Source organism: Nicotiana tomentosiformis, chromosome 3, assembly GCF_000390325.3.
Source record: "Nicotiana tomentosiformis chromosome 3, ASM39032v3, whole genome shotgun sequence".
NCBI classification, from domain to species: Eukaryota; Viridiplantae; Streptophyta; class Magnoliopsida; order Solanales; family Solanaceae; genus Nicotiana; species Nicotiana tomentosiformis.
The window spans coordinates 25861793-25933881 of record NC_090814.1 but is presented as its reverse complement, the minus strand read 5'-3'; the positions used below and the strand labels follow the sequence as shown (position 1 = coordinate 25933881).

General features: G+C 38.1%; 3 protein-coding genes across 3 annotated transcripts; 1 reads left to right on the top strand and 2 right to left on the bottom strand.

The window, feature by feature from the left end:
- Positions 1–41900: 41900 nt before the first annotated feature.
- Positions 41901–42392, bottom strand: LOC138907516 (uncharacterized). Its single transcript, XM_070198115.1, has one exon. The coding sequence runs from the start codon at positions 42390–42392 to the stop codon at positions 41901–41903; it is 492 nt and encodes a 163-aa protein (XP_070054216.1).
- Positions 42393–44570: 2178 nt separating this feature from the next.
- On the top strand, positions 44571–51612 carry LOC104109796 (uncharacterized). The gene is made up of 14 exons (XM_009619158.4): positions 44571–44810; positions 47808–47919; positions 48014–48126; positions 48845–48967; positions 49073–49275; positions 49689–49764; positions 50008–50094; positions 50242–50322; positions 50492–50524; positions 50610–50663; positions 50747–50788; positions 50905–50983; positions 51065–51135; positions 51313–51612. The coding sequence occupies exons 1-14, from the start codon at positions 44646–44648 to the stop codon at positions 51370–51372; spliced, it is 1299 nt and encodes a 432-aa protein (XP_009617453.1). The 5' UTR covers positions 44571–44645; the 3' UTR covers positions 51373–51612.
- Positions 51613–52642: 1030 nt separating this feature from the next.
- On the bottom strand, positions 52643–55249 carry LOC104109795 (F-box protein SKIP1-like). The gene is made up of 2 exons (XM_009619156.4): positions 54723–55249; positions 52643–53974 (listed from the first exon to the last, which is right to left on the bottom strand). The coding sequence occupies exons 1-2, from the start codon at positions 55160–55162 to the stop codon at positions 53563–53565; spliced, it is 852 nt and encodes a 283-aa protein (XP_009617451.1). The 5' UTR covers positions 55163–55249; the 3' UTR covers positions 52643–53562.
- Between the last annotated feature and the right edge of the window lie 16840 nt (positions 55250–72089).

The following is a 72089-nucleotide window of genomic DNA, read 5'->3' as shown; positions in this document are numbered from 1 at the left end:
CTCATCACGTAGTGCCCTTCCAGCTCAGAGTTCATCCCGTGCTCCACCTGTTCAGGGCTCTTCCATGCCAGGTTCTTCTACCAGTCATCCCGGTGCTAGGGGTTCCCTTCAGTTTCCACCACCAGCACCATGGAGTTGTTTTGAGTATGGGGAGCTTGGGCATATGTGGAGGCATTGTCCTCGTCATCATGGAGTTCTATCTCAGAAGAGGAGTCAGCCTCCGACTTCAGCAAAAGTTACCTCACCACCCGCCCAGTTAGCTTGGGGTGGAGGTCGGTCAGCTAGAGGTCGCCCTAGAGGGGGAGGAAGATCAGGGGGTGGCCAGGCCCATTTATATGCCCTCCCTGCTAGACCAGATGCTATTGCTTCAGATGCTGTGATTACAGGTATTGTCTCAGTTTGTCACCAAGATGCCTCCGTATTATTTGACCCTGGTTCCATGTATTCATATGTTTCCTCATATTTCGCCCATTTTTTGGATATGCCCCGTGAGTCTCTAGTTTCTTTTGTTCATGTATCTACTCCTGTGGGCGATACTATTATTGTGGACCGCATATATCGGTCATGTGTGGTGACTATTGGGGGTCTGGGGACCCAAGTGGACCTTTTGCTGCTCAGTATGGTCGACTTTGATGTGATATTGGGTATGGATTGGTTATCTCCATGTCATACTATTCTAGATTGTCACGCTAAGACGGTGACATTGGCTATGCCGGGAATTCCGAGGGTTGAGTGGAGCGGTTCTGTCGATTATGTACCAAGTAGGGTGATTTTATATTTTAAGGCTCAGCGCATGATTGAGAAGGGTTGCATATCTTATTTGGTTTTTGTGAGGAATGTTAGTGTAGAGACTCCTGTCATTGATTCTGTTCCGGTTGTACGTGATTTTCCAGATGTGTTTCCTGCAGACCTGTCAGGCATGCTGCCTGACAGGGATATTGACTTTGGTATTGATTTGGTTCCGGGAACTCAGCCCATTTTTATTCTACCGTATCGTATGGCACCGGCAGAGTTGAAGGAATTGAAAGAACAGCTTTAGGAATTCCTTGATAAGGGGTTTATTTGGCCTAGTGTGTCACCTTGGGGTGCACCGGTTCTATTTGTGAAGAAGAAGGATGGTTCCATGAGAATGTGTATTGATTACAGGCAGTTGAACAAGGTCACATTCAAGAACAAGTATCCTTTGCCTCGTATTGATGATTTATTCGACCAGCTTCAGGGAGCGAGGGTGTTCTCCAAAATTGATTTGAGGTCCGGCTATCACCAGCTGAAGATTCGGGATTCAGATATTCTTAAGACAGCTTTCAGGACCCGATATGGCCATTATGAGTTCTTGGTGATGTCTTTTGGGCTGACCAATTCCCCAGCAACATTTATGCATTGGATGAACAGTGTATTCCAGCCCTATTTGGACTCATTCGTTGTTGTATTCATTGATGATATCCTGGTGTACTCTCGTAGCCAAGAGGAGCACGCTCAGCATTTGAGGATTGTATTACAGAGATTGAGGGAAGAGAAGCTTTATGCACAGTTCTCCAAGTGTGAGTTTTGGTTCAGTTTAGTAGCATTCTTGGGACACGTGGTGTCCAGTGAGGGTATTCAAGTGGATCCGAAGAAGATAGAGGCGGTGTAGAGTTGACCTAGACTGTCCTTAGCCACAGAGATTAGGAGCTTCCTTGGTTTGGTGGGGTATTACCGTCGCTTTGTGGAGGCTTTTTCATCTATTGCATCGCCCTTGACCAAATTGACCCAAAAGGGTGCTCCATTCATGTGGTCAGATGAGTGTGAGGAGAGCTTTCAGAAGCTCAAGACTGCTTTAACCACAACTCCAGTGTTAGTTCTGCCATCAGCTTCAGGTTCTTACGCCGTGTATTGTGATGCCTCGATGATAGGCATTGGTTGTGTTTTGATGCAGAAGGGTAAGGTGATCGCCTATGCCTCGCACCAGTTGGAGACCCATGAGAAGAATTATCCTGTCCATGATCTTGAGTTAGCAGTCATTGTTCACGCCTTGAAGATTTGGCGCCATTATTTGTATGGGGTTCATTGTGAGATCTATACTGATCATCGGAGTCTGCAGTATCTGTTAAAGCAAACGGATCTTAATTTGCATCAGCGGAGATGGTTGGAACTTCTTAAGGACTATGATATCACTATCCTGTACCATCCGGGGAAGGCCAATGTGGTGGTCGATGCTTTGAGTCGCCGGGCAGAGAGTTTGGGGAGTTTAGCATATCTTCCAGTAGCAGAGAGACCTTTGGCATTGGATGTTCAAGCCTTGGCGGGCCATCTTGTCAGATTGAATATTTCGAAGCCTAGTTGGGTATTGTCTTGTGTGGTCTCCAGGTCTCCTTATGACCGTATCAGGGAGCGTCAGTATGATGACCCCCACTTGCTCATTCTTTAGGACAAGGTTCAGAGAGGTGATGCTAGGGATGTGACTATTGGTGATGACGGCGTGCTGAGAATGCAGGGCCGGATATATGTGCATAATGTAGATGGGCTTTGAGAGTTGATTCTTGAGGAGGCCCACAGCTCGCGGTATTCCATCCATCTGGGTGCCGCGAAGATGTACCAGGATTTGAGGCAGCACTATTGGTGGAGGCGGATGAAGAAGGATATAGTTGGGTTTGTGGCTCGGTGTCTCAACTATCAGCAGGTTAAGTATGAGCATCAGAGACTGGGTGGCGTACTTCAGAGATTAGAGATCCCAGAGTGGAAGTGGGAGCGGATCACCATGGACTTTGTAGTTGGGCTCCTACGGACTTCGAGGAAGTTCGATGCTATTTGGGTTATTGTGGATCGGCTGACTAAGTCCGCGCACTTCATTCCAGTTGGTACTACTTACTCTTCAGAGTGGTTGGTTGAGATTTACATCCGAGAGATCGTTCGCCTGCATGGTGTCCCAGTTTCTATCATTTCAGATAGGGGTACTCAGTTCACATCGCAGTTTTGGAGGGCCGTACAGCGAGAGTTGGGTACTCAGGTTGAGTTGAGCACAACTTTTTACCCTCAGACTGACGGGCAGTCCGAGCGCACTATACATATATTGGAGGACATGTTGCGTGCTTGTGTAATTGACTTTGGGGGTTCATGGGACCAGTTTCTGCCACTCGCGGAGTTTGCATATAACAGTAGTTATCAGTCAAGTATTCAGATGGCTCCGTACGAGGCTTTATATGGGAGGAGGTGTAGATCTCCGGCTGGATGGTTTGAGCCGGGTGAGGCTAGGCTCTTAGGTACAGACTTGGTCCAGGACGCATTAGATAAGGTGAAATTGATTCAGGAGCGGCTTCGCACGGCGCAGTCTAGGCAGAAGAGCTACGCGGATAGGAAGGTCCGTGATGTGTCTTTTATGGTTGGGGAGAAGGTTTTGCTGAAGGTATCACCCATGAAGGGTGTTATGAGGTTTGGGAAAAGGGGCAAGTTGAGTCCCCGGTTCATTGGGCCTTTTGAGGTGCTTCAAAGGATAGGGGAGGTGGCTTATAAGCTTGCCTTGCCACCCAGCTTGTTGAGTGTGCATCCAATGTTTCATGTTTCCATGCTCCGGAAGTATATTCAAGATCCGTCCCATTTGTTGGATTTCAGCATGGTTTAGTTGGAGGGTGATATGACTTATGATGTGGAGCCGGTGGCTATTTTGGATCGGCAGGTTCGAAGGTTGAGGTCAAAGGATATAGCTTCAGTGAAGGTGCAATAGAGAGGTCAGCCGGTGGAGGAGGCCACCTGGGAGATTGAGCGGGAGATGCGGAATAGATATCCACTCCTATTCGAGACTCCATGTATGTTTCTAGACCCGTTCGAGGAGGAACGAATGTTTAAGAAGGGGAGGATGTAACGACACGGCCGATCGTTTTGAGAATTATAGCCCCGTCTCTCCCATTTGTATTTCTTTTTGTGTTATTCAGCTATATTATGTTATATCGGGTTAGTTGGTTTGGGACCGGAGTGGTTTCAGAGTGAATTGAGACACTTAGTCTCTTAAGTAGAAATTTAAGTTGGAAAAGTCAACCGGATATTGACCTATGTGTAAACGATCTCAGATTTGAATTCTGATGGTTCCTTTAGCTCTGTTAGGTGATATTGGACTTAAGAGTGCGTCCGGAATGTGATTTGGAGGTCCGTGGTAGAATTAGGCTTGAATTGGCGAAATTGGAAATTTGGCAATTTCGGTCGGCAGTGGAAAATTTGATATTGGGGTCGGAATGGAATTCAGGAAGTTGGAGTAGGTTCGTAGTGTCATTTGTGACGTGTGTGCAAAATTTTAGGTCATTCAGATGTGGTTTGGTTGGTTTCGGCATCGGTTACCGAATTTAGAAATTTAGAAGTTCTTAGGCTTGAATCCGAGGGTAATTTGATGATTTGATGTTGTTTTGAGTGATTCGAAGGTTCGACTAAGTTAGTATATTAATATATGACTTGTTGGTATTTTTGGTTGAGGTCCCGAAGGCCTCGGGGTGATTCCGTGTGGTTAACAGATTTATCGAAGTTGGAAAATGCAGCTGAAGCTGCTGCTACTGCTATTTTCGCACCTGCGGAAGAAAGAGTCTCAGGTGCGAGGCCGCTGGTGCGCGTGGGGAGTTCGCAGGTGCGGACAGTTCTGGGCTAGGCAGGATGCGCATGTGCGAGAAGTCTGTCGCATCGGCGAGCCCGCAGGTGCGAGACCTGGGGCGCAGATGCGGAAAGGGGGACGATGGGCAGGCTTCGCAGAAGCGGAACAAATGCGCAGGTGCGCTTTCGCAGGCACGAGAATTTTCTGCATAGATGCGGAAAAATGTGAGGTCAAGGCTGGAACGCAGGCACAAAGGATTTGGCCGCACCTGCGAGCCCGCATGTGCGAGGCCTGGAGCGCAGGTGCGGAAGCTGGGGAATTAAGTGGAGTTCGCGGATGCGGCGCCGTGACTGCAGGTGCGGTCCCGCAGGGGCGAAAAAAAAGCCCGCAGGTGCGAAAACCTGGGAAGAAACCATAAATAGAACACTTCGCGAATTCGGTTCATTTCCACTATTTTCAAGTCGGTTTATGGATCTTTTGGAGTGATTTTTGAAGGGTGATTCAAGGGCTATCAGTGAGGTAAGTTGCTTGTTCCCCACTACTAGTATATATGGTGATTTCCCGTTATTTATTCATGTAATTAGTGAAAATGAGGGGTTAGGGCTAGGAAGTTTTGGAGAGTAATTTAAGGATTTGAAGGACCAAACGATGTCGGATTTTTATGAATTTGGTATGGTTAGATTTGTGAGTGCATGAGGTTTCTAGTGTTGTGAATTTTGTCGGATTTCAAGACGTGGTCCCGTGGGCCGGGTTTAAGCGAATTTCGGGTTTTGGTCTAATTTTGTAACTTCTCTTGTGGAATTCATGCCATTAGCGTATATTGATGGTATTGTACTGATTGTGAATAGATTTGGAGCATTTGGAAGTCGAGTCGAGAGGCAAGGGCATTGCGGGGTAGAGATTTGACCGGTTTGAGGTAAGTAACGATTGTAAATCTAGTCCTGAGGGTATGAAACCCTGAATTTCATATCATTCTACTATTTTGAGGTGAGACACACGCTAGGTGACGGGCGTGTGGGCGTGCACCATTGGGCATTTGTGACTTGGTCCGTCCCGTAACAACTGTAAAGTTGCATATTTTGTTGAAACTATATGATACTTATATGTTTTAGAAAGAGTTTCTGTAAATTGGGCTGAATGCCATGTTTAGGCCTTGTGCCAGTGCTGTTTAGACCCTTAGGGGTTTTATTTTATTTTTATTAACCTCTCACTGTTTTTGATTGAAAATCTATACTCAGTTTTATTACTCTATTTTGATGCATATAAATGTTGTTTTGGGCTGATCACCCTGTTTTTACTGAAATGCCCGAGTGGCTTGAGAGGTTTATGACTGAGTGAGCCGAGGGCTTTATTTGTGAGGATATTTATGGGATCGGACTGCACGCCGCAGCATGTTGTATATTTATGGGATCGGGCTGCACGCCGCAGCATGTTTGATATCGGCCGAGGGCCTGAGTGATTTATGCCATGATTTGGCTTGATATAGAACTTGGGCTGAATGAGCCCCTCCAGAGTTTGTACACACTCCCAATGAGCGCAGGTACCTACTGGGTGAGAGTGCCGAGTGCCGAGTGTTGAGTGACTAGGAGGCATGAGTGATTGTGAGGTATGCCTGAGTGGCACGAGTGACTGTGAGGTATGCCCGAGTGGCAAAGAGTGATTGTGAGGTATGCTCGAGTGACACGAGTGACCGTGAGGTTTGCCCGAGGGGCTGTATATGAGTGATATTTTGCCCGAGAGGCTGTTTATGATTTCATCATTTTTGCTCACCTTTGCATTTTTCCTCTGTCTGAAAACTGTTGAAAAATATCTTTAAATAATTTTTACTGGAACTGGGTTTAAACGAGATGTTTTGATTCAAATCCTGATTTTTAAAGCATGTGGTATTTTACTGAGATTTCCTGATATGAATGTTATATGCTTTATTGCTCGTCACTACTGCTCAGTCTTTATTTAATATTGTTACTTATTGAGTTGGCGTACTCACGTTACTCCCTGCACCTTGTGTGCAGATCCAGGTGTAGCTAGATACGGTAGCGGTTGTTAAATGTTCTGATTGCAGATTTTTTCGGGGATAGTAAGGTAGCTGCCTGGCGATCGCAGCCCTGATCTTCTCCCTCTTATCTTCCTTTAGTTGTATTTAGCTATTTTCCAGACTGATTTAATCTTGATATTGTTAGACAGATTGTAGTAGATGCTCATGACTAGTGACACCCCGATGTTGGACTTTCCTTTCGCACTTTTATTTTGATTGGAACTCCTTTACGAAGGTTTTTATGTTAAATAATATTGAAATTTTCTTTAAAATAAAAATATCGATTTGTTTTGGAAATGAGTTGGGTTGCCTAGTTCCACGATAGGCGCCATCACGACATGGGTTAGTTTGGGTCGTGACATAAACAAACATTACATAACTCATATGTTCTACTATGACTACTAATTCTACGAAGAGGAGAAACTATCTTATTGAGGGATGACCAAAACGACGATGCCATAAATCAAAATTATCCACCTTATGGGTGCTATTTACTTATGCTCGTTCCACTGACTTCAAATAATATACCCCATCGCATTGTTCACCCACATCAGTCACTGTCCTCAAAGTCCGGTCCTGTATCACACAAAGCATGTCAGCAAATATGACTAAGCAATTATTTTCATTAGCGAGCTTAGACACAAAAATTAAATTCCATTTTAATTGAGGTACATAAATAACATGATGCAATTTCAGATTATTTTCTAATATAACAATCCCTGTCTTCGAAGTCGTAGTCGTGGAACCGTTTGGAAGGCCTACTAGATATGGTGTCACATCACATAAATCTGTAAATAACTTGGCATCACCACTTATATGGTGAGATGCCCTAGAGTCGACAATCCAATGAATTCCAAAAACGCTACCTGACAATTTATCATGGTTCTTATTGTGGAAATTAAGCATGGATACCAGTGCACTCCACTGGTCATTAGATAATCACGTCCAAGCATTAACATCTGCCTCTGTTTTACTATTAGACTCAGTTGCTTGTGCAACATTAGCAACTGCTGTAATCCCACGTCCAGTGCCACCACGTCCATAATTACCAAAGTTTTCGGATCGTCCACCACGACCACGTTCAGTAGTCCTTCCTCCTCCTCGTCATGTCCTCCACCATTCAGGATAACTGATCAATAGAAAACAATCTTCTTTTCATGCCCAACTTTCCCGCAAGTACCACATATTGGTTTATCCGAATTATTAGATGTTCTGCCATTGTAGTTGATGCGAGCACTAGACAAGGACTGCACAACAAATGCAATTGAGTTTGCACGCTCCTGCTTAGCTCGAGTAACGTTCCGATGTCGCTCCTATTGTATAATCACGACATAAACTCGATTCAACGTAGGTAGGGGTTCCATGCTTAATATGTTGGAACGTGTAGTTCCAAACACATCATCATCAAGTCCCATTAAGAACTGATGTACTTTTTCTTTTTCGCATTCTTGTACCAGTTTATTTGTTGCCCCACACCTACACCCAGCACATGTACATATCGTATTCTTTGTGTAACTAATAAGTTCTTCCAACATGCTCTTCAGTTTACCATAGTACGCAGCAACAGTCTGTCCTCCTTGTTTACAAGATGCAAGTTCATTTTTCAACTGGTGTATTCTCATGTCATTACCAATTGAGAATCGTTCTCTCAAGTTTTCCTATAGTTCTTTAATAGTTTCCATGTAAGAGATCGTAGAACAAAGTGGCGGCTCTATGATGTTAAAGACCCAAGCAACCATCATTGAATTGATGGCATATCAATCATCGAGTTCAAATCCTTCTTCCTTGGGCTTTGTAATCATTCAATCGATAAAACCCAATTTCTTTTTGGCTCTAAAAGAGTTTCTCACGGCCTTAGGCCATTCGTTATAATTGTCGTCTTTTAAAACCGCATGAGTTATGCATATTCCTGTGTGGTCTGCTGAAAGCAAGAAATATGACGATGTTGGATCATTCATGGGAGTTTTGATGCATCCTGATCCCCTGACTCTGTCTCCGTCCTTCTTCATGTCGTCGCCGACCATCTCACCCAATTCCTTCTAGGTTATGACTCTGATACCATGAAGAATTTAAGAGAGAATGAAGTTTTGTCCCTTCTATTGAATAATCAGGTGTTAATATATACAAAACCTATGTCTTGTTAACTAAGAAAGCTATCGTAGAAAATAAGGCAACCACTACTATAGTCTCCTAAATATACAACTTCCTAAAATAAACACAAAATAATATTACACCATATTTACAACTATGTTATATCTCCCAATATTGTACTTAAAAACATTTTTTATATACATATTAATTGATCATGCTAAGTGATTTATATTAAAAAAAATACGTCATGTGTTTCTATTACTCTTTCCATTTCATATTATATGGTAAAGTTTGAATTGACACAGAGTTTAAAACAAAGAAAATATTTGAAACTTGTATTCTAAAACAAGTCGAGCCATATATATTTATGTGACTATAAAAGCTTTTTATTAAGAATAAGATAGAAAACTTTAAATTAAATTATTTCTAAATTTTAAAAGCTTTTTTTTTTAAACAGACTAAAAAGAAAATATCGTCGCATAACTTAAAACAGAGTAATAATAATTTATTACTAACTTAGTTTTGAATGTCGATCAATTCCCATATTTTGTGGTAAATATATGGCTGTAAGATACGTCAAGTATATTTGTATCATTTTTTATATGCTATTTCTCCATTATGTTGAGGACTATTGAAAATCTAGGAGCATATTAATTTATTCCTACTAAATATTCACCTGTGCAAACAATAAAATGAATGTTCATTTCCATTTTGATTTAAAATATAGTTCTTCCTCCGAAGAGAAATAATTTAATTGTACCTTGGGGAAGTAACATTTAACTATTTAGGGTGTGTTTGATATGAAGGAAAATATTTTTCTGAAAAATAAGTAATTTTTCTACCTATTTTCTAGGATTTAGTTAGCTAGCAGAAAATATTTTTTTTAAAAAAGTATAATCTAGGCAAATACTATGGGAGACAAATTGGGTGAGGGCAGGGGAAGGAGCGGAACAGTAGGGGTCTGATTCTAGGGTCGAAGTCGGTGGTTGGGGTGGGGATCGGGGTCTAAGTCGGGGTTGGAATTGGGTTTTAGGGTCGGGATTGGGGGGTTTAGAGGGTGGGGTGCCGTGGTGGGTGTAGGTCCTGGGGAAGGGGCTCAGGGTGAGATCGGGGATCTGGGGGTGGGGTGGCCAGTGTGTGGATAGGGGGAGGGGGGTGAGGGTGGGGGTTAATCAAACATGAAAAAATTAAATCCCAACCACACCGTTAGTGTGCAACTCTTTTCCTATGCAATTCTTAGAAATTTCAAAAAGTGAATATATTTGCTTATATATTTCTCTTATGCTAAACTGCACAAACCAAAATATTTTCTTTGAAAAGAGAGGATCTGAGGTGCTCTTTGCCGCATATTTGGATATTTCGAAAGTATCATTGTTCCTCGATCGTTTTAGAGCATGTTTGCAACAGATTATCATTATCTATGATTGGTTGTTGAAGGTTGAACTTTTATTTTTTTTGAAGATTTTTCAATCAAACTGGATATACTGCTAATATATATCTTTTATACTAATCATATTAATTTTTCTAGTACGTCTATGCAAAAGTAAAAGAGGGCAGTACTTTCTTTGAGAAATATTTTAGTTTACGTTGGAGATGCAATATTTTTTCCTATTTTATTCTTAGAAATTTAAACAAGTGAAATATATTTAGAAAAAGTTACTCTTTCTATCCGTCGAGGCAATAATTCTATCAAAATTGGCTTATGTTTTACCTTCTTATCTAGTTTGACCTACTTTGTATATAACTTGAAAATAAAAATTCATTCCTTAGCTCGACATTAAATACCTGCTTCTAATATATATATATAATTTTTTTTTCTTTCTTCTCCTTCATTGTGGACGATTTCCCACCCCAAATTTCTCTGTTCGAGGTTTGCTTTGGTGCGGTGTATATGTCGTTTGATTTGTACGAATATGGACCATGTTATGCGGGGGAATTGTCAATTGCTGTGTTATTTACGACAACAACTATTATTTCAATAAGAATCACAGCAGGCGCAATCCTATGATGTTGTTGTCAATGATTATGGAACTTTGAAGAATTCCACTGATGGTGTTGTTGCTGGTTATTAGATTTTGAATAATTCCATGGCCTCTCCTAACTTGCTATCTTTTCTTGAAGTTGATAACTCGTTCCTTTTGCTATAGAATTGGAAAACCTCAAAAGCCAACTCGAAGCTTCAATTTTGAAAATTGAGTTTAATTTTTTGACTTTATTAATTATTTGGATTGGGTATTATCCAATCGATTGGAAACATCGAGAGGAGTTCAAAACGTAAATGTGAAGTGATTTGGAGCATATTTGAGCGAGATTTTAGTTAAATTTCAAAAGAGGTTCAAGGAAAATGACGAAGTTAGTTTTTATATAGATTGTGTAAAATAGTGTATATATGTGTATAAACACCTCTGATACACTATTATACAATTTAATACACATATATACATACTACACCTACCTTGTATAAACGTGTATTGGCATTTGTAGACGAACTTCTTCTATGATTTTTAGTTGCAATTATTGTTCAAAAGCTGTTCAAATCTCCATTAAATGATTTTAAATTTTGTATACAACTCTCTTTAGACTATTTCTAACAAATCTAAACAACACCCACTTCGAATTTGTCATAAAATCAGATTCAAAATTTAAACCCACTTATGAATTTGGTTGTTGAACTAGTATTTGAGTCACAATTTCTAATTCGAAGATTGGGCTAGAAGTTGAGCTTTTAAAAAAATCTTGAAAACCAACTCGATGAACTAAACTAACATTAAAAAAAAAAAAAAGAAGAAGGAAGAACCATACTACCTATAGAGCAAGCCAGCTGTTAGGGGCTTGGCTCTTTGACTCGACATATGGCACAGTGGCAGTAAGGGGTTGGCATTAATTAAAGATTTCAAAAATTCTTCATTTGCGACTGATTCAATCGCAAATCTTAATTAGATTTTATTAGAAAATTTCAATTTGCGACTGAATCAGTCGCAAATCTGGGTAATTTCTGGTGAAATTTGCGACTGATTTAGTCGCAAATCTAGGCAGTTTTAAGCAGAATTCTGCTGTATTTTTAATTACACCACCTGCCAAATGAAACAGCCAACAAAACAACTAACAACCAATTCCAAACACTTAACAACCAATTCTAAACACCTAACAACCAACCAAAAACCTAATATAATAATCCAAATTCAATATTTACTACAAAACTAATAGTAATATTTATAACAATTCAACCAACTAATCAAACAACCAACTATTAAACAAAATAAATTAAACATGTGTCAAATTGCAGTCATATCCTCCAGGGTCGGCTGAGTTCCTTGAGAATGAGTTTGTCGCCATGCATCAAGATCAATATGATATTTGTCCTGAAATAAAAATAATACATGTTATATAAATAAAATAAACCAAGAGAGAAAAATAATATAGTGTTGGTATTGGGATCATACAAATGTATCTGTAGCACGCGATTCGACCCATCTTTCTCTTGTGCCGTCCTTCTTCTTCTTCTTCTTCTTCTTAACGGTCTCTGCAAAGACCTCGACATAAGTCACATCTTCTCACGTTCCTTTTCCTGAAAATTAAAAAGTAATTTTTTTTATATATATATATATATATATATATATATATATATATATATATATATATATATATATATATATATATGTATGTGTGTGTGTGTGTGTGTGTTCAATTTGCATACTTGTAAAACTAAGAATATTTTGTAATGAAATTACCATTCTCAAATGATGGGCTACAAAACTAATAGAACCTCGAGTAAGCAACGCTCCACCCTTAGTAGAACTCTGTTTAACTTTACCTGTTTACTCTTCTTCTTCTTTCACTCACAGGTGTTCCTTCAATACAAAAATCATCAAGTGTCCTTGCCTTAGCAATAAATCCAGCAACCCCTTCTTTAAATTCATCCCTTAACCCCACACGATTAGGATGATTCCTATTATACATCCATCTACGAGGCGCAAATGCCATCTACACAAACAAACAAAAACTATAAGTTGACATATTTATTTTATTTGTACTACTTACAAAGTTATATTCTCCCAAAGGTTATCTAAATAGTTTAATTATATATCTAAAGTTACAAAGTTATATTCTCCCAATGGTTTCAATATTAATATGTACATTAAACAATTGTAAGACAAAAAAGTCTTAAAACATAAAAATTAATCTAATTTATTTCAAATTAGCATATGATAGCGCTCTAATACGTAATTGATTGCATTTTCTTCATTTCGTTTCAATAATAAATAATATAATTAACACATAGATAGAGCATGGAGAATTTCCCAACGAAAAGCAGAAACAGAGAAGTATTAGCACTTAAGTTGTTTCTTAACTAACATAACTTGAATGTATAAAAATTCTAACTCTTTAAAATATTGTTCAACTCTAACTATTATAACCTAAATTATAAGAAGTATTAGCACTTAAGTTGTTTCTTTAGTTATTTTTTATATAAACAAGAATCCATACATATAGAACATACCCAAATTATTCTAAATTTTTTTCTTGATTTACTATTGGATACATATAAGTATACTAGCCATTTACACAAGGACATCTAACTAAAAAGAAAACAAATTGCTAATTAATCTAAACAAGTAAATTTTTAACAAGTCACTATATACATATTATATTACAAAAATTATTGCTAATTTATCTATACTATATTAAAAATTATATAGCTAATTTATACATATTATTTTGCTAAATTAATGCAAAACAAAAATATGAAAAACGACCAACGGATCTACTGCCGAACCACCACCAGAGGGGAGATGAGCCGCCAGATTCCTTCACTAAAAACGAGTTAAGCAACTTGGGAACAAAATATTTGGGGAGGGGGAGGGGGGGGATGGAGCGGGTGAGGGAGAGTGAAAGAGAGGAAAATCGTACCTTATATGCTTAAATTAGAGGAGAAAATCAAGAAATAGAGCGGGTGAGGGCCGAAGAGGAGAGGGAAAAAAACTGGAGAAGAAAGAAGAAAAAACGGGTTAGAGTTGTATTAAAAATAGATTTGCGACCGAATCGGTCGCAAATTTGAAATTTGACTGATTCGGTCGCAAACCCCGTTGACCAGTCACACCTCATTTATAGTGCAGATTTTGACCAAATCGGTCGAAACATTTAATTTAAGTTTTTTTTAATTTTAATTTTTGCGAATTATTCAGTCACAAACCATAAAAAATATTTTCGCAATATTTTTCGCGTAATCAATTTTGAACCTAAAATTAAAAATATATTAACATGTATTTTTAATAAAATTTCCGACCGAATCAGTCAAAAATTGCGGCTGAATTAAATCTGTCGGAATTATTCAGTCGTAAATTTACTGTTTTTAGTAGTGAATGTGGGCAGATGGTGTGTCATGGCATGGAAAAAGCGCCAGACGGTAAGGAAATGGTACTTTAGCTTGTGACAGTGCCAAGGGCGGCCTAAGCTAAGGCAAAGCAATGTGTTTGATGAAAAAGGATAAGAATAGTCAAAGCAAAGATAAACAGAAGCAAAAACAAGGGTTGGCACAAACATGGCAGAAATTTAGCCAAGACATGTGGGAGTAGCGATAGCGTCAGACGTGTGTGGCTAAGTCATATGCGCTAGGTTGCGGTTGAGGATGGGACAAGATGGCCAGTGGCACAAAAGCTGGACTCCGCCAAAGGGTGGAGCAATTGGAGGCGTTGATGAGGCAAGGTCCGAAATCAGGCGAGATGCTTTTAGATTTTGCGAGAATAATATGTCTTGAGGCAGAACATGCAGCATCTCAAGATGTTTCCAAGACTGAAATGTTAATCATACGCAAAGATAAGGAGGATTTGCGTGGTGCTCACACTTCGAAGGACGTTGAGTGTAACTGTCCTTAGAGGTGATGTCCGCACCAAAATAAAGTTTCTGGAGCCAAAGGCTTATGGTGGAACGAGAAGTGCCAAAAAGTTGGAAAGTTTCTTGTGGGACATGGAGCAGTATTTTCAAGCTACTTGTGTGCTAGACGAAGAGAAGGTGACCATCACAACTATGAACTTGAATGATGATGCAAAGGTGTGGTGGCGGACACGATTTATGGTAGCGGAAAGTGTCGAACTGCCCAAGATTGAAACATAGGATATGTTTAAGAATAAATTAAAATGCCAATTTCTTCCAAGTAACTCATCATGGGTTTCAAGAGATGGGTGTGGTGGTTGAAGCAAAGCGGCACTGTGAGGACGTATGCAAAAGGATTTTGTTTCCTTGATTCTCAACATAGGAAACACGACATAGGAAGACAAGTTGTACTATTTTATGAGCGGGTTAAAGTCGTGCGCGCAAAGAGAGTTAAGATGACAGAATGTCCAAAATCTCTCCTCTACTCTTGCGGGGCAGATGGGTTGGCTGATTTCGATAAGGGTGACGACCCTAAGGAAAATCTGTATTCCAAGTCTAAAGACAAAGAAAAGGAATAGAAAAAAAAAGGGGAAGTACCATGATGTCGTAGATGAAGGGAGTACTAGAAAAGAAAGACAAACAATGACTTCCTATGGTATAGAGAAGGGTGGCAAGTTTAAATAGCACTTTACATGTGGCGGGCCACAATTGAGGAAAGACTTCCCATTGCAAGCGCGGGCGGATGCTATTCTTGATGAATAGGTGAACAAATAAAAGAATGCAGGAGCGGGAGTAAATGCCATAGTAGTGGTGGAAGTAGGGGAACCGGAAATTGGGGTATTTTTTGTGCCCAATAAAAATACTCATCTGAAGTGAATCTATCTTGACGAGGACTTCGAGTTTCAAAGGATGTGGTTGGTTTGTTAGGGGATTGACTATTTGACTCGACATATGAAATGGTGGCGGCAAAGGGTTGGCATGAATGACCTTGTCTTGAGCCTATGTGTAGGATGAATCAATCATGTGGGAAATATAGGCGACATCGCCAAGTTGACAATAAACAATGTGGGTAGATGGTGCGCCATGGCATGGCATGGGCGCCGGACGATATGGCAGTGATACTTTAACTTGTGACAGTGCCAAAGGCGGGGTAAGCTAAGGAAAATAAGTGTGGATTGATGGAAAAGGCTAAGAATATCCAAGGCAAGGCTAAACGAAAGAAAAGACAAGGGTTGGAACACACAAGATAGAAATTCAGCCAAGAAATGTGTGGGTGGCAGCATCATCGGGCGTGTACGGCTAAGTTATATATGATAGGTTGCGGACATACCATTGGAGCGGAGTAGTGTCAAAGTATCAAGGCTGGGCGTAATGCCAGCCTTGGGTGTGCAGCGGATGACTAGCAAAAGACGCGCATGCAGTGCACATGCCAAAGCAGTTGGCCGATTCTCATTTATTACTGTTTGTAACCGTTTTGCTTATTCTTGTAGCGATTATATTTCGTGTATATCATTTTCTAAGTAGTTGGGGATATTAAATACAAGTTAGGAACTGATTTGCCTTAGCCTACCAAGTGACAAAAGTTGTAGACAATAAGTGTCATTGTGTTGTCAAGTACCAAATGTTACCTATGAGCTATAAATAGGTGCCATTGGACTTAGTCAGCTTTATGTGGGAAATTCAGGTGAAATTAAGAAATAAAGTAAACAAGAAAGAAAATATAAAGGTTTCTAAGAGTGTTCCTAAGGGTCTAAGACTGGGTTTCAGGTGAAATTCAGAAAGAAAGAAAACTAAAAAGAAAACGTGAGGATTTCTAAGAGTGTTCTTAAGGGGCTAAGACTGGGCATGGTCATGTCTTAGTGTTGGCAAACAAATGACTTGTGTTCTTTTCTAGTCGAAGTCGAAGTGGATTGTGAACAATTTGTGTTCATAGAAAAGTGAGGGTCCCTTTGTAAGTTTTGTTGATTAATACAAAGGTTGGAAATCTTCTCGTATTTGGGTTGTGTTCTCTTTACTTTCACTGCTAAAAATAATTTAAGGCCAAAGACTCAAAAATTTAGCTAAGTGTTGAAAAGGCTGAATCAAGTCTACATTTGACTGTTGCACATGTGTGACTTTAGACGAACAAAAATCAACCGTGCGACACCTGCCATGCGTGTATTCCTGGCCAAACGTCCCATGCTAACAACCATTATGTACCATAGGTACTCCACCCATTTAACATCGCATGCAGTGAGTCTATTGCCCTATATTCAACTTCTCTTTCATTTTCTCTCTTCTTAACTTTATCTTAGATTAGTTATGTCTAATTCCTCACAAAGTTCACTGCATTTCATAGAATGCCATATTTATCGAAGTTGTAGTTATTGAGAGCTATTAACACATGTTGTGGTTGAAATTGTTGATTATTGGAATATCTTTCCTTGTTGAGTTACTTTCCCGTTCATTTTGTTGTTATTAAAATTTTTGTATACATTGTGGTTGAGCCGTTGGCTATGTATTGTGGTGATATTGGTATTGTTGATTTTGGAAATATTGTGGCATATGGGCACGTATGGTTTGAGTTGATTATTGTATTGTGATATTGATGCACATGCGGCAGTATAATGGTGGTGTATTGATGCGCATGCGGCAAAATAAGATGGGATTTATGCGTGTGTTGCTAGTAAGGGAATTACTTGAAGCTACGCGGCGAGATAAGGAAGCTAAATCGCGTGAAGCTATTTCGGGAGAAATATTTTTAAAATAAATACAAGGCTCAAGAGGCGATATAAGGAATATTGTGATTGTGAGTTATGAAATATGAATATGAGGTTGTGTACCTTGGTGTGATTCTTGTAGTACGTTCTATGTTGGAAAAGCTTGTTGATTTTAACGGTTATTCCTTTGTTTTTCTTACCTCATTCCATTCATATTTTGATTGTAATTGGTTGCTTGTTATTTTTATTATACGTACACTCTTTGTTGTCATTTGTTGCTCTTATTTTTGTTGTTAGCCTTGTATTGATAAATTTTTGTATTGTCATTTATTTCCTTCATTTTTTCCGTTGTTAGATTATATTAATATTCTACACAGGTTTCTATGTCTAGTAGGTGTCTTGACTTGACCTCAACACTACTCTATCGAGGTTATGGTTGATACTTATTGGGTACCGTTGTAGTGTAATCATGCTACGCTTTGTCACAGCCCAAAATCCAACTAGCCATGATGGCACCTAACCTCACCCACTAGGTAAGCCAAATAATAACAATCCCATTCAATAAATATTTAACTGACTCTAATACATTCCCCAAGGACTGGTAGTATAAATTATAAGCTTCTAAAATTAGAATTTACAAAGGTGGTGTGAAATAAAAATACATCATCTGTTTGAAATATATATGAACAGATTAATAATTCTGGAGATCACAGGTACATCCTCAATGCCAACTCTCGCCATGTACAGCGGCATTATCATCCAAAATTTGCACGCAAGGTGCAGAAGTATATTATGAGTACAACCGACCCCATGTACTCAACAAGTAACAAACCTAACCTTAGGTTGAAAGTAGTGACGAGCTGGAACAAGATCGGAGTCCACACCAATAACCAATAACATCTCATAACAATTCAATTTAAAGCAGCATAAGTAATAACTCAATAATAAAATGCTCAGTTCGTATACAGTTCTGGAAAATAAATATTTTCTTTTCAAGTATAACAGTAAAACTCAAATCTTTTGCCGAAAGTCACCGAAATATGAGTAAGTCTGAGATATGTGATTTTTCTCAAAAACTTTAACGACAGATAAGAAATTTCATTATCAGATGGAATGAGGAAAACATACTTCTCTATGCCTACATATCAAGTATGCATGTCTAATGCAATGCAGCACATTGATGAACTCATGTACTCACACTCTCAGAGTACTCAATCACTCAATACTGTATATGGTCAATCCAGCACAGGGAAGATCCATCCCATATATATACATAATAACTGACATTCAGTCACTCAGTACTGTACAGTGCCAATCCAGCCCAGGGAACTCCATCCCAAATATAATAAATGATTCGGGCAAGATCCATGCCCAGGGAGGTCTATCTCAAAAATATAAAATCATTCGGGCAACTCCATGCCCAGGGAAAATCCATTCCTCAATGTAAAATCAATTGTGCTCATTGTGGGGGGTGCAGACTCCGGAGGGTCTCCTTCAACCCAAGCGTTATAATCCGCACAGACAACTCACGTGTTGCACGAACAAATAACGCGCTGCACGAGTAACTCACATGTTATAGTATCAATATCTGTATAATAAATAACAGGGGTGCTGCCGAGGTACCATCTCATAGTCCCAAAAGAAAATATGTAACAGGGGAGCTCTCGAGGTACCGCCTCGTAGTTCCTAAAATAAATACACCACAAATAACCTATGAAACAATGAATTTACAGCAAGGAGTCCTACAGTTAAAGACTGAATACGAAATCAAGGAAACATGTAATTCAACTAAGCATGTTGCACAAATTTCAAGTAAGAGTTAAAACACGTAGACATGCGATATTAGGCTAAAGATGATGACTACACCATTCCACGGAATCAATTACGTCACAGTTTCTACGGTGCACGCACACACGTCCGTCACCCCAAAAAAAAATCATATAACACGTATTTTCGGGGTTTTTGCCCTCAGCTCCAAGTTTAGAAATGTTACTTACACCAAATTGTACAATTCTTTATTCCAATAAGCATTTGCCTCATGAATTGACCTCTGAACGCCTCGAATCAAATCACAATTAATTCGATATAGTAAACACTAATTTATAGGAATCAATTCCATATGAAAATACTAAATTTTCCAATAAAAATCCGAAATTCAACTCCAAAAATAAATAGTGGGGCCCACATCTCTAAATCTGGGTCCACCCATACTGGTTTTACTCAAATCCGACTCCGAATCGACATTGAAATCTCAAAAAATCATTTTATGAAATTTTTACAATTTTTCCCAAATGTTCATCTCAAAATACTAATTAAATGATAAACATAATGATATATTCATGTATATTAACCAAATCCGAGTTAGAATCACTTACCCCGATGAATTTCTTGAAAATCCCACAAAATATTGCCACAAACCGAGAGCTCAAAGTCCAAATAAGAAATAATACTCTAACCCTCACTTATAGAGTACAACAATCGGATCTCACATTGTGCTGATCGCACATTCCAAATTCCGCGGCCGCAATCCAAATTGTGCGGTCGCACTTCAGTAGTGACTGTACTACTAGGCTTCAGTAATTTGGCCATAACCTTCAGTACTAATGTCCAAATTATGAATGGTTTACCTTTAAGAAAACTAGACTCAAAGGGCTATAACTCTCATTTTTAGATTATCTCCAAATTCCTTGTAGATTAAAAGATATAAGCTTCCGAAGTCATACTAGCAAACCTGCAGATTCCCCTTTCTGTGGCAGCAGGAGGATTTATGCGGTACGCACATTTTTCACTGCCTCCGCACTTTGGGAGTTTGTGGCCGCTCATCCGCACTCCAAAAATATTCCCTCCGCACTTCAACTGCTCCAGGACATCATCAAAGTGCCGAAATGTCAAAACTCGTTCAAAACTCACTCTGAAACACACCCGAGCCACTTGGGACGCAGTCCAAATATACCAACAAGTCCCGTAACATGACACGGACCTACTCGAGGCCTCAAATCACACCTAACAACATCAAAATCATGAATCGCACCTCAAATCAAATTTAATGAACTTTGAATCTTCCAACTTCCAAAACGCGTGTCGAAACGTATCAAATCAATCCGGAATGACTTCAAATTTTTTACACAAGTCATAAAAAACATAACGAAGCTACTAAAATTTTTGGAACCACAATTTGAACCCGATATCATTAAAGTCAACTCCCGGTCAAACTTATGAACATTTCAAACCTTCAAATTTCCAACTTTCTAGGAATATCCAAATGAAATTCCGGGCATACGCCCAAGTCCAAAATCACCATTCGGACCTAACGGAATCATCAAAACTCCGATCCGAGGTCGAATACTAAAAAGTCAAACTTGGTCAATTCTTCCAACTTAAGCTTCAAATATGAAATTCATTCTTTCGAACTAATTCCAACATAACTGAAGATAATTTCGTCAACCTTAGTCCGTAAACCTTAGAACCCAATTTATCCAATATCCAGAAGTCCTTACAAGACCTGAATCTCGCACCTACACACTGTATAAGTCTGAACAAGTTGTTTCAGGCCATAACCATAACCCCAGCTGAAATCGCATGATATACTACATAACTCACATACTCGTAGCAATAATTTTCGATCACAGTAGCTGCTTAAAAACAAACTCGGTACCGGTAATAAACTTCATATCAAATAAAACCTCATTCAAAACCTTAGTACAATTCCAATGATAAAAGAAATACGCATAAACTCATAACCACCCATCAAATCAACAAGTCATGGAGCCCTCTCTCGTTCGACAAGAACCTAAGCCAAATTCTAAGCCGACTTCCGATATTATTCTTCCAAACATACTGTAATCAAATAAGATAGCACACATTCTAGGTCCAATGACCTTATCTTATCAAACACAGCTATTCTACTCACATACCACACCAATACAACCTAAAGCCACAAACCGTGCAATCTGTGCACAATAAGCAACAATTCAAATGTACTCAATGTGGAAAATGACTCAAATGAGGGAACCGCCCTGCAAGCTCAACAAGTACCACCACAAACGCAATGTTATGAATCCATCACACATAGTAGAACCAAGACACCCGAAGCTATCACAAGGATCATATTTGACATATAGTCATTCACGAGAACACTTTGTTTAGCATGCTTTGTTACAAAAGTGTGATCCCCATTACTAATAATGGCCCTTGGAGTACCAAATCTCGTGAAGATGTTCTTTTTCAAAACTACCACCACACTTCGAGCTTCATTGTTGGGTAAAGCCACGACTTCAACCCATTTTGACACATAATCCACAACTACCAATATGTAAGTGTTCCCGCAAGAGCTTACGAACGGACCCATGAAATCAATACCCCACACATCAAAAATGTCAATCTCCAAGATGTTGGTGAGGGGTATCTCATTCTTCTTAGAAATCCAACCGGCCCTTTGACATTCATCACAACGCTTGATTAGATTGCTAGCATCCTTGTAAAGAGTAGGCCAATAGAATCCATAACTCAACACTTTTGTAGACGTTCTAGCTCCACCATGGTGACCACCATATGGCGAAGAGTGGAAAGCCACAAGAATTTCCATTTGTTCCTCCTTAGGTACACATCATCGAATCACACCATCGGTACAAATTTGAAAGAGATAAGGCTCATCCCAATAATAGTCAACGCAATCCCGTTTGAGCTTCTTCCTTTGGTTTGAAGAGAACTCATTCGGTACAATGCCACTCACAAGATAATTGGCTAAGTCGGCGAACCATGGCATCTCGGTCATAGAAATGGCTAGGAGTTGCTCGTCTGGAAATGAATCATTTAACTCAAGGCCATCATGTGGCCTCCCCTCCTCTTCCAAGCGAGATAAGTGGTTCGACACTAGGTTTTCACTACCTTTGCGGTCTTGAATCTCTAGATCAAACTCTTGCAAAAGAAGCACCCACCGCATTAGTCTTGCTTTAGAATCTTTATTGCTCATCAAATATCAAAGCGTCGCATGGTCGGTGTGAACAATCACCTTTGTACCCATGAAGTACGGGCGGAACTTCTCCATAGAAATGATAATAGCAATAAGGTCTTTTTTGGTCACTGTGTAGTTGAGTTGGGCATCATTCATGGTCTTACTAGCATAGTAGACCAGATGGAAGATTTTGTTGATACGTTGCCCTAACACCGCTCCAACCGCCACATCACTTGTATCACGCATGAGCTCAAAAGGTAAGCTCCAATCCGGTATGGTGATAATAGGAGTAGTAGTCAACTTAAACTTGAGCAATTCGAATGCCTTCATACAATCTTCATTGAAATGGAACTTGGCATCCTTCTCTAAACGTTTGCACAAGGGGTGTACCACCTTAGAAAAGTCCTTGATGAATCGGCGATAGAACCCCACATGACCCAAAAATCTCCTCACTCCCTTCATGGATGTAGGGGAGGGAGTTTTGAGATCACCTCAATTTTGGCCTTATCGACCTCAATACCATGCTTTGAAATTTTGTGGCCGAGGACTATGCCTTCCTTGACTATGAAGTGACATTTTTCCCAATTCAAAACCAAGTTTGTTTCATCACATCTTGCCAATACCTTGTCCAAATTGTCCAAGCACTCATCAAAAGAATTCCACACAACGGAAAAGTCATCCATGATGACCTCAAGAAAATCCTCCACCATATCGGTGAAGATGACCATCATACACCGTTGAAAAGTTATCGGTGCATTGCATAACCTAAATAACATCCGCGAGAATGCGAAAGTACCATAGGTACAAGTGAAAGTAGTCTTTTTTTGGTCCTTAGGAGCAATAATAATTTGATTGTTGCCGGAGTATCCATCAAGGAAACAATAAAAAGCACGTCTGCCCAACCAATCAAGCATTTGATCAAGAAATGGAAGTGGAAAATGATCTTTTCGAGTGACTTTGTTGAGCTTTCGATAGTCCATGCAAACTCTCCACCCGGTGACCGTCCTTGTGGGGATCAACTCGTTCTTGTCATTTGTTACCACAGTCATGCCCCCTTTCTTTTGGACACATTGCACCGGAGAGGTCCACGATCTATCGGAAATGGGATAAACAACCCCGACATCTAACTATTTAATGATCTCCTTCTTCACTACCTCTTGCATTGATTCATTTAATCTTCTTTAATGTTCAACTAAGAGTTTGGCGTCCTCCTCCAAAATAATATTGTGCATGCAAAATATGGGGCCTATACCCCGAATATCCGCCAATGTCCATCCTATAGCTTTCTTCCTCTTTTGGAGCACCCCATTCCTTGTAATTCATTTACACATTCCACATAGCCATCCTTCTCATCATCATCATAATTAAGCAATACGGCCTCCAAAGTATCATCAACATTCATCATGTCACTAGCATCATCAACAATTACCTCGGTCACTAAGTCCACAAACGAACAAACTTCTTTGCTATTCGGTTGCCTCATAGATTTGCACACATGGAAAAACGTCCTTTCATCGCCCACCCGAAAGGTGAGCTCACCAGCTTCCATATCAACAAGAGCCTTCCATGTAGCAAGAAAAGGTCTACCCAAGATAATAGGTACATCATAGTCCACTTCGCAATCAAGAATCACAAAGTCTGCTGGAAGGATGAACGTATCAACACGAACCAACACATCATCAATAATACCCAATGGCCTCTTCATAGTACGATCCGCCATTTGTAACCTCATAGATGTGGGTCTTGGTTAACCAATTCCCAAAGTTTTGAACACCGAGTAGGGCATCAAGTTGATACTCGCCCCTAGATAACATAGAGCTTTGACAAAGTCGGTGCTTCCAATAGTGCAAGGGATTGTGAAAGCGCCGAGATCTTCCAATTTCGAAGCCATTGAGTGCACGATAGCACTCACTTGATGTGTCATCTTGATAGTCTCACAATTCATTGATCTTTTCTTTGTCACCAAATCTTTCATGACCTTTGCATAACTGGACATTTGTTCCAACTCCTCAACCAATGGCACATTAATGGATAAGCTCTTCATCATGTCAATAAACTTCTTGAACTGGTTCTCACTATTTTGCTTGGCGAGCCTTTGAGGGTATGGAGGAGGAGTCCTTGGCATTGGTGTCTTGGCTTTTGGCACTACTGGTTCCAGTATGTCAATCACGTGTTCCCTAGATGGGTTCACTTCTTCTTGGGTCTCCTCCACATTCTCATCAATATCAATTCTCACTTCTTCATTAGCTTGAACCATATGGCTTGGAATCTCATCTTCTTGCACTACTACATCATCATCTATAATTCTTCTTTGATTTGAGGTAGTTGCATCTCCACCTCTTCCACTCCTTGTTGTTACGGCCATGGAATGTCCCGTGTTGTTCCCACCCTTCGGGTTCACCACTGTATAACTAGGTAGTACCCCTTTAGGACGAGTGTTTAAAGCTTGCGAGATTTGCCCCAATTGAACTTCCAAATTGTGGATTGAAGTGTTGTGAGAGGCTAATTGAGCATCGGAGTTAGCATTTTTCTCCATCATTTGTTTGAACATATTTTCAATCTGTCCCATCTCATTGTTGGAAGAATTAGAACCTTGAGATGGATAAGGAGGCGAGTTGTTTGGTTGTTAATACATCGGGAGCCTTTGAGAGCCCGGTCCCCCGATTCCCTTGGTTACCATTCCAACCCCCTTGGTTGTTGCCTCCCCAATATCCTTGATTGTTGCCACCCCAATTTCTTTGGTTGTATTGATTGTTCCAATTGCCTTGATTAATGTTATTGTTCCAATTACCTTGATTATTGGTACCACCACTCCAACAGCCTTGGTGGTTTTGATTGTTCCAATTTCCTTGATTTCCTTGAGATCACAATTGTTGTTGATTCGGACCTTGAGAGTTGTTCCTTTTCCCTTGGTAGTTATTCACATATTGCACTTCTTCCTTTTGCTCATTGTATGATTCATATTGCACAAATTATTCCACACGGTTTTGCACTTGTTGACCCTTTTGCCTTCGCTTGTTCACCATCATATTGACACATTCCATTACGTTTACTTGCTTAGGACCTTAAACCTGTTGAAGTTGAGCTTTGGCCAATTGATTCATTGTAGTGGTCAACTCGGCAATTGCTTGCCCATGATCATGCAATTCTTTGTGTAGGTGAATCACATTTGGATCACCTTGAGGAACATTTGCTCTACTTTGCCATGCCGATGAAGTATCTTCCATTTCATCTAAGATTTCACAAGCTATGGTATATGGTGTTGTCATGAAATTTCCACCGGCAAGTCGGTTGACCACGCATTGATTGGTAGTATTAATCCCCCTATAGAAGGTTTGGTTGAATCATAACTTCGATCATGTCATTATTCGGGCACTCTTTCACCATAGTACGGTACCTCTCCCATATCTCGTGTACAAGCTCATTGGATTCTTTTTTGAATGCTAGAATCTCGTCTCTAAGAATAGTCATATGCCCGGGAGAAAAGAATTTGGCAATGAAGTTTTCTGCCAATTCATCCCATGTATGGATAGAATGGTTTGGCAATCTTTCTGACCAGTCCAACATTTTCCCCCGCAGATAAAAGGGAAAGAGTCTCAACCTTAAAGCATCCTCAAAAACGTTGGTCTGTTTACTCCCCCATCATGTGTCCACAAATCCTTTCAAGTGCTTGTATGCATTTTGATTCGGAGCCCCGGTGAAGAATCCTCGTTGCTCAAGCAATGTAAGCATAACATTTGTGATTTGAATGTTGCCCGCCCTAATGCGGGGCGATACTATGGCACTTGTGTACCCTTCATTCGCCAACACCCGGTGTGAAGCCACTCTTGATGGATTTGGGAGAGGAACGGGAATGTTGTCTTGAGGTGGTCGACCTCGTCTATTTGCTTGAAGTTCAAGAGGAACCTCTTCAACTGGGTCATCTTCCACGTCCACATCCCCCAAAGGCATATTTCCGAGAGGATCATTGTTGAGAGCCATTTTTGTACCTACAATCGATTCACAAAATGGTTAGTAACCAGGAAGGAAAAGAAGACAACTCAAACACAAAACCAAATATATAGCTAAATCTGTTTTGCTCCCCGGCAACGTCCCCAAAAATTGGTGTCGCCCAAACTCACACCACTAATTTAGGTTGCAAGGCGGTCGATGCAATAATAAAAACCCAACGCGAGCCGAGGTCGATTCCACATGAAGATTGATATGGGATTAGGTATATACCTAGTGTGAATGTATGACGTGCTTAAGATTACACTTCCACATTTGCAATTATTGTTTTTACTTCTACTTTTACGTTAATGCTTGTAATTGTAAAGCTAAGAGATAATGTTTTTGGTTTTGGTTGTTTTTCAAGTTATAAAAGATCTAGGGTTGCGCCTTCCACCTAGTTGGTTACCTAACGGATTTAGATCTTTAGGGCATGTTTGGTTGATCGGGATACAATATAGCAATCACACACAATTACTCACTCTATACCTCTCGGTAGTTTGAGTGATTTTGCCCAATTTGGCTTTCTCAAGTCCAAATGGGTATCTCACGAAACAAGTGATGAATGCTCAAGTCGGGTCTTACTATCTTTAGATTCGATTCTTTAATTGGGGCTATCAATTTCTTGAGTTCACCCCAATTTTTTGTTGGCCAAGTTTTTCTAGACTTAGTCTCACTTCTCAAGTATAGACTAAGTCAATTAGGCATGAATCAATTTTTACAACCGTCAATTCTCAAATTCAAGCAAGAACTAGGCCAAATATCATATACCCAATCATAAATAAGCCCTAGATCAATCACCCATTAAGTACCCTTACTAGGGTTGGGTCACAACCCTAGCTAAGGGTTTAGCTACTCATGGAAAATGAAGAATTTAAAGAAGAAACTAAGATAAAATGCATAATAATTGATTAAGGAAAGAAAATATAATGTTTAAATGCTAAACTAGTACAAAGTTACCCAATACAGTAAATAAAAGTGGCTCTAAGTGTTCAGGTGCACCCAACTTAACCTGAAAATGAGAAAAAGATCTATTTATACCCAGCTGAAAATATCTGAAAAAATTTCCCCTGCGAAGGTTGTGCAACCGCACAATTCTATGTGTGGTCCGTACTTTGAGACTGACTGGTCAGGTTGGCTTTCTGCGGTCGCATAAAAGTGAGATGTGATCGCACTTCCTCTAATTGTGCGGACCACACATTTCTGAGTGCGGCCGCACTCTTGCTCTTGTACTGGATCTGGGCTTCATTATGCAGACCGCACATTTATGAGTGCGGTCGCACAATAATAGTGTGGTATGCACATCTTCAAGCTCCCAAACTACAAGTCTTTGAATCTATTCGTCTGTGGCCGCACAATAATTGTGCGGTCCGCACTCTGTGAATGAATTCTATCAGTGCATCTTCAGAGTTTGCGGCCGCACACAGTATTGTGCGGTCCACACTGTAGCCCTTTTTTTCCTTGTTTTGGTTCTTGTCCAATTTTACTCCTTTTTGAGTTGATTTTTACTTCTTTGGCTCATTTCCCAATATTCCTGCAAGAAAGCACATTTCATTAGTTTTTGGGAATACCTTTAAGCATTTTTTAGCTAAACCATAAGTAAAATAGAGCAAATAAGTGGTCAAAATCCGCACTTATCATTCATCCCGATCCCCAATATCACTCACAATCCCGCTCTCAGGCCCCAACTCAGTCATCAATCTCTCTAGTCTCACGGGCTCACAAATCTCACACCACTCAGCCCAAACAATGATAACATGATGTAATAGTAAATGATAACAGGGACTAAGATATGATATGCAAATGAATGAATATGACTGAGTACATAATTGCAACTTAAGCAAAGAACTCAACAACAGAGATGACTTCAGTGTCCCAACATCATAAGCTCATAGCCTAAACATGATTTCTAACATGGATCACACCTCAATTATTCTAACACGTAGGAATTAAATGGATAGAAATAAGACTAGATAAATACACGGTACCACAGAATCAACCGAGTCATAATCACCACGGTGCATGCCCACACGCCAGTCACCTAGCATGTGCGTCACCCCAACACCAACCATATAATACGTATTCCAGGGATTCTTACCCTCAGTACCAAGTTTAGAAGTGTTACTTACCTCGAAGAAGCCAAATTCAATACCAAGCAAGCCAAACAATACTCTAGAAATCCCATCCCGCGCGTATCGACCTCCGAACGGCTCGAAACTAGCCAAAAACAACTCAAGAATTTCAAATAATGCCAAAGGAAATGAATTCAATCGATAAAAGTTGAATCTTTAATCAAAAGTCCAAAGTCAACCAAAAAGTCAAACCCGGACCCGCACCTCGGAACCCGACAAAATTCATAAAATCCGATAACTCATTCAATTATGAGTCCAACCATACTAATTTCACTCAAATCCGACTCTAAATCGATGTTCAAAACTCAAAAACTTACTTTAGGAAAGTTTAGACAAAAATCCCCTAATTTCTCTTTTGAAATCATCAATCAAATGCCTAAAACGAAGATGGAATCATAGAATAAAATCAATACCGAGTAGAAAACACTTGCCCCAATCCATGTAGTGAAATTTGCCTCCAATATCGCTCAAATTCGAGCTCCTTAGCTAAAAATATGATAAAAAGTCTGAAACCATCGAAAATAGAGTAATTATAATCACTAGACAAATATATGAATCGCGATCGTGAAGAAGAATAATCACACCGCCCCAAAACACTCTAAGTATTCGCAAACCTACTCATGCGAACTCTATGACCACCTATGCCAACTCTCTACGAACACGGACAACCCAACGCGAATGCAAAGAGAAATCACCAGTTCCCAGCTGCCCCGTCTCAACACCGCGACTGCGATTCTTCATTTGCGAACACGGTACTCAAGTTCTCATAACTACGCGAATGCGGTAAATACCTCGCAAACGCGAAGCAAAAAATTCCTAGCTCAAGACTTTACCTTACCTGATTGTATATTCATCTTTGCGATCGCGAAGAACAATTGAGACATCAGAAACCAGCAAAAACGAGCAATGAAAACATGAAGAAAAATGGTCCAAAATCAATCTGAAACACGCAAACTCCTCGGGACACCGTCCGAACATAACAACAAGTCTCAAAACATAAAACGGACCTACTCGGGGCCTCAAATCACAAATAGCAACATCAAAATCACGAATTGCATTTCAAATCGAACTTAATGAACTTTTGAACATTCAATTTTCAAAACTCGTGCCGAATCATATCAAACCAACCCGGAATGACCTCAAATTTTGCACACAAGTTCCAAATGACATAACGAACCTATTACAACTCCCGAAATAATATTTCGAACCCGATATCATCAAAGTTAACTTTTGGTCAAACTTATGAATATTCCAAACCTTCAAATTTCTAACTTTCGCCAATTAGTGCCAAAACCTTCAAGAAACATCCAAATGAAAATCCGGGAATACGCCCAAGTCCAAAATAACCATCCGGACCTAACGGAATCATCAAGACTAAGATCCGAGGTCAAATACACAAAAGTCAATCTTAAAAGCTTCCTAGTTGAGAATCATTATTCAAAATCAATCCTGAATCACGTGAAACCAAAACCGATGATTCACACAAGTCATAATACATCATACGAAGCTACTCAAGACAAAATAGCTAAAGGGAATGCAAATGCTCAAAACGACCGGGTGGGTCGTTACATTCTCCACCACTTAAACATACGTTCGTCCTCGAACGTGCCTAGAGTCGTTCCAAAGTCATCAATTCACTATGTAACCTTACCATGCATATACCCCGGGGGTGATCCCACGTCACCCTAATCTATATAAGCTTGACTACCCAACATAGCTGAAGATCATTACGTCAACCTTAGTCCATAAACCTTAGAACCCAATTTTTCCAACATCTAGAAGTCCTTACAAGACCCGAATCTCTCACCTACACACTGTATAAGTCTGAACAAGTTGTATCAAGCCATAACCATAACCCCATCTGAAATCACATGATATACTACATAACTCACATACTCGTAGCAATAATTTTTTATCACGGTAGCTGCTTAAAAACAAACCCGGTACCGGTAATAAACTTCATATCAAATAAAACCTCGTTCAAAACCTTCGTACACTGCCGATGATAAAAGAAACACGCAAAAACTCATAACCACCCATCAGATCAACAAATCATGGAGCCCTCTCTCGTTCGGCAAGAACCTAAGCCAAATTCTAAGCCGACTTCCGATATTATTCTTCCAAACATACTGTAATCAAATAAGATAGCACCCATTCTAGGTCCAATGACCTTATCTTATCAAACACAGCTATTCTACTGACATACCACACCAATACAACCTATAGCCACAAACCGTGCAATTTGTGCACCAATAAGCAACAATTTAAATGTACTCAATATGGAAAATGATTCAAATGAGAGAACAACCCTGCAAGCTCAACAAGTACCACCACAAACGCAATGTTATGAACCCATCACACATAGTAGAACCAAGACACACAAATCTATCACAATGATCATATCCCAACGTAACCCCGCTGCAATGTGTGACCCATCCAAACACCGGTCCATGTGAAATACCTTAAGCCACAATCCTCAAAGTCAACAACCACGCACAATTCGACATCAAGTACACAAAGTGCATGACCATAACCATGGAGAATCGAACAACACAATATACCACAGCCCGAAAATACCATAATCAAGGCGCAATCAACCATTCGACACCCCAATAACCATCTCGCTCGAATTTTGCTATAGGGCCCAAACGGAACCGCATCATGTGTGCATATAACCAACAAATCCACAACCTGTCGTAGCATAGAAGAGTAACACATAGTACATATCAGAACACGAACACACTCAAATCTAACCGAATGATAGCCCCCAACACTAACAGTTCTGAGTCAACAAATCCAACCCGGTGTAGAATACACATCCTCATTGGGCCAACCAATGGGCCCCTAAATGAACTCAGGTCCACAGATAGATAGATAACTCTCCAAAAGTCCACAATGATCATAACACATACTTTTAACTATCCAACTTTGGCCACACCTTCACAGTCCGCAACCAAGGAACAATTTGCCTTTGAGAACTTCCAGTCTCCAAATCCCTAGAACACATGAATCCCCATAGCCGATCCTAAATCCATCACTCGAATGACTAATACATCTTTCATACACAATAATTCCACGAGAAATACTTCCAAAATTCTTCCGTGCCACATGGGAAAATTTGAACATCAGTAGTCGACCGACCAAGCGAGTACCGCAATACCAATGAAGCACCCGTAAGTCAAAACACAATGCGCCTTTTAAAATGTGCGCCCTTCTCAGGTAATACCAAGTAGTACTAGTATTCATCTAAACATATGGAACATTCCATATTGTCTAAGAATTCATGATCTTCCCTTCAAAGCTGAACCGCGATCTTGCACATGCAAATATTAATCCTACACAACGCACCGTATCTATTAGGCCATCATATGAAAATACGAGAACTATATTATCGATCGTGAGTCACAAGCATATTACATACTCTATTAGCTAGAAACCTTCCACCTAATCCTATTCAGGAGAAAGTCACAACGTACAACAAACTCCATATAACTGTAGATAATATACATCTCAAGTTGTGGCAGAAATCATCGAGAACACTTAGAAACCCATTTGCATATAACCAAGCCATTAGAACTGAATCCCTCTAACTCAGCCAAGCCACGCAGGTTGCCAAACCCGAGAGTATTGCCATAAAATACCTTCAACGACTCAACACATAATAAGTGCCCAAATAACCGATCATATCCATTACCGTGTTGATCCAACCTACAACTAAGTTGTCATATTTCTCCGAGTTCCTTCTGAATTATCCTCAAGTTGAACTTATCATTACCAGAACACCGCGATCCTTCCCAAAGCCCACCACAAGAGATCCTAGCAAAACACCACACCGCCCTAAGGCCCATAAGCCGTTGTATTTCCTCTTAAGAACCCAAAAAGTACTATAACCGAGACACCCACTCTGAAGAGACCTTCTGTGAATTTAAGGTTATTCCTTTTTACCTTTATGATACTGAAATGCAGAATCCATTGTGATACAGAAATACCGCAAGTTCTGGCACCATCCAATGCAAATCTCATATCATAGCCATACACAAATCTGAAAAATTTTCAATTGCCGCATATAATCTTGAATCCATTAGAACTTTCTCGAGAGCCATCCACTCTAGTCAAATCTCAATTACACCACCCAAACGAGTCGAACGACCTGTGCCCCATTAGCACAATAACACCCAAAGAAGTAATCCACACCCCTAAGCAACCGAGTGAATCCCTTTCCTTAGTATATTACATCCATCACGAACAGAAACCCTAAACCATTCCCAAGACTTCCATATATCCATAAGGTGTAATACATCATGCATCCAGAAATCTCCTTGCTCAAGTCATCCTCAAAACCAACCTCTGCAAGTCATAACTGATCCAGAAGTATGCCTCAGGCCGAAACCAATACAACACATAACCAAGAAATCAAATCGTCGATGGAAGACTCCTCCACTTGGCTCAAAGCCATAGAATAAAACATCTGATAACTCAAAATACCCATACTCTATTACTATCATAATCTCGCAGTGATATTCAACTAAATTCTTCATAAGCTCATGCAACATAAACCATAAAATGCCTAAAATCAATTGCTAAGCTCGCATTCATCCTTGTGACAATCAAGTAAACTTTCTCAACCGACCCAAACTCAAATCACAACACATATAACCCACTGGTAGAGAGAAACTCTCCACACAATCATCATAAGGATCACACATTCGTAGACCACCCCGTAGGAGATAACCCACCTACTTAGCCTCAAATTGGCATTTCACTATGCCCTACCATGGCCACAACCATCATGCATTCACTTACCTTCCTGAGTCTGAACTCATCAACAAGACATGAGAATCTACTTAATTCCACAAATAAACTACATGAAAGATCGCTCAACACGATCATAAATCGAGACTGTACAACACATCAAGACAGAAATCAAGCATCCAATAGTCCTTTTCACATCCCAAGCAACCCTTCTCGTAACATCAAAGCCATCTGAACACATCCCATAGTCACATGATACACATCATATAGCTATCCAACCATTCACCGAGCTATAAGTCCCACTTCTAGGGACTCTACCGTACGTATGGGTCCAAAAGCACATACTCACGCAACCGAAACCACTGAGCCCAAACTGCGGTCTGAACCTGACCTTAAGTCCTCCAGACTGGCCCATCACCAAAACACACAAACATATCTCGCACCTCATCCATGGAATCACAAGTCGTCGATGCATAACTGATACCGAGCACTCACACAAGAATGCAAGTGAGTGGAATGAATTCAAAGAGATACGCTTCAAGCTGAATCAATGCGGCACAATAAGGTAAGAAAGATGGAAAATTTATCCTAAATGCCATGTAGCCTCTCGAAGATAGGTATGGACGTCATCATACCGACCGCAAAACTCCACTAGACACTTTCTCATGACTCGTAGAACCTAAGAACCTAGAGCTCTGATACCAACTTGTCACGACCAAAAATCCACTAGTCGTGATGGCACCTAACCCAACCTGCTAGGTAATCCAATTAATAATAATCCAATTCAAATGAGATTAACAGGGAATAAATGATGAAGCAACTGAATTCTTATATAATAACCCATAGACTGGTAGTATAAATCATGAGCTTCTAAGAATTGGAGTTTACAAGCTGGTATGAAATAAATACATCATCTGTTCGAGATATACATAAACAGATTTATATATCTAAAGCTACCAAGAACAAGAGGCAACTATAACCGAAACGCAAATACATCTTCAATGCCAGCTCCCGCCATACAAAGCAACGCCAGCTCCAAAATCTGCACACAAGGTGCAGAAATATAATATGAGTACAACCGACCCATGTACTCAATAAGAAACGGGACTAACCTTGGGCTGAAATCAGTGACGAGCTCAGAAAGATATAGTCCAAATCAAAATAATAACAACACAGATATAACAAGATAATGACAGTAATAACTCAGAGAACTTCCATATTCAGCTGGTACACAGTGCATAAGTTTAGGTATGCTTTCACATTCAATAATGTAAGTTAAACACTAATAAAATATGCCAAGTACAGCGAGCATGGGGAATGTTTCATCTCTTTGACTACATGTCTAATATGCATGTTTAATGTAATGCATCACAGCGATAATCCCAGGTACTCACACTCTTAGAGTACTCAATCTGTCTGTCTTAAACTCCCACTCATCACACATAGTCACTCAGCATTGTACGAACTTAAAAAAGTATGACGATTATTGCAGTATGCAACATATGTATTCCATAATGCTCACTTTTTGTATTTCTCAAAGTGTTTCATCAAATTTGGCATATGTTGTATGTTCCTTTCAACAAGAACTGATGTAGTACACGATCTACCCACAAGTTTCTCTACAAGTTGTTTGAATGATATCCTAACCATCGCAGCAACTGCAGTCCCCTAGAAGACTTTAATAACCCATTAAAGGACTCTGACATATTTGTTGTTAGTGTTCCTCATCTTTTACCATCACCCTTATGCAACGTTCATTTCTCCACTTCTATACTTGACAACCAATCATATGCTTCATCGTCTGTCTCTTTAATCAATTGCTCTGTAATAAGAATATATTTTCATGCTGATCTGTTACAGCTTGTTACATAAGGTTGTGTAGGCTCGGGTTGGGATATGCCCTCTGAAAATCTACCCTTAAATGCCTAATACGGTAACGGTGGTAGCCATAGGGCTTATTTAATTTATCCAAAGCACGAATACTATCCAAAATACCACAATGTTGATGTCGATCAAATATTAGACAAATACCTTAATGCTGCTTCACAACATGCATCTTTAAATGGTTCAAAAAGCATGTCCAAGTCTTAGTACAATCATTAGCGAAAATAGCAAACGCAATAGGGAATATTTAACCATTTGCATCCACTCCAACTGTAATCAATAATTTTATGTCGTACTTCCCATACATATGTGTGTCTATCAAGATGACCGGCCTACAGTGCACGAAACCATCAATAGATTGTTTAAAGGCCCAAAACACATATCTAAAGATGTTTTTTTGAATTTCAAAATGATGATTGTGTACCCATTCAACAACTGTATCAGGATTGTAGTGTTGCAAAGAACTCATGTACCTCAGTAAAGCCGAAATAACGTGTCTCAGTTACCAAATACTATCTCAGATGCACATTTACGCCTAAGAAATGGCTTTTTATAATAATACAACCATCAATTTAATGTACTAATATTATACACTGCCTTACCTTATACCGTATAGACTCTTCAATGTGTGAAATTACCACATGGGCAATTATATCAATATCCAAGTTAAAATAATTACTTTTGAATGTGTCCATATTACAAGTATGTTCATCGAGGTATTTGTCAATCACCTACGTATTGTTTTCACATCGAATTGCACAAAGCATCCAACTATAGCTTTGCTTCTAACGACGACAAACCACCTTCAAAATTGTTTTTGTCGACAGAGCAACCTCAAATTGCCGAGAACTCTAAAATTTCTTACAACCCTTTGCAGGATATGCTTGCTGTTGAAAAGCATACTTTTTTTAATATCAAGCGGTCTTTCTTCATCCCATATTTTTGTTTGAATCTCTTTTGTATCTTTGGTTAAAGCATTATCATTGAGGTAACCTTGAAGGTGATCAAGAAAAGGAATCTCCTTAGAACGGTATTGCACACGCGTCGTGTACACCGGTGGCCGTATGGTCTTACCAGGGTGTGTAGTCTTAATCATCGCGGTGGTGATATTATGCTCCATTGTCAACACCTATTCCTCTTCGTGATCATCATCCTTGTCATTGGTAAAGGTAATTCCTCGCCTAACTCATTGGCTTTGTTATCATAGCCACTATAATCCTTTTCACTCTGTGCATCTGTGATATCCCTAGTGAGTTGTTCTTCCAAATATATTAGAACATGATTATCTTGTTGATTATTTTTCCTACACAAACAATCAAATAATAAATAGTCTGCAACTATAAAATTTAACTTATGTGGCTTATGGGATTTGAACCTACCATTTAGTATTTGTATGCATCATCGAATTGTGCGCTTGTTGTTGGCTAGTGGAAGTACTAGCACAATCCGTTCTTCTACTCGAGAAAGTCCCAACCTTATACGTTTGTCTATAACTTATAAAGTCTTCTTTTGAAAAATCAATAACGGGTCGATACCTACGATAAAAAAAAATACATTATTAATAAAAAAAAAGTAAACAAAACAAATTACTGACAACGAATAAGCCTTTACTTATCGCATTGTGAAGTCTACCAATTTATCGTCCTACCGTAATTTGATTGTTCATGCATTAGTGATAAGATTTATTTTGGTTGCTCATCTAGTGGAGATAGGTTCAGATCAGGCTAGACTCTTTGGTGTGGTACTTGTTATGATAAAACAACTCCAATAACACCCTCAGAGGGTTGAGTGTTAGTCGGAGTAGGTGAAACTTCATTCCGACTTAAATTTTCTAAGCTTACGTACATTTCAAGCATTCTTATTGAAATCAAATCCCTATGATTGTCTGGAGTCCTTAAAAAATCTTGCAAATTTTCACTATCGTGAATATAAAACTCGACATAACAAGCGACACCTTGTGGAGTAACTGAATATGGAAATCTTCCAGCTACCTTAAGTCTCGTTGAACACCTATTAACACCCATATTTTTTACATAACAGAGTGATTAGTGTGTGGTACTCCATTGAAAGTGGCAACTTCACACTAGTAGCAGGAACAACTATATTGCACCGAGTTATTCTCCAACACAATCTCATCACCCCAATATAACGCAATTCTAATATGTCTCTCTCATCCGTCATTGTTGGAATATTAAAAAAATGAATGAAGATGAATTACAAAGGAAGACTTTGTATCAAAATGGTAAAATGTGAGTTCTTAATGTAACATAAAGTCAGGTTTAAGTAGATGTGAAATTTCACAGATTGTTATGGAATAATAGAAAATAAAGTAAAACAAGAGGAATTTAGAGGGAGATAATTAATAAACTTTTCTTTCATTTATATTCTTCAAGTGTTTGGGCCTATTTATAGGCACTTTTGCATGAAAGGATTTGGCCACTTGTCCGAAGTCTTGACAATTATTGAAAGTCTTGACATTTGTTGAAAAGGCATTGCCACTTGTTAAAAGTCTTGACATTTGTTGAAAGGCCTTGCCACTTATTGAAGGCCATGCCACTTGGCCATAATTTGCTCCCAAGTAATTTCATAATACATGGACATTCACTCTTAATATTATTTATAACACTCCCCCACCCCTTGAATGTTCATTAGTAGATAATGTGCCTCGTTAAAACCATATTAGAAAAAACCCAGTGGAAAAATATTCTAGTGAAGGAAAAAAAGTACACATGTTTAATAATACACCTTTTGGTTGCCTCATTAAAAACCTTATAAGAAAAATCCAGTGGGACAAAACCTTATAAGGGAAAAAGAGTAAAACGCGTATTGACTCCCCCTGATAAGAGCATCAATTCACATCTTTGAGCCTTCGCATCTCAATCTTGTACGCTAGCTTCTTGAAGGTTGACGTCAGTAGAGATTTGGTGAAGAAATAAACCATATTATCACTTGAACGAATTTGTTGCACATTGATATCGCCTTTCTTATGAAGATCATGTGTGAAAAATAACTTTGGTGAAATGTGCGTTTTCTTATCTCCTCTTATGAATCCTTCTTTCAATTGGTCTATGCATACTGCATTATCTACATACAAAATCGTGGATAATTTGACACATTTAAAACCATATTTTTTACGAATAAGATGTATTATAGACCTCAATCACACACATTCTCTACTTGCTTCATAAATAGAAATTATCTCCACATGATTAGATGAAGTAGCCACGATTGATTGCTTAGTCGACCGGCAAGATATGGTAGTGCCTCCACCTGTAAACACAGCTTATTTAAGATTGAGCCTTGTGTGGGTCAGATAAATACCCAGCATCGGCATAACCAACAAGGTCGGGACTGCAATCATTGCCATAAAATAAGCTCATATCGGTAGTCCCTTTTAGATACCGCAATATGTGTTTGATTCCTTTCCAATGTTGCCTTGTAGGAGCAAAGACATATCTTGCTTAACTGAAAATTTTACATCAGGTTTTGTAGTGTTAGCAAGATACATTAGTGCACCAATTGCACTAAGATACGGTACTTCAGGACCAAGAAGCTCTTCATTCTTTTCTTGAGGTCGAAACGGGTCCTTATTCACATCAAGTGATCGAACAACCATCGGAGTACTTAATGGATGTGCTCCATCCATGTAAAACCGTTTCAATATCTTTTCTATGTAGGTAGATTTATTAACAAAAATCCCGTTAGCCAAATGTTCAATTTGCAAATAGAGACATAATTTTGTCTTTCCATGATCTTTCATCTCGAATTCCTTCTTTAAATAATCAATTGCCTTTTGGTGTTCTGTAGGAGTTCCAATAAGGTTTATGTCATCAATATATACGGCAAGTACAACAAACTCTGATGTTATTTTCTTTATAAAAACACATAGACAAATGTCATCATTTATATAACCTTCTTTTAATAAATACTTACTAAGGCGATTATACCACATTCTTCCTGATTGCTTTAGACCATACAAAGATCTTTGCAATTTGATTGAAAATATTTCCTGGGACTTTGAGTCATGCGTGCCAGGCATTTTAAATCCATCGGGAATTTTTATGTATATTTCTTTATCAAGTGTGCCATAAAGGTAGGTTGTAACCACATCCATTAAATACATTCCGAGCTTTTCATGGACATCAAAATTAATGAGATAACGAAATTTTATTGCATCCATAATAGGTGAATATGTCTCTTCATAATCGACACCAAGCCTTTGTGAAAATCCTTGTGCAACAAGGCATGCCTTATATCTCTGTACCTCATTTCTCTTATTTTTCTTACGTACAAAGACCCATTTATAGCCAATAGGCTTAACACCATTAGGTGTTTGGACTACAGGCCCAAAAACTTCACGTTTCACAAGTGAATGCAACTCAGATTAAATTGCTTCTTGTCATTTTGACCAATCACGTCTTTGTCGACATTCTCCAACATATTCAGATTCAATATCCTCATTATCTTGCATAATACTAGATGCAATATTGTATGCAAAGACATAATCCACCACTATATTCAATCGATTCAAACCTGTCTCAATATCGATTGGATTTATTGATAGTTCCTTATTTTCTTGAGTCTCAGGCTCATTGATTTCCTCACGAATCTCAGGATTGGTTAAATCATTGGATTCTTTATGAGACTCATTCGTAGTGTCACCTTGATAATGTATTTTTCTTTTTGTAGGATTTCGATCCTTAGAACTCAATGGTCTACCACACTTTAGGTGTGCTTTTGACTCATTATCTATGACACTAGAAGATTGTCCAAAATGGACATCAATACGGATTGGAACATTCTCTGCAAGGATATATGATTTTGTTATTCTTTTCAGATCAGTAAACGTATCTGGCATTTGATTTGCTATTTTCTGCAAATGGATAATCTTTTGCACATCTTTTTCACAAATAGATGCACGTGGATCAAGATGAGACAATCATGTATTTTTTTCACAAAATTTCTTGAATGGTTTCATAATTTTCTCCCCCTAATTTTGGAAAAAAATGTCTCATTGAATCGACAATCTACAAATTGAGCAGTGAACAAATCTCCTGTTAATGTTTTGAGGTAGCGAATAATGGAGGGCGATTCAAACCCAACATATATTCCTAACATTCTTTGGGGACCCATCTTGGTGAAATATGGTTGTGATATAGGCAAATATATTGTGCACTCAAAAATTCTTAAATAAGATATATTAGGTTCATGACCCAAAACTAATTGCACCGAGGAATATTTATGATAATTTATCGGTCTGAGACGACTTAACATTGCTGCATGAAAAATGACATGACCCCAAATAGAAGTGGGTAACCTCATTTTCATGAGTAACTGTCTTGCTATCAATTGCAGACGTTTAATCAAAGACTCTGCAAGGCCATTTTGAGTGTGAACATGACTTACAAGATATTCCACTTTTATCACAATTGATAAGCCATTAATTTGTGCCATTAATTTTTCAAATGCCAGGTTGCGAGATGATAATAGGCACACATGAGACTATCTAGAAGATGTATCTATTAAGACCATAAAATATCTAAATGACCTACTAAGTGGGTGAATAGGTCCACAAATTTCCCATTGTATACGTTTCAAAAACGCAGGGGACTCAATCCCAACCCTTATTGGTGATGGTCTAATAATTAACTTGCCTTGATAACAAGAAGTGCAAGAAAATTCATTATTTAAAAGAATCTTTAAGTTCTTTAACGAATGCCCATTTGAGTTCTCTATAATTCGTCTCATCATAATTGATCCAGGATGTCTCAATCGATCATGCCAAGGTACAAAAGTATTGGGATCAGTAACCTTTTGGTTTACGATATAATATGCCTCAATTGTACTAATTCTTGTCCAATACAGGCCACAAGATAAAGATGGGAACTTCTCAATAACCCTTTTCTTTCCAGAGACATTCTTGGTAACGATGAGATATTCAAGATTATTCTCATCTATTGTCTCAATATGATATCAATTTCGGCGGATAATTTTATAACTCAACAAGTTCCTCTTAGACTTGGAGGAGAACATTGCATTATCTATGATAAGTATTGTTCCCCTAGGCAGAGTTATAGTAGCTCTTTCCATAACATTCAATTAGATTACTACAACCAGAAATTATAGTAACATCTGCCTTACACATACTTAAATGAGAAAAATACTTCTTCTCTTTGAATACTGTATGTGTCGTACATGAATCCATTAAACAAATATTTCTACAATTAAACTTTTATTCAAGTTTGCTTTGTGAGGTATCCATATTTTCTTCCCATGATTTGACATATAAAAGAAATATACGAATAAACATTAGCATTTTCAGAGAAAAAGGGAAAAGAAACAAAGTTAAATTAATGATTCAATAATGACCTTTTAATGCAATTTCGAGCAACTCTAATTATGATACTAATAACTACTACTCATGTAAAGAACTATAATTACATGATGTTTATTCACTAGCTACTATAAATAAACAAAAAATAAAAACCAAACTACTAAATCATCTTTAACCATGGATGCATCACCGATCAAGTGGTCTATTTTTCTATCAGGGTGCTCAAAGAAGTCTGCCACATCCAAGTGGGTGATGTCAAATTCATTGTCAGAGACAAAATTGGCTTCTGGGCCTTTATTCTTTAGAGATACTTGATAAAACTCAACCAAATATTTTGGCGTACGATAAATATTTTCCCAATGCCCTTTTCCGCCGCAACGATATCATTCAGTTTCTGAACCCGTTGCCTTTGGCTTCTCATTTTTTCCTTTCCACTTTTGGTGGTTATTTTTCTTGGGGGATGATTAACACCAGAAAGATTTCTTCCTTGGCTACGGCCACGACCACGAACATGGCCACGACCGTTTCCATGCTTAGCATAATGGGAATACACCTCATCCACTTCAGGTAATGGTGTAGACCCAGTGGGTCGATTATCGTTATTTCTCATGAGCAAGCATTATTTCGTTCAGCCACAAGGAGAAGAGAAATCAACTCAGAGCACTTCTTGAAACTTTTCTCTTTGTACTGTTGTTGCAGGACCATATTGGAGGCATGAAACGTTGTGAACGTTTTTTCAAGCATATCATAGTCAGCGATACTATCTCCACAGAGTTTCAATTTAGATGTAATTCTGAACATCGCAGAATTATATTCATAAACAAATTTAAAGTCTTGGAGCCTCAGATGAGCCCAATCATATCGTGCTTGTGGAAGTGTGACCAATTTTAAATTGTCATATCTTTCCTTTAAGACATTCCACAAGACAAGTGGATCATTGACTGTGAGATATTCTATTTGCAATCCTTCATCAAGGTGATGGCGCAAGAAAATCAAGGCCTTAGCACAGTCTTGTATAGATGCTTTATTTTTATCTTTAATGACGTATCCAAGACCCATTGCATCTAAATGGATTTCAGCATCCAACACCCATGACATATAGTTCTTGCCCGAAATTTCAAGGGCAACAAAATTTCTTTTCATAATATCAGTCATAATTAAAAGAGGAGAAAAATTATACCTTAGTCTTCTCAAAAAGCTTCTTGAGACGGTAGAATCTCATGCTGATAACGTGTTATGGAATAATAGAAAATAAAGTAAAACAAGAGGAATTTAGAGGGAGATAATTAATAAACTTTTCTTTCATTGATATTCTTAAGTGTTTATGCCTATTTATAGGCACTTTTGCATGAAAGGATTTGGTCACTTGTACAAAGTCTTGACATTTGTTGAAAAGGCTTTGCCACTTGTTGAAAGTCTTGACATTTGTTGAAAGGCCTTGCAACTTGTTCAAGGCCATGCCACTTGGCCATAATTTGCTCCAAAGTAATTTCATAATACATGAACATTCACTCTTAATATTATTTATAACACATATATAATTGAAAGGACAAGGGAATCGTTAAATATAAGGTTGCACTACTAGAAAACTGCCTAAAACCGTCCAGATTTACGAACCGAAATCTGTCAAAAAACTGAAAAACCGACCGATTTTCGACCGATTTTAATCCGTCGAAATTATGCTGGTCGGTAATAAAAAGCGACCGAAGTCAGTCGCAATTTCCAATCGAGTTCGGTCGGTCAACTAAATTTCACAAACGACCCAAAAAGAAAAAATCTGCCGAAAAAATCGACCGAAGTCGGTTGGTATTTTCCGACCGAATTCGGTCGGTATTTTTAATTATGCAATTCAAAAATGCACCGTTTTGGAATCGAGCCAGAGTATGTACTATGGCATGATACTATTCTACCACTAGACCATTGGTACATTTTTGTCTAAGACTTTATTTTATTTTATTTATACTCTTTAATTGCATTTTCGTGCGAAAATAACCGAGTGATTTCGGTTGGTTTTATTAAAAATATAAAATTACCGACCGAAGTAGGTAGCTTGCTTCCAAGCCACTGCACTAGATGGGCATGTAGTCGTAGTAGTCGGCCCAGAATGCCTCTCTTCTTTACTAAAATACTATTTCGGATGAATGGGGAATTACGTCGCTCTTTGATCTGCAGAATAAGGCTTAGGAGCTCTCTCTTTTATGGCAGAGATCTCTCCATACCAAGAAACCGAATCACAATGGATCGAAGCCCTCCTTTTCCTTCCAATTAGTGAGATTCTATCTCTTACTTGGGAAATTGTGGTCAAGCCCTCCCTTTATTCCTCGGAATCGAGCGGGCAGCAAGAATTAGAATCAACCTATATAACATCTGTTCCCATGTAGTCGGCATTCTAGAAGCAAAGCTTCCCGGTCGCCTGCCTCCTTGTGTGGAAATGCTTTTCATGATCTCCAGCTCTTTCCCACCAGCTCGTTCTTTACTAGGCATCTAGGCGAACCCGCCGGGTTAATTAACTCAACGTAAAGAAAGCTCATTAGGTCAAAACTAGGGGAGTGCTTACTAATAGCGAAAGGTTAACATCTCTCCGCCCTTATTAGTAGTAGCGAACATCAGGTAACTTCGTGCTGTAAAACGACAGATTGGTAATGAAAGGCAATGTACTAAGAAAGCGCAACTCTATTAGACCTTTATCTGGAAAAAGCTGTTCGCATGAGATGTTTGGCCAGAAAGGTATAGCCGCATGACAGGCATGCACTATAGATAGTATTTGTTTTTAATTTTTTTTTTTTGACGTTACTTTGGTTCATCGAGTTAAAATTTTATGCTACTTTGGTTCCATGCTCCTGATTAAGAAGGCAATTTAACGGCACGCACTACAAGAAATGGTGGCATCGCTCCAAATGATCTACAGTGTCTCCTAATTTAGTAATTCAAACTCATACCTCACCAGTTCAAGAGACCACTTGCTACTAAGTCATACTCACCTTGTCAATACTCTTTAATTTTCTGCTTTAAAAATAGTAGTACCAAAATTTTTCTTTGGTCGCCTTTGTGTTTGGCTGGGAAATCGAACTAGTACTAGGTAAGAAAAATAATACTCCGTAGAAAGTAAAAGATTCCTTAATAAATTCAAGAATTGATATAACAGATCGATGCATCGTCACCCAAACAAGGACTAAGAATTGATGAGTTGGTCACCTTGTGGCTGCTAAACAAGTGTCCACCGCCCTGCCCCATTACCCTTTTCATTATTTACTATATCTTCATTCACGTATTATATTCCCATAATTTCAGCTCGAGACAACAAATCACAAAACAGAAGCTTAGTAAATTAGAAAAGAGAAATACAGAAAGATGGATAAGTTGGGAAGTTTGAAGCACCTGTTTGTGACGGTATTTATGTCGCAGTTGGCGACGTTCCTGGTAACTCCGGCCATGCCTGATGTAACTATGATGGCACTGTGCCCTGGTCAAGACCAGTGTTCTCTCGCCATTTACCTCTCTGGTTTCCAACAAGCGGTCTGTCTCTACTCTTTACATCCTTATCATCATTCTACATATATGCTTCATCTTCCACTACTTTAACCAGGAGTAGTATATATCTCTCTCGTAGCCATTTGAGTTACTGCTAGTCTGCTACTAGTATCAATTTACATGATAATTTAGGTTGATGACCGTTTACTCAAGTCTTATGTTTGGTGAACTACTGTTCATAAATCATGTCCTACATTCCTTTAAAAGTTTATTCCTTGTTATTTCATTTTACTTTTTCAAATTTACGATTTTTTTCCCGAGCAGAGCAGTGAGCACGACGAAAAAGGTGTGATGAAACCCTGAAATAAAGTTTTTGATAAAAAGTCTTTTACCCCCTTTAAATCTAGTCGAGACAAATCCAAATTAGTGTGGAGCAATTAATTTCAAATACCAGATGCCAAAGGAATATAGAAAAGAGGGCTAAGTGCGAAACATCCATGTACCATTTTCTTTTGGCGTGGGAGTGGAGTTTGTTTTGTAAGAGCACTAGATTATTCATGTCGCCAATCAATTCCAAGACTGATACTACCATATATTCTTTATTTTCCTTAATTTATCATTTTAGACTTGAGTGTATCAATTTATGGCTGATCAAGTCATGAGGAATGTATGTCTATCCATATGTGTGACGCATTCTTGAGACTTCTGTTTGTTTTAAAATTCTGAAAAATAAAGAAAGGATTTTGGAGTCGGAAAAAGAAAAAATCTGTTTGGTTTGCATGAAAGTTACACGTGGATATGCGTGACAAACTTATAGATATCCGTTAAGCGTTTTGCCGCACCCAATGTGAAGGGTACTATGGTAGTTTTGATATTTCAGGTTCTATCGGGAAAAACATCGAATTCTATTACGTAATCGCCAAACTATTAGTAACTGGTTTTTACAGCGCATGAGAGGAAAATTGGAAATTTTTTCTTTCTTTTAGCCATAATATAATTTTTCTTTCTTTCTGGTGAACACCAGTTTCATAACCTTTTTTGTTTTAATATTTCATGTACTTCTATTTTAAGTAAACTATTTTCTTTATGAAACTTTTAATGTTTTTTACGCTTTCTCTAATAACTTTCCAGATTAATCTTTAAGCATTCAAACTATCCCATGTTAAACTTTCAAGTGGAATTTTTCTATCAAACTAATTTTTCAACTATTATTCCAACTATTGTATGAATGGACACAAAATATAAGAAATAAATGGAATTTTCAATACATAAGGATAAGGTAATATGAAAAGTATCAAAATTCCTCTAACTAGCTACTAGCAACAATTAAACGTGTGGTGTGAGAGTTACACATATCTTTTTTTCCCTCTCTTAGTAAAGAATGAAATTTTATACCAAGTGAATGTTGGGTTAAAACTGCCAAAATATATTTTTAATATGGTATGATATTGTTTGTTTTGGGCCAAACCCGCACGATTTTTCCCAAAAGGCCTCACACTATTAAGAGTATTCAACTCCTTATAAGTAGATTATTTTTCTTTTTTAACTTTCCATGTGGGACTTTGTCCACACACACCCAACAATCTCTCCTTAAGTTCGACATGAACCATAGACGGAGGGGGAAAGGCAATAAGCCGGGTCTTACGCCATCACTCCACCATCTCCATACTTGCCCCCTCCCTCCCCCCTCCCCCCCAACTATTGGCTTTGATACCAATTGTTGGGCTAAAACGGCTCAAAGATATGCTTAACATGATGTGATATTGTCCAATTTGGGCCAAACTCACACGAGTTTCCCCAAAAAGCTCACACTATTAAAAGTATCCAACTCCCTATAAATAGCTTATTTTTCTTTTCTACTCTTCGTGTGGGACTTTGTTCGCACACACCCAACGTGAATCCAAACAAGTTATTTTATTTAGGATAAAATGGGAATTGTAAATCTACATAGTTTTCAAGTATGAGATATGTTATTCTTTTTTATATAGATTAAAAAGAGTGTCACACAAAACTAGCAAAGAGTATTTTGTATTTTTCACTTATCTAATATGTAAACATTATGATCATCACACAACACGGCAAAAAAAAGTACTCTATCTATTACTATATTTTATATGTCATTCTCTTTTTGTTTTTGGCATATTCCAAAAAGATTGATATATTTTTGTATTTAGAAACTCATCAAGTTTAAACTTCATATTTTACCCTCAGTAACATGTTCTTATAGCCATATAAATATCATGATATATTTAAGATTACAAGTTTAATAGAGAATTTTTTTCTGAAATTTTGTACCCAGACAACCACCGCTATATATATAAAATGAAAGATAGAGAGTAATATTTTGGAATTATACTGAACTGTTTTTTTATTGTATCGCCTATGATAGCGTATGATTATTCCCATTTGTTCCATTTACTTATTGAACTGTTAGCACTCTAAATCTTTCTTACACAGTTGAAAATGCTTTTTTTATGGTGTTCATGGAAAATCTTGCAAATCTTACATAAAAAGAAATTAGGTTTCCAGTAATCAGCTTCTTTGTTCAAAACTTTCAAATTTAGCTTACCCCTTCTACGAGTTAATAATTCTTGTTAGAATTTGATAGTCAATTTACCCTTTTTCAAGGGTTGGAGTTTTTTTTTTTCCTTCTTTTTTCTTGGATTGGGGGGGGGGGGGGGGGTAAGCAAATTACTTCTTCTGACTAGTCATCTAACTTTTGGGGAAATAAAAAAGACAAGCTATCTGATTTTACATATCTACTTAACAGTTTTCCTGACTCAGAACTTCACTCCTGGCGTAGTCATCCACTATTTGCATCTATGCCTTGAGAAGAAAATTTAAATATTAAGAGCAGTAAAAATTGAATGAGGAAACTTCAAGTCCTGTTCTGTGTCATTTATCTTATTTTTGCTCAATTTGGAGGCCCTAACCCAGCTGGTTTGGTCTATTGTTGGAGGATCATCTCTAGTGATATGGTGTTTTTGCTATGGTGTTGATATCTGATGTGGTGACTTTCTCCATTTGACCTTGTACATGCAGATAATAGGAATTGGTTTAGTGTTAATGATGCCAATAATTGGGAATTTGTGTGATGTCTATGGAAGGAAAGCTTTGCTCACAATCCCCGTTACTCTGTCCATCATTCCCCCAGGTTCTACTTCAATTCGTCTTTCTTCATTCGTGCTGTTTCTGAAGCAGTTTCTTTGTACTAAACTACAAATACTAACTGAAGTCACTATTGGCAGTCATATTGGCATATAGGAGGACCAACAACTTTTACTATGTGTACTATGTGCTCCGGACGCTCACTGGCATGATATGTGATGGTGGTATTCAGTGTGTGGCCCTTGCTTATGTGGTAATTATTTTGTTCAGTACATTCTATTTCACTTTTTTTTTTAGTCAACTTGCCTCATATAATTTACTTTTTTCCCTTGGTGAACCTTGAATCAAGGCAAGTCCATTAGAGGTTGATTTGGGACATTTATCTTGAAATGGATATTACCGTTGAATCTAACTTATTCTGAGAAAGTGTTTTTTCTCAAAAGTAATTTTCAAATTTGTGTTTGGCCAATTAATTTGAAAAGCACTTCTGAGCAGCAATTAGTGTTTGGCCAAACTTTTAAAAACTGTTTCTAAGTGTATTTTTCTCAAAAGTACTTTTAAAAAAAAATGCTTTTGGAGAAAAGCTACTTTTTTCTACTTCTCTTCAAAAGCACTTTTTTTTCGTTCAAAAAGCGTGGCCAAACTCTTCAACTTTGAGAAAAAAACATGTTTTTTTTGAAAAAAAGTGCTTCTAGAATTGGAGAAGCTTGGCCAAACAGGCTATTAGTGTATCCAATGATCTCTAAGACTTAGCAGATAAAAATGAGTTAAATCAGCCAGCTTGTATGTACGCGCAGAATAAAAAATGTTATGTATGTAGTAGGTCGCAGTAAAAAATAACTGGACAAAATCAAGTATGTCATGAAAACTAATATGTACCCTAAGTTTTCTACTTTATCCCCATAACATAGTCTTAGCTGACAATGTTATGATAAAGACTTTGTCTCAATCTTTTGTTTCTTCCCTTTCAGGCAGACAACATGTCTCGAGCAAAGCGTGCCTCTGCTATTGGAATTTTGGCTGGTGTTGGATCTGCTGCATTTGTCTGTGGAACCTTAGCTGATCACTTTCTCTCCACTTCTCAGATATTTCTGGTCCTTCTCTAAATTTTTAAATCCTTATATTTAGTTTGGTTGTGTTCTGGGAATATAGTTCTGGTTAGTCTGACTCTGACCTTATGCTACTCTTTATTGATAAAGGTAGCAGCAATTGCATCAACAGTTGCTTCTGTATACATGCAAATATTTTTAGAGGATACAGCTTGCTTTGAAGATTCTATTGAGCAGCCAATTTTGAAAAGTGAGATGGAAAATGACGAATTGGATTGCGAGACAGCAAAGATTATAAAGGTGTTCAAGAAAGTTCCATCCCTGAAGGATATCATTTGCTTTCTTAAGAAGAGGTAAGATAGTACACAATTATATCATCATTTCTTCTATTATCAATAGAAGCGCTATTAGGTGTTGAGTCATCTAGCTAAATATTAAGTGTTAAGAAACGTATGCAGCTAAAAAACCCTCAGCTACAGTCAATTATTCAACCCAAATCTCCCCTGACCTTCTTCCCAAAGGAGCAGGTTTGATATAGAGACTGAGTTTCTGCAAGAACTAAAGATTTTGTACCAAATGGAGTACCATTCCATTTTAGCTTCCATCTTCTGTGTTATCTGCATTAGGATATATGTTGCGAGTACTCTGTGAAAAAAAAAGGTATTCCTCTAGGTTTAGTCTGTTTTCAATTAACTTTGCCATCATTCATTAAAGTATAGAACCATGTGAAGAAATATGATGGCAATTGTTGGCTGTCTTGTTGCAGTGCTACATTTTCACTTGCAGCATCTGTTGCTTTCTTGAATAGTGTTGCAGAAGGTGGAGAACAAGCTCCCTTTCAGGTATTTTTTCTTTTTACTTTCTCAAGTGTTAGTTGGTCATTCATTGATGAAAGGTAAGGTATAAGCATTTCATATATTCAGAATAAAGTAAGTCCTTGAAACTTAAACATGTTGAAAACTGGCTCATCTTGAGAATAAGGTTGGGTACATGATAATATGAAGTTTCATGAGCAAATGGAGCTTCTGGAAGGCCACTCTAACTTCTTTCAATCATATGATAGCGTCTTTAATTGTTCCCTGCAGTACTTCTTAAAGGCTCGATTTCACTTCAAGAAAGATAACTTTGCTGATGTGATGCTTATAGCCAACATTTGCTCTGCAAGTTCTCAGGTATTTCTAGTTAATTTTTTTTTTTTATTGTTTATATTCCATTAAGTTTTGGTGCTAGTATTTTTTTTTTTTTTTACTTATTTATTTCTACGCTTCAGACGGTTATATTTTGTGTATTAACTTTTGGAAGTTTGCAAAATCATGCAGTTGCTCCTCATGCCTATGTTGGCTCCTCTTATAGGAGAGGAGGTCCTGCTATGCTTAGGACTGACTGCTGGATTTACAAACGTATGTGAACACTTAACATGTACTTTTTCAGGAATTTTTGTGTTCAAGTCACCCTCATGATCCAATGCTTACTATGGAATACACTAAGCACATAGGCATAGATTTGATCCGCCCTCCTTTAGAGGAGGGCAAAGACTAATTTTCAGTCTGTTTTTACCTAATTCTGCAGCTGCTTATTGACAGTATAGCACGGTCAATTTGGGTAAGCGTTCAAACATTGTGCTCAAATTTTCTATTTGTGAATTCATGCTTCAAGCATGTTGACTCCATAATGGCATGATTTTCAGATCCCTTATACTGCTGCATTGCTGCCTATTTTCACCTCCCTTGTGAAACCCTCTGTGAGTTTTTCAGACTTACTTTCACTTTGTCTTTTTCTTTCCTCTACTGCTATGATGGTTGATGGATGTTTTGTGACGTGTAGCTTCAAAGCATTGTCTCAAAACAAGTTGGGCCTAATGAACAGGTACTTAGGTGCACTAATCTGAGAATCAGACTAATTATTGGGTGGATATACACCGACATCAAATTTTACTAAAAATGCATTCTGAGAAGTATCAATGTCTCTTGTTCTCGTACTAGGGAATTGCTCAAGGTTGCATTTCAAGTATAAGTTCCGTAGCTAATATTCTCTCCCCATTAATGTATAGTCCTCTAACAGGTAAATCAAAGTGCTATGTCCGCTATAGCAAAATATTTTCTCTCTCCATATGAACCTAACTCTTACCATTTGGTTTTCCAGCCTTGTTCCTTTCAGAGAAAGCTCCATTTCCATACCCTGGCTTTAGCATCCTGTGCATTGGCCTTGCTTGGGTAAGTACATTTATAAACAAGCCAATGATTTCAATCTGAAAAGTGAAAATTACTTGGTATGAGGGGGTGTTCCCGATCGAGAGCTATTTAACAACCCAAAAACTGGCTGCGATCTTCTAGTTTCTAAGTCTATTTATCGGATAGCGCGGGTGAATTTTGTGTTTTCCGTGTGTGCAGTTGATAGCCATTATTCCCAGTGCAATGATAAAGACAATTCCTCTCATCTCAAGACAGTAACGACAGTAGAAGTATATATAACTTTTGTGTGGGATGAAAAGCCAAAGATGAGAACCCTGTTAGAACATCCCATAGGCTGACGATTTTGCAAGAAGATATTTTGCCGCTTCTTGCAGAATCGCTTGGAATGCGCTTTCTCTCATTGTAGTGTAACTGAACACACGTTCCTCTTTAGTGAATATTGTTTTCGTCAACTATAGTTGTTGTAATCGCTCCACTTCAATGAATATATCTTTTTTATCCGCTATTGCTATCTAAGTTACACCAGCTAAACTACAACCAGCTGTTATGATTTCTCATAACAGGTCTCTTTTGTTTTGTTGTTGACTGGCACAGCAGATACACGTGATTTATGAAGAGAAAATGATCAAAATGGTCCTTAATGTATGGAGGTTGGACTATTCTAGTCCTTGATATATATATTACCTAAAGAAATAGTTCATAATATATACAAAAGGTGGACATTATTGGTCGTAAACACTAAAATTAATGGAAGAAGTCGCAGAATCCGTTAAACTAACAGGATGAGTCTGTGCTTTTTAGATGAACTTTTTTGCTGAAAAAATAGCAGAAGATGAGGCATTTGATGTTCTCTACTGTAGGGCGTTTGGACTGACGGGTGCAGAGTGGCTAGCTATGTGTGCTTCTCTCTCAATCTCTTCTGTGCATTTTTTCTCTCAGTAACACGGCTATGTCTCTGATCTTAAACTCGCCCTTCAGCCAAGCTATTCTAAGTTTACATCCTTAAATGCTTAATAACTTAATAGGCAGGGACTCAATTTTTTACATCTTTTTTAGTTGTAAAAAGAAGATGTGTCCAACACTTTTCTTATTCAGCCAACCCTTGCCTTAGGAATAGGAAACGGAATTCATCTCAAAGATGCAGAAGTAAACCTATAAGAGCTGAAATCCTTACAGTTGCTCTTTAGAAGAGGGGATGAGCCACCCATGAATTAGCGTACACGTAATTCCTCACACTCATAAATCTGTGCACGAGGTTGTTTGGAGGCAATTGGTATTGCACAAGCATAAAGAGTTTTCTTTTACTGTTTACCCTGGTAAGTTTTTAACAGATCCTTTGAGGGGAACAGTCAGTTTTAGGGTTGAGGCCAAAGTTGTCTGCTTTTTGTATACATTAAGGACTAATTATTTTAAGTAACATATATCAAGGACTAAAATAGTCCAATCCCTATACATGAGGGACCATTTTACTCAGTTTCCCAATTTATGAACCACGAAACTGGTGTAAAATAAGCCAAAACACACAAAAGGATCCCTCTAAGAAAAGATTGAAGTAACTGATCAACAAAGATTCCATCAGTTTTGTCCAAATCAGAAACTCATTGCAAATTTGTACTCTTACCTCTGCAAAACTTATTTCAACCTCAAGCTTCAGCAGGTTTCAGTGTCGGAAGCTTGAGACTTAGAGTTGACATAAAAACTTAAAATAAAGGGATATATATCTTAAGGCAGCATGTTCAACTCTCCACTGGCTTCATCCCAAGAGTTCATCTAGTTCCTCACATCCATGATACATGATTGCTTGTGCAAAATGCGTGAAGTGCAAGTCAATAATCTATCTGTAAACAGTACGACCATATACATGAACACCAACTTGTTTGCTGATGAGCAGATTGACCAGTGCAAAGAATGTAAATCTCTTTATGCCTTCAAGTCTGGTTACAGAAACTGGCATAGAATACCAGAAGTAAGGTATCAGCACGAATCTCCTGAAATGGACCCACCTCTCTTATTGGCTCTTTTAGGAAATCAAATATAACACTAGACCATGCAAATATTTAAGAAAGCAGCAAACTCACACTTTCTATTTCCAGGTTGCTAGAATCTATCATTAGGTGCAATTTTAGAATATTTAAACATTTTGTTGCTACAGTAGAAATCTCTCTGTAGTAGGATGTTTTAAGAACTGCAACTAGTTGTCTTTTCTGTTTGAACTTAAACGCTGTTCTTTATTTAGGCTTATAAAAAGTAAAACATAAGCTTCTTACAATACAATCTCGAACACAGACCTTTTCCCAAATATAGATAGGCTAGAAAATTTAGCAGTTGGCAGAAAGTGTACAAAAAACAAAAATCATGCTGTCATGCAGAATGATAGCAATAGAACTTATCTGAGCAAAATGAGCTCCGTATCAGCAGAATTGGAGAACCATCAAAATGACCAGTGACTCAATCATAGCGAATTTCAGCAATTCGATTATGAGCTCCCTTAATTAGGTACATGTAGCGTATCAACCTTTGACAGCGCATGATATCCAAATACTCAAGTCTTGAATCACCAGTAACAAGGGTCAGCAGATCTTTGTCACCAATGCTTGAATCAGAAAGGTTTAAAAGCTTCAAACTTGGGAAGCATTTCACGAGGCTGAATGAGCAAAAAGGTTGCAGATTTCCATTTTGTCTAATGCCTCTGATACTAGGACAGTGGATCCCCATCTTTTCTAAAATCAAGGGGATCATGTATGGCGAATCAGAGAAGTCGACAAGTTCCAGACAGGGACAGCTACGTACAACTTCCAATAAGACTTCTTCAGAGGCATTGAAGGATCCATGAAATGATAGATGCTTCAAATTGGGACATCTATGAAAAAATAAGACGGACATTAGAAGTCTTGTGGATTGAGCAAATCCAAGAGTACAATGTTGCAGAAATCTCTGTTTAAGTTTTTAGTTAAAGTGGTCCGCATCACACATTACAACAAATTATCAAAAGCAGGTAATAGGTTCTTCAAAGGTCTCACCAGCCATCAACAATTTTCCATGTGTTTGGTTCAAGAAGGAGAATTAGATCGGTGTGATGAGATGTGTTGCATACTTAAAGGGATAAGGACCAAAAATACTCATCTATTTAATGTATCCTGGTTTTATCCTTCATTAGACTTTGGAGGTCATTCGTTCCAACCGGTGTTTATGTTAAATTATAGTCAAAAGTAGATGTATCAATTTGGACCTTTACCGAAAGTGTTTTGGAACGTGCTGTCCACACAGACACACAGTTCAAGATGGAGCTAGTTAAAGTCAAGGGACAATCTGCTAACGCAGGGTATGAATGCCTCCAAAATAAAAGGGATGGCAAAGATTAAAATCATTTTTGTACAGAAGAGGTACAAATTTGTACCTTTATCCTACTTAAAATAAATAAATTTAAAATGCACTATCTCAATCAATTTAAGCTTTTCAGTTGAGTCGATTCATACGAATTAGTACGTGACTTTGGACATGTTGATTACTTATAATGAATGAATAAAATGTCAAATATTTGAATAACTCTTTATAACTCAAACAATTAGTTTAGGCAGATAATTTAAAATGAAAATAAGAGGGCTTACGATCGAGCGATGAGGGAAAGAAGGGCGTCATCATTGGGAGGGCCATCAAGAGAAGTGAGAAAAGGGAGGAAATAGACAGAGGTCACGGCGGCTCCACCACCAGCTTTAGCGATGAGAGATTGAAGGACAAGAACTCCACATTGAGGATCGCTGTTGCGTCTACCATCAAAAGGGTCCAAAAAAGCTGCGTCATAAGGGAAGGAAGATTTAACAAAGGCATCGACAGCAACAACAGAGGAAGATAGCGGCGGCGGAGGAAATGAGTAGTAAGAGTCGGGGATGAAGGAGGCCCAACAGTGAGGATGGCGAGAGGAGTTAGCCCATGATTTACAGACAAAGGGGAGATTGCAGAGACGATCTTTGAGGGAGGATTTGGAGAATATATTGACAAGAGCTGAGCTTGGTAGATTATCCCATGGCCTTTGCCTTTGCTGCTGCATCGTCTTCACTCTGGTATCTCTTGGCTGATGCGGTTGCCGTTTGATTTGTCAATTGGAGGTGAGATGGTGAAAAATGAGAATCTTTGGCTAAGCTTAGCTTACAAATCACTTTAATTTACCAAGATTTTTATTATTTATCCTTAAAATATTCTTTTTTAAAACAAAACTCTTACATCAATACTCATTGTCTCAAGTATTATTTCAACCTAAACCTTCTTTGAGTCTTGAATTCTTATTGATTATTTAAGATAAGTAAATTCTCTATTCCTTTATATATTTGTATCTATGTGATTTTGTATTAATCTTTAAACTGTATGTAATAAATGAGAACATATCAAATTTTTAGTGTATTGCTTTCTAAGTGTTGTGGTGATGAAGACAATGTTTGTTTCTCTTCAAATATTTTGTCCTATTTAGGTTTATTTTTTACTGAGAAACTTTTTTCAATTTATTAGTTATTATAACTTATGATTATATGCTTATCATAAAATGTATTATATTTATCATAATAATTATCTTATCTAAGCACAGTTATATTTAAAATAAAATGACAAATATAATATTTTGTATTTGAATCGATCTGGAATCTAAAATTTTGAAGAAATTACGCTCTTATACAAAAAGAACTTATTAGCATTTTTTTATCAAATACTGCAGTAGTTTATTATCAATTTCAGCACTTGTATCCAAACACGTAACTGCTTATTTATTAAATAAGTTTTAACACTTAAAAGTGCTTTTCAACCCCTAATGCTTATCAGCTACTTCAAATCAGTTAATCCAAACGGGCTCTAAAAAGTAAGAGGGAGGAGTAAGACTCGTTGTACCAGTCAATTTTATACTTTTGCAAAGTAGTATCTACAGTTTTTTCCTTTTCTTTAAATGGGTTGAGCTGAGCTCGTGCTACGCTTTGATGATTAACAAATTCGGATTGATTATGTTGAAAGAACTAGATTTTATGTTCTAGGTTGGTGTGCTATTAGACCAGTATGCAGATAAGAAATACGAATACCAAGTGAACCAAGTTCGTAGCATACCAGTGGCAGAATGCTGATTGGATGGTTAGTATACCCATGCAAGTTGGAATCTTTGGAAGCTTTTGTCCGTACCCTAAAAGAAATATGTCAATTGGAGGAGTTCGTGGATAAAAAAGGATTTTGTATTTATGGGAAAGTCTTGTGTAGAAAGAGAAGGTTGAGGAGTTGGAAACAAATAAGGAAACCAAATCTAAATAGGAGAGATTTTTCTTAACCGAAATATTTTAGGTTTTGGAGTATTAATTAAAAAGATTTTCGGCCAACCTTGCAACTATAAAAGAAGACTTTTTGTCATAGTTCAAGACTACTGCTATTGAAAAAATCGCATAAAATAACTTCTGACAATAACAATCACAGCAATTGAGTGAAGAAACATTTCCTGAAAATGAAGCTGCTTAAATGCTTTTTGAGAAGTGTCATAGTAGGTTATTACTGAAACTTCAGTTTTTGTAAGCTTCCTAGACTAGAGCTTAGTTTGGGAAGGGGTTGCTACAATTGAGTTGATTGTAGAGGTTAGGGTACTAGAGTTAGTCCCCTTGGTTATAGAGTTGTAACCTAAAAATTATTCTTTGAAGTTTAGCGGAGGTTTGAGGAAAATTCTACTAGGTAGGTCGTAGTTTTTAGTCCTTTAAGCAGGAGGTTTTTCACGTAAAAATCTTTGTATTGAGTAATTTTTCGCAATTATTTTTGTTTGTGTCTGTTTGGATAGTTCAAACAATCAGGTTCTTTGAAATCACGAAAATCAGGTAAGACAATTCAACCCCCCCTTCTTGTGTCTATGTGTATCCTAAAATAACAATTCATATCAGAGCAGGTTCTTTTATAAGAGGCTAATACCTTGAAAGGATCTATAATGGTTGCACCACCAGATGCTCAAGAAGGACAATCAACTAGCAGGCCACCACTGTTTAATGAAAAATACTATGGCCGATAGAAGGAAAGGATGCATGATTTCTTGGAAGGAGAAGACCTGGAGTTTTGGGATATTGTTGAGAAGGGACCAAAGATTCCCATGCTGGTTGATGACAAAGGTATCCCCAATGGACGAAAGCCAAGAGAAAAATATTCAGAAGAAGATGTAAAAGGAGTCCAAAAGAAGGCCAAAGCCAAGAAGATTCTGATATGTGAAATTGGTCCGGATGAATATAGTAGGATCTCAACATATAGAGAAGCAAAATCAATATATAGGATGCTTTGTAGTATGCTCATGAAGGTACTTCTCAAGTGAAACACAGTCAAAAATTGATATGCTAACAGGCAATATGAACTGTTTGAGATGAAAGAGGGGGAAACCATCTTGGAGATGCATACAAGGCTCACATCGATTATTAATGAGCTGATATCTCTTGGAGAAGTTGTCCCTCGTAACAAAAATGTGAGGAAACTACTGAGCATACTACCCTCCTCATGGGATAGCAAGGTCAATGTAATTACTGAAGAAAGAAGCTTGAACACAATGACTTTTGATGATCTCATTGGAAATCTGGATTCTTATGAGTTAAAACTCAATCAGGATCCTCTAGATCGACAATCTGCTGAACCTTGCAAGGCCAACAACTTGGTTTTCAAGACCACTCAGAAGTAGGACACTGGAGAAGATGATATGGCACTGCTTACTAGAATCTTCGAGCGAGCAATAAGGAAAGGTGAATTTCTGAAGAAAGGTAGTTCATCCAAACCTAAGAGTATAGAGAAAAAACAACAATGATGGATGCTACAAGTATGGAAAGAAATATTACTTCATCAAAGATTGTCCATTATGGGAAACTGAGTGGAAGAGGAACAATTTTGAAAAGGGAAAACAACAGAAAAGAAACCAGGTTCCTGGATGAAGGATGACAAATAAGGCTATGGACAAAATTATGAAAAATGGCTGCCATGCAATCATCTTCAGTCAATGAGTCTAATGATGATGATGATGAAAGTGACAATGAAGATCAATCATTGATGGATAAGGAAGACAGTGATTCAAAATCAGAAGATCTCCTGGAATTGATGGCAAAACTCAGACTCGAATGCTGATGAGGAAGAAGAACACGAGGTAAGTTTTCAAGACATCAAAAATAAAATACATCCCTACTCTAAACATAAATTAATTTTCTTGTATGTTATCTTGATTGATGCATATCAAAAGGTTTCTGATGAAAAGGAACGGTTGATGAATGATTATGCATCACTTAGGTTTGAATAAACAGATTTGAAAATAAGTAGAGAAAACCTTGAAGTCTTTCTATTTGAAAGGACTAGATTCTTGTGTTGGAAGATGAAAAGGTTACCTTAGAAATTGAGAACAATAAATTGTTCAATACTCCCAATAAGGTTAAAGACCCAGCCACTGATATTCATGAAAAACTAGAGAGTGAACTAAAATAAGCTAATAAAAATCTGCTAGTTGAATCTGAAAAGGTTAGGATGCTTCAAAAAAATTTGGATAAGGCCAAGTTTGAATTAGATAAGAACTTAAAATGGACCAGCTCTTCCCAAATAATGTTTAAGATACATGGAAACCACCGTTGCAACAAAAAAGGTCTAGGACATACTAAGGTTAAAATTCCATATAATCCTCATAGCAAGTATGTAGACATTCCTAATAATCGCTTTTGCACTCACTGTGGTAATAGTGAACACTTAAGAAACATGCATAGCTAGAATTCAAGCATGCCTGAAAAATATTGCATATGTTGAAAAAAGAAAAGTGATGAAACCTGGTTCTTCACTGAAAAGTGAAAAACTACTAGGATGGACTAAGAAGAATGTAATTCATCATTTTACTCAAAAAGGGGACCCAAGCTTGTCTGGGTTCCTAAAGCTAACCCCTGAATATGTTTGCAAGTTAAGGTGAGAGGACGCAAGAATTGGTAGTATGTGGATAGTGTTTGCTCCCGCCACATGACTGAAAATACAGATAATTTTCTCTCATTGAGAGCATGTTAAAGGAGTGTGGGCTTTGGCAATGACAAAAAGAAAAATATAATCGGTATAGGTAAGATTGGTAAGTCTCACTCTCATGCTATTGAAAATGTGTATTATGTTAAAGGTCTGAAGTACAGCTTGTTGAGTGTTTCCCAAATGTGTGATAAAGGTAACCATTTCCTCTTCACTTCTAAAAACTGTATGATTACAAATGAAATTTTTGTCAACCTGGTTCTCCAAGGAAAAAGGAACAAAAATAATTATAAAGCTGATACTGACTCCTTTCCATGGCATAAGAGAATATGGCATGTTAGTTTTTCTATATTGAACAAATTAATTTCCATGGACCTGGTCCTTGGCTTACCAAAGTCAAAATTCACAAAAGATAAAATTAGTGATGCTTTTGCTAAATGTAAGAATGTCAGATCATCATTCAAATCCAAGAAAGTGGTAAGTACCTCTCGACCTCTAGAACTACTTCACATGGACTTATGTGGACCAATGAGGGTTCAAAGTAGAGATGAAAAGAGGTATGTATTAGTAACTATTGATAATTATTGTAGGTTTATCTGGACTATACTTCTGACAACTAAGGATGAAACATATGATATGTTTGTGACTTTTGAAGAAAATTGAACAATCAAGTAGTTGGCATTAGATCTGAGCATGGAACTAAATTTGAAAATGTTAACTTTCTTGAGTTCTGTGCTAGCAACGGTATAGATCATAATTTCTTTGCACCTAAGATATTTGTCACGACCCAAAGTCCAACTAGTCGTGATGGCACCTAACCCAACCTGCTAGGTAAGCCAATTAGCAACAATAATCCAATTCATTGAGATTTACTGAGAAATGTAATGATAATATAACGAAACTTCTATACAAAGAATTCCCAAGGACTGGTAGTACAAATCATGAGCTTCTAGGACTTAGAGTTTACAAAGATGGTATGAAAGAAATACATCATCTGTTTGAAATATACATGAACAGATTAATAATTCTAAAGCTACCAAGAACAAGAGGCAGTTATGATCGGAACGCAGGTACATCTTCAATGCTAGCTCCCGCCATACACATCAATATCAACATCCAAAATCTGCACGCAAGGTGCAGAAATGTAGTGTGAGTACAATTGACCCCATGTCAATAAGTAACAACCCTAACCTTAGGTTGAAAGCAGTGACGAGCTTGGACAAAGGTCAGAGTCCAACACCAATAGCCAAGAACAATTCGTAACAATATAAGAAAAGCAGTACAAGTAATGACTCAAAAATATTATGCTCAGCTCGTTCACAGTTACGGAAAATAGTCATGTTTTTTAGGTATAACAGTAAAACCCAAATCTTTTATCGAAATCACCAAAGTATGAGTAAGTAAGAAAAACTGTGATTTTCCCCAAACCTTTCAACAATAAGTAAGATGTTTCATTATAAGATAGCGAGGAAAGTACTTCTCTATACCTACATGTCAATGTGCACATGAAATCATGAATGTCACAAAATAGTGTAGCATGAGAAAATGCATCTCTATACCTGTATGTCAAGTATGCATGTCAGATGCAATGCGTCACAGTGATGAACTCATGTACTCACACTCTCAGATTACTCAATATCACAGTCTCATACTCCCGCTCATCACGCCCAATCCCATAAGTCATTGTATTCCCTCTTAACACCCCAAAAGTACCACATTCGAGACACCTACTCTAAAGAGACCTTCTGTGAATCTAAAGGTGTTTCTTTTACCTTCCTAATATTGAAATGTAGAATCCATAATGATATAGGAATACCGCGAGTCTCGACACCATCCAATGAAGCTCTCAGATTCTAGCCATATACAAATCCGAAAAATTCTTAATTGCTACATACAAATCTTGAATCCATGAGAACCTTCTCGAGAGTCATCCACTCTGCTCAAATCTCAATTGCACCACCCAAACGGGCCGAACGACCTCTGCCCCATTAGCACGACAACACCCAAAGAAGTAACCCCGGCTTAACACAACCAAGCAAATTCCTATTCAATGTGCACTACATCCTTTATGAATAACAATTCAATCATTATATGATTACTATATATTCATAACATGTAGTACACCATGCATCCTGAAATTTCCTTGCTTAATTCATCCTCAAAACAAGCCTCTACAAGTCATAACCGATCCACAAGTATGCCTCAGACCGAAAAACCAATACAACACGTAACTATGCAATCAAATCGTCAATAGAAGACTCCCTCACTTGGCTCAAAGCCATAGATAAATATACTAGATAACTCACAATGCCCATACTCTATTACTACCATAATACCGCAGTGAGATTCAACTAAATCCTTCATAAGCTCATGTAATACAAACCATATAATACCTCAAATCATCTGCTAAGCTCGCATCCTCATGACGGTCAGGTCAACCTCCTAAAGCGATCCAAACCAAATCGCAACACATATAACCCACTAGTAGCGAGAAACTCTCTACACAACCATCATAAGGGTCACACATCTGTAGATTACCTCACATGTGATAACCCACCTTTTTAGCCTCAAACTGACATCTCTCTATACCCTTTCATAGCCACAACTACTACGCAATCACTTAATCTTCCTGAGTCTGAACTCATCAACAAGACATAAAAATCTACTTTGGTCCACAAATGAAATAACACGAAAGAATCTCTCAAAACCTTCATAAATCACGACCGTATGACACATCTACAGAAATTGAGAATCTAATAGTCCTTTTTACATCTCAAGTAAACTCTTCCTGTCACATTCAAACCATCTGAACACATCCCGCAGTCACATCATACTCATTATATAGCCATCCAACCACTCATCGAGCCATAACTCCACTTATAGGGACACTATCGGACATAAAAGTCCAAAAGCACATGCTCACTCAACCGAAATCACCGTGCTCAAGCTATAGTCAAAACCCGACCTTAAGTCCTCCAGACTGGCCCATCCTCAGCACATAGAAAACATATCTCGCACCTCATCCATGGAATCCATAAGTCGTCGATGCACAACTGATACCAAGCACCCACCTACGCATACGAGTGAGTGGAAAGAATTTAAAGAGTTACGCTTCAAGCTGGATCAATGCCGCATGATAAGGAAAGAAAGATAAGAAGTTTATCCTAAATGTTCTATAGCCTCTCGAAGATAGGTATGGACGTCATCATACCGATTCACAAGACTCTACTACACACTTTCTAATGACTCGTAGAACCTATGAACCTAGGGCTCTGATACCAACTTGTCACGACCCAAAGTCCAACTAATAGTGATGGTACCTAACCCAACCCGTTAGGTAAGCCAATTAGCAACAATAATCCAGTTCATTGAGATTTACTGAGAAATGTAATGATAATATAACGGAACTTCTATACAAAGAATTCCCAAGGACTGGTAGTAAAAATCATGAGCTTTTAGGATTTAGAGCTTACAAAGCTGGTATGAAATAAATATATCATTTGTTTGAAATATACATGAACAAATTAATAATTCTAAAGCTACCAAGAACAAGAGGCAGTTATGACCGAAACGCAGGTACATCTTCAATGCTAGCTCCCACCATACACATCAATATCAACATCCAAAATTTGCATGCAAGGTGCAGAAGTGTAATATGAGTACAACCGATCACATGTACTCAATAAGTAACAACCCTAACCTTAGGTTAAAGCAGTGACGAGCTTGGACAAAGGTCAGAGTCCAACACCAATAGCCAAGAATAATTTGTAACAATATAAGAAAAGTAGTACAAGTAATGACTCAAAAATATGATGCTCAGCTCGTTCACAGTTACGAAAAATACTCATGCTTTTTAGGTATAACAGTAAAACTCAATTTTTTTACCGAAATCACCAAAGTATGAGTAAGTCAGAAAAACTGTGATGTTTCCCAAAATATTTCAACAATAAGTAAGATGTTTGATTATTAGATAGCATGAGGAAAGTACTTCTCTACGCCTATATGTCAATGTGCACGTGAAATCATGAATGTCACAAAACAATGTAGCATGAGAAAATGCATCTATATGCATATATGTCAAGTATTCATGTCAGATGCAATGCGTCACAGTGATGAACTCATGTACTCACACTCTCAGAGTACTCAATATCACAGTCTCATACTCCCGCTCATCACGCTCAATCACTCAGCACTATATAGTACCCGCTGCGGTGTGCAGCCTGATCCCATTATGAATCAATAGCATTTGCGCTCACTGTTGGTGTGCAGACTCCAGAGGGGTAGATCTAGCCCAAGCGCTAATAAATCCCGCTACGGCGCGCATCCCGATCCCATTGTGAATCAATAATACCTGCTGCGGCGTGCAGCCTGATCCCATTATGAATCAATAATACCTGTTGTGGCGTGCAGCCCGATCCCATCATAAATCAATAATACCTGCTACGGCATACAACCCGATCCCATCAATATCACTCACAATCCGGCTCTCAGGACCCAACTTAGTCATCAATCTCTCTAGTCTCTCGGGCTCACAATGTCATGAAAATCAGCCCAAAAATGATGATATGATGCATCAATAAATGGCAACAGAGACTGAGATATGATATGCAAATGAATGAGTATGACTGAGTATGTAATTGCAATATAAGTAAATAACTCAATAGCAGAAATGACCCCAGTGGGTCCCAACAGGATAAGCATATAGCCTAGATATGGTTTCTAAGATGGATCACAACTCAATTACCCTAGCACGTAGAAATTTCATGAATAGAAATAAGACTAGGTCACAACATAGTACCACAGAATCAATCGAGTCATAATTTACACGGTGCATGCCCACACGCCTGTTACCTAGCATGTGCGTCGCCTCCACACCAAATACATAGTATGTATATTCAGGGATTCATAACCTTAGCACCAAGTTTAAAAGTGTTACTTACCTCAAACAAGCCGAATTCCAATTCCGAGCAAGCCAAACGATACTTCAAAAATATCATCCCGCGCGTACCGATCTCCGAACGGCTCAAAACTAGCCAAAAGCAACTCAAGAACATCAAATAATGCCAAAGGAAACAAACCCAATCAATAAAGGTGGAATCTTTAATCTAAAGCCCAAACTCAACCAAAAAGTCAAATCCGGGCTTGCATCTCGAAACCCGACAAAACTCACAAAATCCGACAACCCATTCAATTACGAGTCCAACCATAATAGTTCCACTCAAATCCGACTCCGAATCGATGTTCAAAACTCAAAATTTTACTCTATAAAACTTTAGACAGACACCCCTTCCCCCCCCAATTTCTCTTTTGAAATCCTCAATCAAATGCAAAAAATAAAGATAGATTCATGAAATAAAATCAAAACCGAGTCGAGAACACTTACCCCAATCCATATGGTGAAAAATCGCTTCAAACATCATCTTAATCCGAGCTCCATAGCTCCAAATATGCAAAAATGGCAGAAACCTCTGAAATAAAGTACTTTATAATCACTAGACGAATGAATGAACCGCGATTGCGGATATACCATCGCGATCGCGAAGAAGAAAATGTATTGCCCAGAATTAACCTATGCGATTATGGAACAACTTTTGCTATCGTGAAGAACAAACAACACTGCCTCCAATAATACGCTATGTGATCGCTCAAATAGCCATGCGAATGTGAAGCACACAGGCGACCAAGCTTCATGAACGCGTTGAAGAAATTCCAGCTCCCAGTTTCTCATCTCTGTTCTACGCGATCGCGGTGCCCATCATGTGAATGCGAACAGTAACCCACACAGCCCTACGCGAACGCAGCCATCCAATCATGACCGCGATGAAGAAAATGCCTCAGCTCCAGATTTTCTCTACGCGAAAATATACCCATCTTCGCGATCACGAAGGACAACCAAGGAACCCGAAACCAGCAACAACCAGCAATGAAAACATGAAGAAAAATGATCTGAAATCAATCCGAAACATGTCTGAGCCCCTCGGGACCCCGTCTGAACATACCAATAAGTCTCATAACATAACACGGACCTACTCGAGGCCTCAAATCACGCATAACAACCTCAAAATCATGAATCACACCTCAAATTGAACTTAATGAACTTTTAAACTTTCAACTTCCAAAACACGTGCCGAATCATATCAAATCAACTCGGCATGAACTCAAATTTTGTGCAAAACTCCCAAATGACATAATGAAGCTATTCCCATTCCCAAAACCACAATCCGAACCCGATATCATCAAAGTCAACTCCCTGTCAAACTCATGAACATTCCAAACCTTCAAATTTCCAACTTTCGCCAATTAGTGCCGAAACCTTCTAGAAATATCCAAATGCAAATATAGGCATACGCCCGAGTCCAAAATCACCATCCGGACCTAACGGAACCATCAAAATTCCGAACCAAGGTCAAATATGAAAAAGTCAAACTTGGTCAACTCTTCCAACTTTAAAGCTTCAATCATGAAATTCATTCTTCCAAATCAATTCCGAATAACCTGAAAACCAAAACCGACGATTCACACAAGTCATAATACATCATACATTGCTGCTCAAGACTTCAAATAGCTGAATGCAAATGCAAATACTCAAACACAAGCAGCTGAGTCGTTACAACATTACAGCAAAATGGTGTTGTAGAAAACAAATAGAACTCTAAAGGATATGGTACTTACTTAAGTCTTTTTTAAGAGAAAATGGCTCAAGCATTTTATTTTATGGGTAAAAGGGATACTTTTAAGGATGAAGAGTTAATGAGCTTTAAAAACATAATACATCATTAAGGCTTTTTCATCACATTCAACACATCAATATATATACAGTCTCTTAGACGAAAACATAATCATAAGCCAAAATAAAAACTTTTTCATTAACTTTACACATTGTAAACTTGTTGTTAAAATAAAAGAGGGTATCTATTTTTCGTGTATTTTTCTTCTTTCCATATAGTTTCTTCAGAGTTGTGATTTAGTTCTCTGAACATGCCTATCAAGAATGACAATAAAGTTACTCCTCATTTATCAAGCCTGCATTAATTTCAATGGTGTCCAAAAAGATAAAGTGTGAAGAGTTGCGCATATATTTTGTAGTACCTACACATCAAATACTGAGTGAACTGAAAGTAACCTTATGTTTGAAGTCATTCTTAGGATGATATCCAATTTTCTCCTAGTGAATTCATAGGGTCCAATGGATTCAATGGCTTATCTTACTCTTTATCACGTCACATAAAACTTTTTTTTTTCTGGCGATACTTTCGATATACGAACTTACCTTCCATGGATTCTCACTTGCTAGGATGTTTTCTTGGTTAAGTGTTTCGAATCTTTCTAGAACATTCTTTTGTTATCAATCTGTGTTTGAAAAATAATTTTTGCAAAATAAATACGAAAGTAGAAACAAAACAGAAATAGAATCCGAAGAATAAAAGTTCAGAGCCCAACAAAAAATTGTGTTTCCTTAATGAATTTAACCTCATCATTGTTTCCCAAGATTGTTGGATTAATTCCTTCCAGGATAGAACAGAACAACTATTCTGTAATACCGACAATGAAAATTACAGAACTTCGTCGAACTCAACAAACGACAGTAAACCACACTGATGCTTACGTTTTGATTTTGAAAATAATACAGAAATGCAGAAGATAGAGGGGAGAGTATGTAGATTTTTGGTGGTGGAAAAGTGAGGCCAAGCCTCTGAATTTATAGCCAAGCAGTCTGGGTTGAATAGGTGCGAAGGTATCTGTTCACATGAGGTACCATTTCGGCAGAAAATATTTCTGCTTGGTCACGAATTTTAAATTTGAAAACGACCGTTAGGAAATTAACCGCGAAATAAAATCCACGCCAAAAATATCGGGAAAAAGAAAATAAATAAAGGAAAATGGAAAATAAGTTTGATCCAAAAAATAATCAATCAATCATATCAATTGATCGAATCTGAATCTGAATCTAAATCCTAATCTGAAGCCGAAGCCGAATGAGCGACGACGACGGCGCGATGCACCACTTCTTCTCAACTCTTTAAGAGCTAAAAGATGTGCTTCTCTATATAGGCACAATGATTTTCTTTCCATTTTCCGATGAGGGATAAAGTGTCTGAGTAAAAGAAACACTTCAAACATTTCTTTTTCCTCCAATTTGTTTCCCTCAATTTCTCATTCACACCTCCTTATTTTAATTAAATAAAACCCCAACAATCCCCCACATGAATGGGGAATGGCTATGTGAAAATATGCATGCCTGAAAAACTGTGTGATTTACAAGCAAGGATTAATCGTATCTGAACAAGTCAGTTTTCCTTTGAACTTTCCGTAGTGAACTTATGTCGGATATACTCGGTCAATCGGTAGATTTGATATCTTTGAATCATTGAACTTTTGTGTATACCTAGACAGCCATAAGTCACACAATTAACCCTTTAACTGTCTTTGATTCTCATTGTTGTGTTTGTTTCAGCCATGAATACCACCTGGTTCATAAGTGCGTAGAGAACTGGCCTTACAGAATTCTCCTTGAAGAGGCTTACACTTCATACTTACATAGGTGATTCCTAAACGTATTATCCCGTAGATACACTATTTGATATACTTCGCATCAAACGTAGAAACCATTAAAAAGCCTTAATGGTTTATCCTGGTACTAAACATTATCTTCATCACGAGAATGGATCAAAGTTTTATTTGACAATGTTGAACCGTCATTAGTGAATTTGTTTGATCTCCTTGAACCTAGATCTTGGGATCTCCAGTCTTCTAGGTAGAATTACCGCTACAATGACTTGTCCTCGGTCATAGTCTAATTTCCTTCGATGATTTATCAACTGCCTCTCTATTTAGGCCTTTTGTAAGAAGATCAAACACATTATCTTTTGACTTTACGTAGTCAATTGTGATAATTTCACTAGAGAGTAGTTGTCTAACAATATTATGTCTTTGTTATGTGACGAGATTTTCCATTATACATAACACTTCCAGCCCTTCCTATTGTCGCTTGGGTATCGCAATGCCTGCATATTAGAGCCACTGGTTTGGGCCAAAATGGAATATCTTTCAAGAAATTCTGCAGCCATTCAGCTTCTTCTCTAGCCTTATCTAAAGCTATAAACTCAGCCTTGTAGAGCGAGCGATGTATGTCTGTTTGGATGATTTTCAAGACATTGCTCCTCTACCACTAGTAAACACGTATCCACTTGTGGACTTTGTTTCTGATGACCATGTGATCCAATTTGCATCACTATATCCTTCAATTACCGCAGGATACTTTTTGTAGTGTAAAGCATAATCTTAGGTATGTTTTAGATACCCCAAAACCTGTTTAATTGCTATCCAATGAGTTTGGTTGGGATTATTTGTATAACGAATCAGTTTACTTACTGCACAAGTTATATCAGGTCGTGTACAATTTATGATGTACATTAAACTTCCCAACACTCGAGCATAATCCAATTGAGATTTGCTCTGACTTAAATTCTTTGTAAGAGCAACATTTACATCAATCAGGGTCTTTGTGACTTTAAAATCTAGATACTTGAATTTTTCAAGTACCATTTTAACGTAATGAGATTGAGACAATGCCAGTCCTTGAGGAGTCCTATGGATTTTAATTCCTACAATTAAATCAACAACTCCTAAGTCTTTCATATCAAACTTGCTAGCAAGCATATGCTTAGTAGTATTTATATCCGCAATATCTTTGCTCATTATTAACATATCATCAACATATAAACATACAATGACTATATGATTTGGAGTATTTTTAATATAAACACATTTATCACACTCATTAAACTATAATCTTTTTGCCAACATTATTTGGTCAAATTTCGTATGCCATTGTTTGGGTGCTTGTTTCAATCTGTAAAGTGACTTAACAAGTCGGCATACCTTTTTTTTTTTCTGAAAACCACGAACCCTTCAGGTTGTTCCATATAAATTTCTTCCTCCAAATCTTCATTTAAGAAGGCTGTCTTCACATCCATCTGATGGATTTCAAGACTATACACGGTGACTAAAGCTATTAACACCCGAATAGATGTAATTCTCGTTACCGACGAGTATGTATCAAAATAATCAAGACTTTTTTGTTGTCTAAACCCTTTGACAACTAATCTTGCCTTATATTTGTCAATATTACTATCAGCTTTCATTTTTTTTTGTCAAATCCACTAGGCATTGTGCCTAGGGTTGGTTTTTATACATAAAATAGAAAATTACATCAATGGAGGAGGGAATGAACCTTACCTCTAATCCTATGATGGATAACCAGCTGATTGTCAAAATTACAATCAATTGGATCCTGTACAATATGTGAAGTTAGACCTATAAGATAGTACCATATGCCAATCCACTATTGGATTTACAATTGGTCCCCCAAAATAAAAGAAACCTAGGTCAACTATGCAAAAAGAATGGAAGGACTTCTTCCATTTACAAGAGGTGCTATATCTAGAGATTGAGTAAATTAATCCCAAATAAAGTGACAAATATGTATGGGGAAAAGTTCCATTGTAACAGAAACCTATCTTTACCATGGCTTAAAAAATGTCATGAAAGAAAGCCAAGTTAAAGAGAAGCATGTGAGCATCGAATAAATAGGGAGCAGTGAGTTGTCTTTGGGTAACAGAAGAGATGGAGCACTGCAAGTGCAATTGTAGCTGTGAGTGTGGCTGTTTGTTATTGAGCCTCTGAAATGTCCCAAAAGAAATCTTAACATTGTGTCCATATAGTGTGTGAACAGATGCACCGGACAAAGCAAGGCAAGCTGCTGATGATTGCAGTCAGATATGTTGAAGGCTGCCCTTAGAGCGTGCAGAAATAATCAACTGGAGCTGGAGGCTGCTTGTTATTGTAACATAGTGATCAGTTAGGTTTCAATCCCTAAGAATGTTCCCTTGGATCCTATCAGTGATGCACGATATTGATGTATGTGCCCAGTTGTCATGGTCAGAAAGATAAACCCAATCCAGTTGATATACTTTCAATAGACTGAGCAACAGTGCTAATACCACACATTGAATGTACATCAATGGTCTAGATTTGTCCAATGTACCTGCAAAAATGAGCAAACATGTTAGTAATAAGAGTACACCATTGCTCTGCTTCCAATGGATGACTGTGGCTCTGTAGTCAATGAAACAGTAATGCAGGAGGTGGTTTACCGTTCTCAGGTTCTTGTGTCTACTGAAAAATGATGGGGGGTTTTGAATTGTAGCTGTAGATGTGAGTGGGCTATTTGTGGAATTGGTTACTGCTGGAGAAATGTTGGTGCTTCAGTTGTGAAAGCTTGTAGGCATATGAGTCATTGTGTATTGCGTGTGGTGATCTACTGTTTTGAGGTGGATGTTGTTGCATTTTTATCTGTCTGCTATTAATTTTGGATTGGACAATTGGACCTTTGAGTGTTGCCAAATTGTTACTACCATGCTCTGATGTGTAACATTGGTAGACAACATTGGCTAATAGATCCTTCCTATATGTTGTTAGATGATAATATCTTTGTGTGATTATGGAATTATGGTACTTTGTACCCTTGTCCTACACTCAGTAGAATAAGCATTGTGAATGCTAATACCACACACTGAGTGTAGGCCAAGTGATTAAGTATACCATAAGAGTTAGTACCTACAAAAAAGAAAGCAAAGTTAGTGAAATAACTGTACTTTTTTTTGCGAGTAAGAGTGGGTGTCCCCCATGTTCTTGTGGCTTCTGAAGACAGATGAAGGTGAGTTGAGTAGGTTGTCAGTGAGAGGGTAGAATGGAGGAACATGGAAAGATAGGTGGTTGCTATTCATTTTCATGAAGGTGTGCCAAGGAAGCTTTGTTGTCAGGTTCTTGTGGGTTCTGTAGCAAGGTGTAGGTGAAGATATAAATTATTTTACGATGACCCAAGTTGATGAGCTAACTCTAATTAATAAATTATTAGCATGATTTTTGTCTTCTTGGATTGGTGCTTTGGAGATTGAAGGTGGTTGTTGTTGTGGTGATGAGTTATGGTGGAGATTGTAGGCAGTGGTGGTGGATCGCATTTGTTGTTAGTATGTTGTGGTGATGGTTGAGTGTGATGTGGATCAAGGGGGTAGGGTGTTTGGTTAGGTGAGGACCTGTGAGATATATGGCTTGTGCTGGCAGTATAAGTCTCCTGCTATTTAGGTTTTTAGGCAAGGTGGTTCTTGAGGCTTTAAATTGGTAATGATTTACAAATATACATTGACAATCACTCAGTAGGTTGAGCATCAGGGTTGCTTATACCACACTCAGAGGGAATGCCAATGAATTGTGTGTACCACTAGTTAAGATACCTGCAAAAAAGAAACCCAAGTTAGTGTTAAGAACCTCACCGATATTCTACTCTAATTGGATTTGAAATATGTGATTTTGCATTTTCCTACTTGTGGTGCTGTAGATAAGATCTTTGTGAAGGATCTTCATTTGGCTTGTCAGTATGAACACTAGGAATTGGACAATTAGGTCAGCTCCCCTACAACAACTTGTGTTAAACATAACCATGAGAGGAAGATGAGGCTAAGTGTGGTGGTGCAGTGATTCTGCTTGTTCTCTTATGCCTGAAAGATGGGGTATTGTCGGAGTCTGCAAGATCTGTCCTAGATGTGGTTAGGTAGAGCTAATAGAGTGTGGAAATAGGTCAATGATGGCAGCTCATGGCTTAATTTAGATAAGGAATCAACTGGGCAATTAGCTTCTCTATACACATGTGAGGATCTGAATCCCTCACACTGTGAGCATAGGTCCTTAAGTTTATACAACTTTATCTTTAATGTCCAGGGGTATTCATTGTTACTACTAAGCCACTGGATAAGAAGAGTTGAATCTGCTTCAAGGTGGACTTTGTTAAGTCCATTGTTCAAGCACCATTGCACTCCCATAATGGTTGCTTCTATTTCAGCAAGATTGTTAGTGCCTCCCCCAAGGGGAATAGCAATGGCATGGATGAATTCACTAGAACGATCTCTGATGATGACCCCTGCCCCAATTCTAGCTAGATTACT

Coding starts and splice junctions, on each gene's coding strand:
- LOC138907516 (XM_070198115.1), bottom strand. CDS start 42,392: ATGTCATGGGTGTTGGATGCTGAAATCCATTTAGATGCAATGGGTCTT.
- LOC104109795 (XM_009619156.4), bottom strand. CDS start 55,162: ATGCAGCAGCAAAGGCAAAGGCCATGGGATAATCTACCAAGCTCAGCT. Junction 53,975..54,722: donor CTTTCCCTCATCGCTCGATC/GTAAGCCCTCTT, acceptor ATTTTTTCATAG/ATGTCCCAATTTGAAGCATC.
- LOC104109796 (XM_009619158.4), top strand. CDS start 44,646: ATGGATAAGTTGGGAAGTTTGAAGCACCTGTTTGTGACGGTATTTATG. Junction 48,127..48,844: donor GTGTGGCCCTTGCTTATGTG/GTAATTATTTTG, acceptor CTTCCCTTTCAG/GCAGACAACATGTCTCGAGC. Junction 50,789..50,904: donor AAGTTGGGCCTAATGAACAG/GTACTTAGGTGC, acceptor TTCTCGTACTAG/GGAATTGCTCAAGGTTGCAT.